This window comes from Camellia sinensis, chromosome 14 (genome assembly GCF_055761805.1).
Source record: "Camellia sinensis isolate YWXY chromosome 14, ASM5576180v1, whole genome shotgun sequence".
NCBI classification, from domain to species: domain Eukaryota; kingdom Viridiplantae; phylum Streptophyta; class Magnoliopsida; order Ericales; family Theaceae; genus Camellia; species Camellia sinensis.
Genome location: NC_138974.1, coordinates 97,549,213 through 97,621,301, shown reverse-complemented (window position 1 = coordinate 97,621,301; position 72,089 = coordinate 97,549,213). Strand labels below are relative to the sequence as shown.

Sequence of the window (72,089 nt, the reverse complement as noted above, 5' to 3'; positions counted from 1 at the left end):
CTAACCTCAATACACAAATCTAACGGCTTGATCTCCAGAAATCAAGCTCGGAATTCTACTCTCTCACTCTAAGACTTCTTCTTTTTCCTAGAGCCTCTCTCTCTACAAGGCAAAGATGTAATACCAAAAATGTATATTTTCTGGGTCTGTCGGCTGACTTAACACTCAGCTAGGACGCGTGGCACTACCGGGTTGGTTCTCCTCAAAAAGGTGGCTGAGTGAAAGGACAAGACTATGACAAAGTGCGTTCTACAAGCAAAATGGCATGGGCACTCTGGCGGGTAATGATCTCGGCTAAGAACAAGACATCGGCAAGTAGGGGAACAATGATCTCGGCTAGGAAAGGCAACACTTGACTAAGTTGTGCCACACCTTGGCCTAGATGTGCCACACCTTGGTCTAGGTCGCACCACTCCAGGACAAGGTCACTTAGGTGCAAAGGTGATAGCTCGGCCCAGATAATACACATCTCGGCCTTGGTGATGAACACCTCGGCCTAGATAATGACATCTCGGCCAATATGTCAGGACGAAGGTGGAGGTCAAACAAAATGGTTCCAAGGAAGTTCTAGACTAAAGATGACCTCGGCTAAACTCACACCAAGCAAGGTACAAAACATGCGAGAAACACTTAAGCAAGACGAATCAAGGTTTGCAAAATGCAACGTATCAAGACAAGATCATGTAATATATGCAAACATGACTAGAGTAGAGTGAGGGTCGTTACATCTTACCCTCCTTAAAGAAGTTTGGTCCCCAAACTTAAATTACCTTGCTCTACAAATAACCCCGGATAACGGATTTCCATTTCTTCTTCCATTTCCCATGTAGCATCCTTGCCGTAATGCTCCTTCCATTCGATTTTCACCATTGGTATAGATTTGTTCCTCAACTGTTTCACTTGTCTGTCAATAATTTTCATCGGCTTCGCCTCAAACCGTCACTAACCGCAATCCCGGTATAATCAATTACATGCAGTGAATTCCGAATATACTTCCTCAACATCGAAATATGGAACACGTTGTGAACTTGACTTAGTTCTGGTGGCAAAGCTAATCTATAGGCAGCTGGGTTAACTTTCTCAAGAACTTCAAAAGGCCCGACGTAACGGGGTGCCAATTTACCCTTCTTCCCAAATCTCGAAACTCCTTTCATCGGCGAGATCTTTAGGAATACATGATCCCCAACTTCAAACTCTAACTCTTTTCTTCTCTGGTCGGCGTAACTCTTTTGTCGACTCTGAACAGTTCTAATTCTCTGTTGGATAAGCTTGATCTTTTCAGTTGTCCTTTGAACTAGATCGGGGCTGATCAAAGCTTTATCTCCTACTTCGGTCCAACATATCGGCAATCTGCACTTTCTTCCATACAAGGCTTCATACGGCGCCATGCCAATGCTAGCTTGATAGCTGTTGTTGTAAGCGAATTCTACTAATGGCAAATGCTCTTCCCAGCTTCCTTGGAAGTCCAATACACATAGTCTAAGCATATCTTCAAGTGTTTGAATCGTTCTCTCTGTTTGGCCATCGGTCTGAGGATGAAAAGCCGTACTAAACCTCAATTCGGTCCCCAAAGCCCTTTGTAAACTCTGCCAAAATCTAGAAACAAACTTTGAATCTCGGCCTGACACAATGGACATTGGCACACCATGAAGTCTAACAATCTCATTCATATACAGCACAACAAGTCGATCAGCATTAAACGAAGTTTTAACAGGCAAGAAGTGTGCTGACTTAGTTAATCTGTCGATTATAACCCAGATCGTATCCATTCCTTTCTGTGTCTTCGGCAATCCAATCACAAAGTCCATGGAGATGTGTTCCCATTTCCACTCAGGAATTGGCAAGGGTTGGAGAAGTCCCGCTGGCCTCTGATGTTCTGCTTTCACTTGTTGACAATACAAATACTGGGATACGAACTCGGCTATCTCTCTTTTCATATTCGGCCACCAAAAAGTCTGTTTTACATCTTGATACATCTTGGTGTTCCCTGGGTGAACTGCAAATCTAGATCCATGAGAGTCTTGCAAAATCTTTCCTTTCAACTCTGGGACGTCGGCCACGCACAACCTTCCTTCAAACTTAAGCACTCCATTCTCAAGGGTGTAACCTGACCTCGGCCTAGTGATGATCTCGTCGGCTACCTTCTTCAGGAATTCATCCTCCATTTGCCTTGCCTTTACTTCCCCAATAGTAGTCGGCTCCACTGAAATCATGGCTAGGCATGCCAAGCTTCCCATTGACTTTCTACTCAATGCATCGGCTACCGAGTTTGCTTTACCTGGGTGATACTGAATTTGCATGTCGTAGTCCTTCAATAATTCAAGCCATCTTCTCTGCCTCAAATTTAGTTCCTTTTGAGTGAACAAGTACTTCAAACTCTTGTGATCTGTAAAAACTTGGCAAGAGGCTCCATACAAGTAGTGACGCCAAATCTTTAAAGCAAACACCACGGCTGCTAGCTCTAGATCATGGGTTGGATAGTTCTTTTCATGAAGTTCCAACTGACAAGATGCATATGCTATGACCCTGCCCCCTTGCATTAATACACAACCCAAACCCTTATGTGAAGCATCACTGAAAATCTGAAATTCCTCATTACCTGATGGGAGCACAAGAACTGGTGCCGTAACTAACCTCGTCTTCAACTCTTGGAAGGCTGATTCTCTATCATCGGTCCATTCATCTGCTGTTCCCTTCTTAGTTAGTTGTGTCAATGGTACTGCAATCCTTGAGAAGTCTTTCACAAACTTTCTGTAATAACCTGCCAAGCCCAGAAAACTACGAACCTCGGACACGTTGGTTGGCGTCGGCCAATTCATGGCGGCTTCAATCTTACTTGGATCAACAGAGATTCCTTCTTCATTAATCACATGGCCCAAAAATGAAATGCTGGAAAGCCAAAATTCACACTTGCTCAACTTGGCGTACAACTTCTTATCTCTTAAGATTTGCAGGGCAAGTCTCAGATGATTCTCGTGTTCAATTGTACTCTTGGAATAGATCAATATGTCGTCAATGAAAACAACTACGAACTCATCTAGATACGGCTTAAAGACTCTGTTCATCAAGTCCATGAATGTTGCGGGAGCATTGGTCACTCCGAAAGGCATTACCAAAAATTCGTAGTGGCCATACCTTGTCCGAAAAGCAGTCTTCTCAATATTCTCAGCTTTAACTTTCAGCTGATGGTAACCCGACCTAAGGTCAATCTTGGAGAAGACTCGTGCTCCTTGTAGTTGATCAAGCAAATCATCAATCCTAGGCAATGGGTACTTGTTCTTAATGGTTACCTTATTAAGTTCCCGGTAATCAATGCAAAGGCGAAGTGTGCCATCCTTTTTCTTAACAAATAGAACGGGTGCTTCCCATGGTGAAGTGCTCGGCCTAATGAATCCCTTATCCAACAATTCTTGTAGTTGCAGTTTTAGTTCCTTAAGTTCAGCTGGTGCCATTCTATAGGGTGTTTTGGAGATAGGTTGCGTTCCCGACATGATGTCCACAGTAAACTCTACTTCTCTATCGATCAAGTGGCCAGGCAACTCCTTTGGAAAGACGTCAGGGAATTCCTTAACAACTGGTATGTCGGCTAACTCGACACTTCCATTCGAATCACTTAGTATACTGCACAAATAGCCCTGACACCCTTTTTGGATCAACTTATAGGCTTTCATGGATGAGATTAAGTAAGGTGGGGTACTACTCCTTTACCTTGAAAAATAACCTCGTCTTGGTTTGGGGGTTTCAATGTGACACTCTTTGAAAGATAGTTAATAGATGCATGATTCGCTGCTAGCCAATCCATTCCCAATATGACATCGAAGTAAGCCATGGTTAACGGCATTAAATCGACTAACAATTATACACCCTCAATCGCAACAACACACGCCCTAAAAATGGATGCAACAATCATAGTTCTCCCAAATGGAGTAGACACATATAACACATAGTCAAGGGGTTCTTGTTCCCTATTTAACTTCTCGGCAAACTAAGTAGATACAAATGAATGCGTAGATCCTGAATCAATTAATATGTATGCATCTTGAGAGCAAATTGGGAGTATACCTGACACTACTGTCTCAGCATTCTGAGTGTCTCCTGGCACCAATGCAAAAACTCTGCCCTGTCTCGTTTGTGCCCTCCCGATGTTATTCCTCTGTGCATAGCCCGAGATACTCCCATTCTTCTTACCATCATCAATCTTTGCCTTCGGGCAGTCTTTCACACGATGACCCATTTCACCACATTCAAAACAAGCTCCCGATGCCCAACGGCAAACTCCGGAATGCGGCTTCCCACAACTTGCACATGTCGGCCTAGTATTACCTTCTTGGTTCGAGTTGCTGGAGCTACCCATATTCACTTTCTTCTTGGCGTTAAACGGAGCTCGGCGATTATTATAGTTCTGCCTCTTCTTCTGATTTTCTCCTAAGTTCTGATATCGGTTCAAGTTATCCTCTGCCAAGATGGCCTTGTCCAACACTCCGGCGTAGGTCGGCATATTGAGCATGTTAACTCGATCCTGAATTGGTCCACGTAATCCACTTTCGAACTTCCTGGCCTTTTCTGTATTCATCATCGACCATGTGAGGCGCGTATCTCGCCAACTCGGTAAAAGCACGGTCATATTCCGCCACTGTCTTGTTGCCTTGTGTCAAAGTCTGAAACTCTGTGGTCTTACGGTCTCGAACACTAAGGGGGAAATGCTTGTTGTAAAACAATTCCAAAAATCTGGCCCAAGTCAGACCTGGGTTGCTTTCTCAGGTCATCATCCACCATCTTCGTGCATCGTCGTCTAGTGTGAATGTTGCCAATGACACCTTCTGGGCGTCGGTGCTGGGAAAGATCTCAAACAGCTTCTCCATTTCCAAGACCCACGCTTCGGCCTTCAGCGGTTCAATACCCCCAGAGAATCTCGGCGGTTTCATCTTTTTGAACTCTCTGATCAAGGCTATGGTGCCATCCCCATATAAAGCTTGCTATGGAGGCACTTGCGGCACTGGAGGAGGCGGAGGTGGAACTACATGTCGGCCGTTTGTCTGCTCGGCCTGGGTAGAAGTGGTACTAGTGTCTTGTGGCCTAGGTTGTCTTAACTCACGGACCAAACCTTCGACCAATCTCTCTAATTTGTCCAATCTGTCTTCGGGATGATCTCGGCCAACTGGTGGTCTACCCCTTCTCATGATGCTAAGAGTATGCAAAACGTGACTTTAAAACAAAACAATCAAATAGACATGTATGCAAGTAACAAACAGTCAAGCCGAGATGATGCACACTTCGTCAAATAGCAAGCAGCATGATGCAACCCTAACATCTTTCTAAGGGAAATCCTATGCTCCTTAGGACTCAAGGTGTGTGAATAACGTACTATAAGAAATTTGTGCTCTGATACCAATCTGTCACGACCCCATTCCGCCCCTAGTAGAATGGTGCCATGATGGCTAGTAATCCGAGATTACCGAAGGCCAACTTTCAAATTTCACAAACAATCAGAGTATTATATATGGGGCTAACATGTGCGGAAGCAATATATACAAATTTAATTAGTCCATAAGAGCTGTGCATAAGTTAAAAGGAATGACATACATCTTTACATAGCTCTAATACAACAATGAAGTACAAAAGTACATCTTGACCAAAAGGCTTCTCAGCCATCAAATACAAAATACAATGAAATATAACTAAGAAGCAAAATCTTCAAGATGCTGCAAAAGTGCAAAATCCAAAACAAGTAGCAAGTACATCTAGGCGTCACCGCCGTCCTGCTCGTCACCTACATATATATAGAGAGGGGTGAGCTTGGATACTCAGTGAATGGTACAAATAATAAAGGGGGTTTACATGAATGATATCCGAAATCTTATCAAATCAAAGCATAACACATCTTGTACAAAATCCAAGGGATGACATTAACAAAGGTTGTGCTACAAATGCTTATAGTTCCCTAGCAGGTACGGACTCTTCAAGATTGTGCTACAAATGCTTATAGTCCCCTAGCACGTACGGACTTTTCAAGATTGCGCTACAAATGCTTATAGTCCCCTAGCACGTACGGACTTTCCAAGATTGTGCTACAAATGCTTATAGTCCCCTAGCACGTACGGACTTTTCAAGATTGTGCTACAAATGCTTATAGTCCCCTAGCACGTACAGACTTTTCAAGATTGCGCTACAAATGCTTATAGTCCCCTAGCACGTACGGACTTTTCAAGATTGTGCTACAAATGCTTATAGTCCCCTAGCACGTACGGACTTTTCAAGATTGTGCTACAAATGCTTATAGTCCCCTAGCACGTACGGACTTTTCAAGATTGTCATTCAAAATGAGGCTAGTACTTGGTATACAAAATAGGGATCATCATTTATGCTTCACAAAATACTTTTCCAAAACAAGCAAGGCAAAACTTTATCAAAACTTAATAACATAACTTTATTAAAAATACCACTCACATAGCTCTTCAGATGTCGGGGTCAAGGCAAGTCCAAGTCCTACAAACACATGGCAAGGTCTGTTGAATGCACTTTCAAACAAATTCACATGCATACAGATGATCTCGGCATCTTTCAAAACCAAGCTAAGTCAAAACAAGACACTGTTTCTCATCTCGGGAAAACATGCTGGGCAACTACCAGGTCTAGGCCGAGGTCCCACACCTCCTTGCCGAGGTGTTGCCTCGATGGCCACATCCAAGGAAATGAAGTCGGGAAAACTGGGTTCCCTTTTCTTGAAGAATATGAACATGAAGAACATGAACATGAGGAAGATGAATGCAAAGATCAAAACTTGTTATTACAAAAGCTGAGATTTCATACTATGAATTCAAAAACATGGACCTGGGTGCCCACACTCAAGGATCTCATCAAAACAAACACAAAAACATGAACCTTAATGCATACTTCCGGATCAAACGAGGCTTTTCTTCAAGAACACATGAAAACCATTTTCTCTTTCTAAAACCAAACTTTAAACCAATGTATAACATGCAGAATAGGTTCAATCGTGCAATGCAGCTGGATGATCAATAAGAACGACAAGAGTGAATCAGGAGTCTAACCTCAATACACGAATCTAACGGCTTGATCTCTAGAAATCAAGCTCGGAAGTCTACTCTCTCACTCTAAGACTTCTTCTTTTTCCTAGAGCCTCTCTCTCTACAAGGCAAAGATGTAATACCAAAAATGTATATTTTCTGGGTCTGTCGGCTGACTTAACACTCAGCTGGGACGCGTGGCACTACCGGGTTGGTTCTCCTCAAAAAGGTGGCTGAGGAAAGGACAAGACTATGACAAAGTGTGTTCTACAAGCAAAATGGCATGGGCACTCTGGCGGGTAATGATCTCGGCTAAGAACAAGACATCGGCAAGTGGGGGAACAATGATCTCGGCTAGGAAGGGCAACACTTGACTAAACTGTGCCACACCTTGGTCTAGGTCACACCACTCCAGGACAAGGTCACTTAGGTGCAAAGGTGACAACTCGGCCCAGATAATACACATCTCGGCCTTGGTGATGAACACCTCGGCCTAGATAATGACATCTCGGCCAATATGTCAGGGCGAAGGTGGAGGTCAAACAAAGTGGTTCCAAGGAAGTTCTAGACTAAAGATGACCTCGGCTAAACTCACACCAAGCAAGGTACAAAACATGCGAGAAACACTTAAGCAAGACGAATCAAGGTTTGCAAAATGCAACGTATCAAGACAAGATCATGTAATATATGCAAGCATGACTAGAGTAGAGTGAGGGTCGTTACAATTAGTCAGGAAATTACTTGGTAAATTCCAAGTAAATTCCCGGTAAATTATCAGTAAATTCTCTATAAATTACTCAGAAAATTAGTCAGTAAATTCCCAGTAAATTTTCAGTAAATTGCTCTATAAATTCTCAGTAAATTCCTAGTAAATTAGTCAATAAATTAGTCAGTAAATTCTCAAAAAATTAATCAGTAAATTCACAGTAAATTATTCATTAAATTCCCAGTAACTTCTCAATAAATTACTTAGCAAATTCTCAATAAATTTCCAATAAATCCTCAGTAAGTTACTCATTAAATTGTCAGTAAATTACTCAGAACATTACTCAGTAAATTAATCAGTAAATTCCTAATAAATTCTCAATAAATTAGTCTTTAAATTCCAAGTAAATTCTTAGTAATTACTCAGTAAATTTCTTATAAATTCTCAGTAAATTGCACAGTAAATTCTCAATAAATACTCAAAAAATTATTTAGAAAATTTCAATAAATTCTTTGTAAATTATTTCGTAAATTCTTAGTGAATTACTCAGTAAATTATACAGTGAATTTCTAGTAAATTCTCAATAAATTCTTAGTAAATTACTCAGTAAATTTTCAATAAATTCTCAGCAAATTGCCAGCAAATTCTTAGTAAATTACTCAGCAAATTTCCAGTAAATTCTTGGCAAATTAATCAGAAAAATACTTAGTAAATTTCTAGTAAATTCGCAATAAATTCAAAGTAAATTACTCATTAAATTGCAAGTAAATTACTCAGTAAATTCTCGGTAAACTACTTCGAAAATTCTCAGTAAATTACTCAATAAATTCTTAGTAAATTTCTTAGTAAATTACACAGTAAATTCTCTATAAATTACTAGGTAAATTCTCAGTAAATTCCCTATAAAATTACTCAAAAAATTACTCTGTAAGTTCTTTGTAAATTACACAGCAAATTCTCAGTAAATTCTCAAAAAATTACTCAGTAAATTACACAGCAAATTACTCACTAAACTGTTAGTAAATTACCCAGCAAATTTTCAGTAAATTACTCAGTAAATTCCACGTAAATTCTCAATAAATATTCAGTAAATTATTTTGTAAATTCCAAGTAAATTCTCAGTAAATTACTGGGTAAATTCTCAACAAATTACGCAGTAAATTTTTAACAAATTCTTAGTAAACTCCTAGTAAATTCTCAATAAATTTTCAGTAAATTAGTTAGTTAATTCCCAGTAAATTACTCTGTAAATTCCCACAAAATTTTCAGTAAATCCTCACACAATTACATAGTAAATTCTCATTAAATTCCCAGTAAATTCACAATAAATTACTCAGTAAATTCTCGATAAATTACTTAGTAAATTGGTAGAAAATTCTCTGCAAATTTCATAGTAAATTCGCAGTAAATTCTCACAAAATTACTAACTAACTTACTCAGTATATTCCTAGTAAATTACTCAGTAAATTCTCTGGAAATTCCCAGTAAATTCTCTCTAAATACTTTGTAGATTATTTAGTAAATTACTCAGTAAATTCCTAGAAAATTCTCAGTAAATTAATTAGTAAATTCTGAGTAAATTCCCAATAATTTTCATTAAATTCTCAGTAAATTACTCAAGAAATTCCCAGTAAATTCTCAATAAATTACTCTGTAAATTCCTATTAAATTCTCAATAGATTACTCAGGAAATTACTTAGGAAATTCTCAATAAAATTCTATAAAATTCTCAGTAATTTTTTAGTAAATTATCTAGTAAATTGCCTGATGGGTCGTTGAACACACCAAAATTAAATACTAAACTATACCAAATTCAATCAGAATAATGGCAAGTCCAGGTATCGATCCACAGGGACTATTGTGAAATTAAACTAATTTAATTGTCAAATTCCTAAATTAATTTTGATAAAAAGATTGGTTGTTTATAACCTAATTTAATAACGAATAAATTAAACTAAGGAATTAAATTATCAATAATAAATGAAATTGGGTTTACCGAATTGGGGAAAAATCCTAAGGTAGAGAATTCACCACTAACCACATAATTAGGGTTTCCAATTGAAATCAATTATGCTATGGTTTGAACGGATTAATGCTTCGCAACTACAAGCTCAAAGCATTTAACAAGAAGATCATCACATTCAATGTACGAGCACGAACCATCTCAAGTAATACGAACCGTTCACTCTAAACTAAGGTAGTGATACGACTCGTTCCTCTTAGTATGGTTCGTCTCATACCTTGAATGTGAAGAAACAGAAAACAATTGTATGGATAACATTTAACAATCACAGAAAGTCAAATATTCGAAAGAATAATGAAAATTATATAAAACAAACTTCTAAATCACCATACAAATGTTCAAACCTTTACATAATTAAAAATCAAAAAGAAAACCACATAATTACATGGCTAGGGTTTCATCAAAACCCTAAAAAAGAAGACTAGCCACTCATGGAGGAGTGGAATGAGGTAGAAGGAGAAAGAACCACCATGGGAGACATCTTGAAGCTTTTGTTTCTCTTCTTTTCCAAACCCTAGCCTCTCCCTTTAGGTCAAAACAACTTCCGAACCCTAATCCAACCTTTTACTTGCCTTTTTATACTTCAAATCTCGTCCAAACAGGTTTAAAACGTCGGTTTGACTTTTCCAGAAAAAGTCAACACACGTGCGGGAAAGTCAACGCACGTACAGAAAAGTCAATGCACGTGCGGGAAAGCCAACTCTGTCCAAATTCTGTCTTTTTGCCCATTTTATGCTCCGACAATGTACAACCTGATTGACACTCAACACACATAAAGTATACAGTTTGACCAACAAGTGAAATTAAGAGATTCTAATTAACGACCTCAATGATGTACATTTCGGCCTTAATCACATCCCCCAGCTTACCACTTGCTAGTCCTCAAGCAAGTAAAATAAAATAAAATTAAACAAAATCTCTCTATTTTCTCTTTCGTAGGAAAACGGTTGCATTTAGCATATGCAACAAGCCTTTAAACCACAAGGTTATCCCAAGTGGACGAGTAAAGTCTCGTGAGGGTTTCCAGAAATGATACCCACAAACATTAATATATTCATATATACTCAATAACAAATGACCACACTACTCCACCTAACAATCAATTTATGTGCCACTACAGTGTGATATTGCGACATCATGAGTCATTAAAGGCACAGTGGACAAGCATGATGGAACCTATTGAGTCAAAACCGCAATTCAGTTAATACAAAAGTAAAGTTCTCTGTACTTGTGCATGCTAGTAGACAAGTCATGAATATCCTCGGTGTAAAGTGCAATCTCCATATTAGTTAACTGCCCACTATAATAGCCCAGTGTAACTCATAATAACACCCAACATATACAGAAAAACTAACCTGTTGCAGCCAAGATTCTCAAAAGTTTTTTTTTTTTTTTGACTGTGCAATGTCCTGATCCATTAAGCTTTCTAATCAACCCATGTAGCAAGTTTTGGGCCAATGACTCCCAAACTAGATGGTTTTAGGGCATTAGGTGTAGAGACACCCCTACGGGCTTAATAACTCGAGTTGAAAAGGCTACGAATGCAAACTAGTCATTCTTCTTATTTTTCCTTAACTGTGCAATGTCCAAGTCCCTTAAGCTTTCTAATTAACCCATGTAGCAAGTTTTGGGCCAATGACTCCCAAACCAGACGGTTTTAGGGCATTAGGTGTAGAGATACCCCCACGGGCTTAATAACTCGAGTTAAAAAGGCTACGAACCCAAACTAGTCAAGTGGATTTTTTTTTTTTTTTAATAAGAATCTTGGCTCCTCATTTATTCTTTTCTGCAAGTCTAGCTATTATCAATGATGTACACCAGGGATTATAATAAAAAGATCACCGCTATGATAGTGTGTTCATGTGAATTAAGGCATACTTATGACAAGTGTACTAAAACCACAAACATAGACAACTCTCCTCGTGCAAACATAGCATGCAAGTATCTATCCAATAAACCCTTTTTATACAAGTCTACTATGCTCTCTAATTAACATATGCAAATATGATCACTCTACTAGCAAGAAGTCACATCAAGTGAAGTAATGCAATCAAGTGAAACATGTATAAGCATGAATCATGAGGCAAATAGAAATGCACAAAAGAAAATATAACCCTCATTCCCCAACTTGAATATGACATTGTCCTCAATGGAAAAGGAAAGAGAAATGAGAGAATATTACCAGAATTGTAGGTGCACATCCAGGTAGGCAGAGAGTAACATATACACACTTCACACTTGGTTGGTGTTTTTTTTTTTTTTGAAAGAAAGAACTAAAAAGAAAAATAAAAATAAAAATAAAAATAAAAATAAAAGAGACAAAGCAATATACAGGCGGGTACTATGGAGAAGCCGATGGTGGTGGTGGCGGGAAATGCTGGGCCAACAAGGCTTGCATCAAAACGTGCGTCTCGAAGGCGTCATCCTGACCCTGTTGCCGGATGGCGAGGTTGTCGGCATGTAGCTGATCGAAGCGCGCCTGAGAATAGTCGGGATGTGCCTAAAAATCCGTGCGCAACTCCATGAGACTCTGGTGGTGATCACGAAGAGTACGGTGGACCTGATCCACAGAGTGCTGAAGCTATAAGTACTCCTTGCGAGTCATGTAGAGTGGGTCCCCTTGGGGAGGCACGGGGGGAACAGGATGAGCTGGGTGGTCAGGTACGGGGTCCTAGGCCTCATCAACAGGGGCACCAATCGGCTGAGGGATGCGAGATATGATGTGCTGCCCTTCCCGCTGGCCGAAAGTCGGATACCCTCTATCAATCTCCTCATCCTCAGCAATGGGGAGGTGGTTCAGCTCAAACACAAGTGTCAACAAATTAGCGAATGGTAGTGGCCAAGTCAGGTTCTGCATAGGAGTAGGCCGAACTGCCTTACGCAGAAATTTCTGCAAATGCATCAAAATGAAATGCTCAAGCGGGACCTGATAGCCAAGCTAATACCCGTGTAAAACCCGCACAAACTCCAAAAAGCGCTCAGCTCGATGCCCAAGTGGAAGGACATTCTTATGGACCACGCACTACAGGAAAAAACACTTTTCGTGACCAACATTTCTGGTCGCAAAAAGGTCAAATCAGGTCGCTAATAGTTTTTAGCGACCAAAAAAAGTTGGTCGCAATTTGATCGCCAAAAGTCCGTCACAGAAGGTTTTTGGAGACCAAAAGTGAAGTTGGTCGCGGAAAATCATCATTTGCGACAACATTCTTTGGTCGCGGAATGCTCTTGAATTTGTCAAAATTGATCCTATTGCGACTAAGAATTTGGTCGCTAAAAGTCTACTTTCTGCGACCATCTATTTTGGTCGCTGAAAGATAACCATTTGCGACGAAAATATTGGTCGCAGAAAGTAGACTTTTAGCTACCAGAATAATTCTAGTCGCGGAAAGTGAGCATTGGCGACGAATTTTTTGGTCGCTGAAAGTGGACTTTTGGCGACCAGAATAATTCTGGTCGCAGAAAGTGATTATTGGCGACGAAATTTTTGGTCGCTAAAAGTGGGATTTTGGCGACCAGAATCTTGTTGGTCACAGAAAGTGAGCATTGGCGACGAAAGTTTTGGTCGCGAAAAGTGGACTTTTGGCGACCAGAATCTTGTTGGTCACAGAAAGGGTGTGTTTAGCAATTCCTAGAGGCTTTTTGCGACTAAAAACATATTGGTCGCAAAAAAACTTTTAATTTCAAAATTGATTCTTTTAAATATAATGCTAAATTTTTTGTAATACCTATAATACATTTGCAATTAATACATAATTCATGCCCATCCAATCAATTTTAATATACCAATCCAATCTAAAAAAAAAAAAAAACCATCAATTATAAAGTCAAAATAATAATTAATATATTTACAACCACCTGTCAATATCAACATATTACATGCCCAAAATAACCATCCATCCTTATAATAAATTCACCACATCAAATATCAAAAAAACCATCAATTATAAAGTCAAAATAGTAATTAATATATTTACAACCACCTGTCAATATCAACACATTACACGTCCAAAATAACCATCCATCCTTACAATAAATTCACCACATCAAAAAATATTTAACAAAACATCAAAGATTTCAAATGCATGTCATATTTGTCCGATGCGAAGTATCTCAAAAACTCCACATATATATATGCACAACTTAGAATTAATGCATCGGCAAACTCAGATCCATAAACATGCATGACTACGCCTCTAGCTAGCTACCTGCAATAAAAATAAAAAAAAAAATTGAAGAAAGCGTTGTTAATAATAATATATTTGTTTACATTTCTAAATAAAAAATAAAAAAAAAAACCACAACACCACCACATTATTACCATCCTTACAGTTCGTGTATTATCTCCTCCATCACTAGTTCAATCCCTAACTATGTAAATAGAATTATTATCCATGTATAGATTGTAAATAGAATATTCTGTTAAGTCAACATTGTGGGGACAACTGTAATGTGAATCAAAATATTATGAAAACATAGTGTAATTTTGCCAAACATTGAGAGTAAATTATAATTTCTCAAATTTTCAGGAGAGATACAATGTATTTATTTATTTGTGTGTGGATATTCAGGATTCTCAGCCATGTCTTTCCCCAACACAAGCTTCAATAGTTAGTGAGAAACCAACAGAGAAAAAAAAAACAAACAACCAGCAATCCAAAGCAACACAAACCAATTAACTAATATTAGAAAAACACACCATCATCTGCAAACACCACCTACTCCTTTATACACATAGTACCTCTTAACTTTACCTTTACATAAAGTAGCCTTTAACAAGATAAAGCCTCTTAAACCAAACAAGCTAACAAGACAGTCATAGAAATGTAACTATGTAACTATGTACCTAAATCCAATAATTTAATACCAAGTCATGTACTGAAAATAAGGCACCTCAACCTATGTCCCTCAACCATCCAACTATGTACCTAAATCCGAATGAAATTAACCTATGAAACCAATCAAATCAATATTAGACCATCATATGAATGGATGCCAACACGACAGTCATAGATCAACTGTCAAAATCAGATCTATGAGCTGATAAATTGAAACAAATCCCAGAAGTATTCACAAACCATCAAAAGCAATAGTACTTACTCATCAAAAGAGTCGTATCCACTACCATTGCCCTGCATTTGTCTCATAAAGTGTTCAAACTGCTCAAAGCGTCCTTCATATGATTGAATTATCCCTTTCAGTGATGCTACCTCTTCTTTAAGGCCCTTAACCTCTTCATCACGTGCTTGTGACCTAGTTATAGACTTGAATGCAGAAGACGGCTTTGGACCAACCCCGAAACCTCTCAAATACCCTGAACGCTTCCCAAGGACTTGAACAGTAATTTCCTCCTGTGTTAGCGGAGTTGCTCCAGGCTGTGAAGATTCCTCACGAAGTTGGTCCATCTTTTCCTGTTTGTGTTAAAAAAAGAAAAGAAAAGAAAAAAAAAAAAAAAAGGATCAACAGTTATCCTATTTTACAAGTACACTAACTAGTTAAGCATTATATAGGACTATGAATAACAAATATAATGAAGGTATACTTACATATAACTCCGCACAAACTGGTTCAATCCAATCTTTTTTTTTCTTACTCCAATGTGAGGTCTTGAAAAAATCTACAATGTGAGGCTCCTTTCCAGTTTCAATTCCCTACATGAAACATATAAAATGCAAGCTTAGTAATATTGTTAATAAAAAAATTGCAGCATTAACTATAAGTTTTAAAACAAAAAATATGTTACCTCAATTGAGATTGCTGTTGAAAATGACCTTGAACCCATGGTGTGATTATAGGGTAACTTTTTCCTGTTGGCTATATTTCTTGTTGACCGTTTCTACAATGCAATAGAAATATTAACTTAAAAATCAATATCCAAGCATGGTTCCTATATCTTTCCCTCCATCTCTGCAATTTCCTTACTCTGTCTCATATATAATTGTATATTATTTGAATTTCAAAGAAACTTGGGACCTTTGAGTTATTCATTGTAGTGCAATTAAAAGAAACATCCATGACTGTTAAGTTAATTACCTTGTGTGTCACCAAGAAACACTTCATCAATCATGTATCTCCAATCTTCTTCGCTCACCCCAACAAATGGTTTACTATAAGGATCTGTACCTTCTTTCACCAACTCTTTGTAATGTTCATGCATATGATATCGCCAGCCTTTAAACAAATGTGTGGCCTTTGTGTCAATGATTTCTTGTGGAAGTGGACTCTCATCATATCCTTCAATCTCAAACTTATCCTGTCCCAATTAAACATAAAATGAAAATTAAACATCTTATATATTAATTACTTCAATCTCAACAACTATAAAAATTAAATTACCTGCAAGGATTGTACAATAGCTGCTCGAATGACTGGTGGAACGTCCTCCCAATTTTTTGTTCCTTGCAATGGGGCTTGCAATCGAATTTGTGCCCCCAATTCGTTAGCGGCCTTGGTGGCATTAAGCCCCACAAATGTCCTCCTCTCAATAGAAACTCCAACAAAAAGCTTCTTCCCACCATGTTGGCTCATGAGTCTACTACTGTTCTTACCCCTAGTTGGACCTCGTACTCGCTTTGCAGATGGACCTATATTATAAACACAAAATGAAACACTATTATAGGCTGCTGCTAAATAAACTTCTGTTGTTGTATATACAGAGCAGATTTTAAGAACTCTCTTTAAATAGCATATGTGAATGAAGATAACTATGTGTCATATAATGTACATAGGTTGCTGCTGCTGCTGCTATATAGGTTGCTGTAGATTTTAAGAACTCTCAAGTTTAAAGCATCATGGAATGTATATGCCTTTATTCAAGCTTGCTATTATGTCATGTTCATGATTATAAGATTACTATGTCTAAGATAAGATGACTGAACATGCCTGTAATCCTGACTATATCAGCCTCGACTGCATAGAATGGTACAATTATTTCAACATTAGGAACATGTAGATGCTCTGTTCTATTGGCTAATTTTTCTGGCCTAACTGCAGCAAGATTTAGCTTCTTAACTTCTTTAACTAACTGCAGCAACCTCCAGGAACTGGACATAGGCCTTAACAGGTTCAAAGGTGAATTACCAACTTTGATTGCTAATTTTTCAACTACTCTTCAACAGCTGATTGCAGGAGCAAACCAGATATCAGGATCCATCCCTGAAGGAATAAAGAATTTAATTGGCCTGACATGGTTGGTAATCTCCATGAACTCAATCACAGGAGAAATTCCAGTGGGTATTGGCAAACTCGAAAGATTGGAGGATCTTTGCCAGTTTGATAATAGAATTTCAGGGGAAATTCCAGCCGATCTTGGAAACACAACACAGTTGGATCAATTGTATTTGCACACAAATAATTGAGGCTGAAACTTACAGAGAAAGGAGCTGAAACTTACAATTGAATCTTAAAAAAAACACTGTAATTGATCGTAATGATATTAGATCGTAACCAATATCGCTTTGAGCATTACCAAAGACCACTTCAATTGTAACCAACAATACCACTTTATAGAGGGCAGAGGGAAGGAGGGAGAGGTTTTGCTCAATGGCAACTGCTCAAATTCTGGTAATATGTTTATTTGTTTGATTGAATCAAATACTTATTTTTCTCTATATATTTCTTCTCTTAAGCTTTACAAGATAAGGGTAGGAAAAACAGTAATTCTAAGAATCCAAAAAAATAAACTAAAAAAAAAATGTCTAGAATTTGTAGAATTTGTAATCAAAGATTAAGATTTATTTATACTGTGCTCCCACAATAATAACTTTAAATATAGACATTTGTTTTACAAGTATAAAATACTATTCTTGCATATGACCGTTTATCTTAAGATTACCCCTAAGAAAAATGTTCTAACTCTCCTATTAATTTGAAAAACTTGTCAAGGATTAATTGCGTGAAAAATACTATTTCCAGATATGACCATTTATACCACCGGAGTGGTGGTGGAGTGGAAGGTGTTGGCCTTTTACACCAGTGAGTAAGACTCGATTTCTAATGGCATAACTAGCGTTTTTCATTTATGGTTGAAACTGATCGTGTTGTGCTCCGTGCGTGACTCTACCTTCTGAGTTGGAGGTTGATGCATTCTCATTTTATTCCTGTTGTGAATCTCTTCATATGAGTTAGGATAAATCTAACCTGCACCCCGAAACTTAAGGGGTGCAACGATGCTACCAAAGAATACCTTTTTTTTCTAATTCAAAAAAATAAAAATAAAAAATATGACCATTTATATTAATATTACCCCTTCAAACAAGAATTCAGACTCTACTATAAATTTGGAAAGCTAACATCGAGAAAGTCACTTCCTTTCCTGCATAAAAAGAAGATGCAAAAGAGCTACTGGCTGAAAATTAAAATCCTGTCAATCAACTTGGTTTCTTCTACACTTTGACCAACTATTAGAAAACATTAATTAGATGGCATAAATATCAACTAGAATAGAGGATATCTAACTATTTGTCATCGGAGTTATTATTGTTATAATTTGACAGTTAAAAATAAAAAAATGAACTTTAATGGTTGATTGTAGTAGCTATTAAATTTGACAAATGTCAAAACTTGTGTCAAATTTGACACAAGTTTTAGCAGTTGCCATTGAGCAAAACCTCTCCCTCCTTCCCTCTGCCCTCTATTTTTGTAGAACCAAATACAGAAACTAGTGTGTTCAAGAACATACCAGAATTTGAGCATTACCAAAGACCACCACAATAACCTTACAATAAATGACTAGGCAAACCTCCAGTGAGCTCCTGAGATAACTAACTCAACCTTAAGTTTTTACTGCTTAAGACTTCGTTAACCTCAGTTGAATTTCATCTCTGAAGCTCATAATGACCACAACTGACAGACCAATCTTGTACTTTTCCAGTGCAGTCTGAGCTCCAGAGAGTTGGTTTAAACACGAATTCCCTTCTGAGACCTCAAATCTCAAATCACACGGATAAAAAAAATGCCTCAAATATCATGGTGAAAGCTCTTTAACCAAAAAGAAGAAGAAAAGGAAAGCCTAACTCCAATGTATCAGAATGCTTCAAATTCTGCTGCAACTGCTTCGAATAATATGATACATATACCTAACAGTGCTTTGAATCCATTGAAGTGCTTGATAAATAACCTAACATAGTTTTGAATCCACTATTAGAAAAATAACTACTAGTCGAAGCCCTTTGCCTGCAGCAAAGGTAAAACCTTAGGGCATATGGAGGAGCAATGTCACTCAAAAAGGAATAGAAAGAGAGGGGAAAAGCTATAGACACAACCAAGTCTGATTGGCTTCTTTCTTAAAACCAGTAGTGAAAAAGTCATTTGACTGACAGCACAAGATAATTATCATATTGAATTTGCAGAATGCTTTGACACTGCCCAAGAGATCAATACAATTCAATCTTAGCAAATGGAGAACATCATTGCAAATGTATTGCCAAAATACAGAGTTGCCTACTTCAGAAAACAGCTGGACATAGGTGGAGGGAATGTCAAAGACAAAATCACAGAGATCGCAGAGATTGTGAACATCACAAGCAACCTAAAGAGGATCAAATTGATACCATGAATTTATTATTTCCCTTTGTAGAGATCAAAGAAAATGACTAGAGGAAATAAGAACAGAAAGAACAGAAAAAATAAATAATTAATTAAAAAAATGTGAGGGTAGGGAACAGATTAGAACTCCTAAGGGTGGAATGGTAAGGTTGCTCCATTGTGATGTGGCACAGAGTATAGTATGGGCAGCCCATATATTTACAGGAAAGAGACCTACTGAATTGTAGTTCATTATATATATATATATATATATATATATATTCTTTAGGTGCCAAGGGAAAAAGTTTAAAAACAACATTCACCACTAGTGGGCTAATATCCATATGTTGCATGCATGGTAGTCCCAATGTGAAATAAAGGTTCCAGATTACAAAGAATGAGGCCAGAACAATATCATTATAAAACTACCCATTATAATTCCTTCATGACATGTCATAGTAGTCCTAGCCATGATATCCAAATGAAATATTGAATGATAAATATAGCTTAATTTACATAACAAACAAACTGATATAGCCAGATCTGTAACAATCACACAGTTGAAATGAGTTTCGTTAATTTACAAAAAGGACAGCACCAGCTGACAACCAGTTGAAGATACACTGTCTGGATTACTAAACAATAAATGCCTTGCACTCTTTATTGACTAATTGTCTCTCACTTTATCTTTTAGGTGCCGTTTGTGACTTCAAAGATCTCTTTTTTCATTGTCTCTCACAGATTGTCTCTCACAGAGTCATACTTCAATACTAACAAATTTTTAATCATAATCACTCAAAAAAGAGTAAGCATGTAGTAACACTTACCAATATCAACTGTTTGCGAAGATGGAGAGGCATCCACAGGAGATAGACTTGCAAATGCATCCACAGGAGATGCAGCTGGGAGCTCAACCAGGTTTGCCTCTGACATTGAGGTCGTCGACCTCCTCTTAGTGGCTTGCCCAGGTGGCATCTGTGTAGTCTTTGTATCTAACAAATGAATTGTAAGCAACCAAAAGTAAAAATTTAAAATGCATGACAATTTATGAAATTATAAGATAACCTAATACTGTAATATTAGAACCACATTACAAGTCAAGAAATTATCAACAAAAAAATTCATTACAATTTGAATCATCACTAAACATGTCTTCAATTTTTTTATCAACAAACAAAATAAGATTATATATAATGAACACAAATACATCAGGAGCATAGCTATTAAAACCAAACAAATTCAGCAAATTCAGATTAATACACAGATTCAGACAGATTCAGCATTAAACCAGATTCAAGCAGCAGATTCAAGCAGCAGCCGCATTTCAGCATTAAACCAGCAGATTCAAAACAGATTCAGCAGATTCAGATTAATACACAGATTCAGACAGATTCAGCAGCATCACCAAACAGAAGAGAAAAAAAAACATAGAGCACTTCAGCAGCAGCACACAGAGGAGACAGTAGAACAAACACAGCTTCAAACAGATTCAGACATATTCCGATGTTTCCAAATGGACCACAATGAAGCAATAGGTACAACATTCCAGACTTGTTGTAACTAAACATGTCTTCATTAACAAGGCCATGCCATTACAATCAAGAGCATTACAATGAAAATGACTTGATAATGCAAAAAATAAAGGATATTACAATCAAGGCTCTATATCATCATCTGTATCCGAGTTACTATGACTATGAAATTCATCTTCATCATCACTAGGATCATTTGAATGTTGATCATTATCATCACAGATAAAATCATCTCTGTTTGGACCCTCTACATGTACACTTGTACTAGATTGCAGAACCACTTGACTTGGAATAATATCAGGTGCAATATCAGTCCTACGTAAAGTGTTGCTAATGGAATCTGCAATGCTGATTTGGACAATTTCAGTGGTCTCGTCCTGCTGGAACACATCATTCGGAATAGGCAATTCATTAGCATCGGGATCTACATCCTCAAGCTCCGGCACATTCCATATTCCTCGACGTTCAAATCGCTCTACGACTTTCCAATGTTCACCTAATTTGGTATCATTGACATAAAAAACTTGTTGCACCTGACTTGGCAAGACAAATGGGTCATTTTGATACCAACGGCTTCTTACATCAATGGTTGTCAAATGTGTTTCAGTGCGAAATGTTCTGTTGCTACCAGTGTTAAACCATTCGCATTGAAACAACACAACTCGATGCCCGAACATGTATGTCATTTCCCAAACTTTATTCAACTGACCATAGAAAGCAATTGACATACCATGATGATCCCCTTGAACAACCAACCCACTATTTTGACTTTTACGACGGTTGTCTCGCTCTTTCGTGTGGAATCGAATGCCATTACAAATACAACCTGAATAAATATTCACTATTGGACTAGGACCATTAGCTAATGACCACAACTCATCAGTTGCTTCCGATGATCCTTCAGCTCGTAATTGATTTATCTACATGAACATGTGACAAGGATGCATGATGTTAATATCAATCTACGAACAGTGAATTATGTTTATGATGAGAGGTTACATATTATCTATGTATCTTGTATATTACCCGCTCTTTGAACCACCTAGGAAATTCTTCTTGTTGTTGTCTTGTAATGTCATGTACATTTGCATTTTGTAACTGATTCTTGTGTTCTCTACTTGAAAAATCAAATGTGAATAATTAGTACTTGAGTGTGATCATAATGAAAAGCATTTTGCATAGACTTAACTAAATGAGAACATACTCTAGATATTCATCAATTTCAGGACTATTATACAAGATAAACCAATGAGCCACTTTTCTTTCATTCTCAGACACGTCAACTGCCCTTTGAGTTAGCCCAAAAGTACGGACTTTTTGTGAAAAAACTGAATGCCCTGAGCCAACATCACCACCATCTTCATTTCTTTCCTCTCTGTTAAATACGGTTTCAATCCCACCAAGATACATAGAGCAAAAAGTTAGGCATTCTTTGACAATGTAAGCTTCTGCAATTGAACCTTCTGGGTGAGCTCGATTTGCTACATACCCTTTCAAAATCCCTAGTAATCTTCAACAAATAATATGAAATTATTATGTAAACCATATATATGGGTATACTATAATATTAAAAAAAATATAATTTCACATAAAAGAGCATAAAAATACCTTTCGATAGGGTACATCCATCGATATTGCACTGGCCCTCCAAGAATGGCTTCGCGAGGCAAGTGAATAGCTAAGTGAACCATCACATCAAAGAATGCAGGTGGAAAAATTTTTTCTAGCTTGCAAAGTATGAGTACTATGCTCTCTTGTAATTTTTCCAAATCATTCACCCTCACTGTTTTTGAACATAACTGTTGAAAGTAATTTCCCAACTCAAACAATGCAATAGAAATGTCCTTGTTAAGATACCCACGCATTCCAATAGGAAGAAGTCGTTGTATAAGGACATGGCAATCATGGCTTTTCAAACCGGATAACTTGCCGCCCTTTGTGCTCACACACATAGAGATGTTTGCTGCATACCCATCAGGATACCTAATCGATTTTAAGAACTCGCAAAAACCTTGTCTTTCCTTTAGGGACAATGTGAACAATGCAACGGGCTTTTCAAAGGACCCATCCGCGCGCCTCTTTAAGTGCAAATCCTTCCTAATTTTCATATCCTCTAAATCCATGCGTGCTTTTTCCGTATCCTTGTTCTTCCCATCAATGCTCAACAAAGTCCCAATTAAATTATCACATATGTTCTTCTCTATGTGCATGACATCGAGGTTATGTCGTAACTTGAGTGTCTTCCAGTAAGGCAATTCGAAAAATATGCTTTTCTTTGTCCAATTCAGGACGGTATTTTCATCCCTTTTTCTTTTTTGGTTGCTTGGATGCTTCCCAAATGGTTTAAATGTTCCTGAATCCAATTGATTTAAAATTTGTTCTCCTGACAACTCCGAAGGTCTTGCTCGATCATCTGCCTTACCATTAAACAGCTTACTTCTTCGCCAAGGATGGTCTTCAGGTAAGTATCGGCGAGCACCAGTGTATCCTATCTTACTTCTTAACCGTTGTGATGATGCATTCTCATTACAATTGGGACAAGCCAAATATCCTTTTGTACTCCACCCTGACAAGTTACCATATGCAGGGAAGTCATTAATAGTCCACATAACAGTTGCATGCATTCGGAAACTTGCCCCAGTTGAGGCATCATAAGTAACTACACCATCTTCCCATAACTCCTTCAACTCGTCAATTAATGGCCTCAAGTAAACATCAATATCTCTCCCGGGTGCTTGCGGTCCAGGAATAAGCAATGACATCATGGAAAATGGTTGCTTCATACACTTCCACGGTGGTAGGTTATAAGGCATAACTACCACAGGCCACATACTATATGAGTTGCTCAAATTTCCAAAAGGGTTGAAACCATCGGTGGCCAACCCTAACCTCACATTACGTGGTTCTTGGGCAAACACAACATGTTGCCTATCAAAATCCTTCCACGCCTCACCATCGGCTGGATGCCTTAAGATGCCATCATCAACACGTTTTTCTTTATGCCATCGCATATCTCCAGCTGTTTTTCTCGACATGTATAATCTTTGCAACCTTGGTGTCAACGGAAAATATCTCAAAATTTTATGAGGTATCTTCTTACCTTTGCCATCATTCATTTTGTATCTAGGCTCCTTACAAATCGAACAATTTTCTAAATTTGCATTTTCCTTCCAAAAAAGAGCACAATCATACTTACATGCATGAATAGGCACATATCCTAAACCCAAATCACGTAAAAATTTCTTCGCTTCATAAAGGGTCCATGGAACCTTTTGATCACTTTCTGGTAAAAGGTCTTTCAATACGCCTAACAACATGTCAAAAGACTTATTGCTCCACTTGTTTAAAACTTTTATATGAAGCATCTTAACGACAAATGATAACAAAGTAAACTTCTGACAGCCAAGGTATAATGGACGACGAGCATCCTCTAACAATTTATCAAAGTTTCGTCCATCTTCTCTTTGCTCATTATCATTCTGCTCACCCTCTTCATCATCATCAAAAATATGCGCCATGTGACAGTCATCTAACATATCATACAATTCATCTTCCACGTGAAGGCATTCATTGGTTGTCCCTTCATCACCAACACCTTCAATGTCATTGTCATTATTCCACACACGAGGTTGATTGACAGAAACAGTTTCCCCATGGTGCACCCAAGTCTTGTATGAAAGTGATATCCCTTTTCGGATCAAATGATATTCCACATCCTTAAAGGTATGATGTTCAAAATTTAGGCAATCCATACACGGACAACGAATTCTATTATCTACGCCAACATTTGTCATTGCAAATTGGAGAAATGACTTAACCCCTTCTCTATACTCCGAACTCAATCTATTCCTAATTGACATCCAACTCTTGTCCATATTTGGTGACCTACAAAGTGAAGATTATGTTAGGTGAATAAAGCAAAAACCAATTAACTAAAAATGAATTTTATTCCTATTTTGGAGGTTAATTTTGTTATAAGGTGAAAAAGTTATTTATACGCTTTACGCAAGCATCAAATCTCACATTCCTTCCTATATTATTCAACTATAATAGTTATTGATTCCATTATGGTTGTTTTAGTATTCAATAAGCATAATATTGAACACTAATGCTGCTGCCAAGAAAAGAAGAAAAAAAATATTAAGAACCAACAGGAAGTTGCTACTGCAGCATGAAGCTGCTGCTACAGCACAAAGAACCAAATTATATTAACTGAAAAGAGAAAAGAGAATAGATATGGATTATTTGAAAAGAAAAAAGAGAATAGAGAAAAGAGAATAGATCACCTAGGACCAACACTATGGATATCCAATAGGGAGAGAGAAAAGAGAATATCCAATATATACATAAGAAAGGAATGGTGGGAATGCTTTTTAATAAAGTGTACAGATATATTCAATGAACCATATCTTCATCTTATAGATTTGTCAAATAAATTATTTGTTGTGTACAATTTATAGGATTATTTGTTTTTTTTTTTTAAAGAAATTATCGAAGTGATAATTTTTTTTACAACATAGGAGGTAAGAATAAGTTAAATAAATTAAAAACATCTAATTATTAAATTGTTAGAAGTCTATGTATGAAAATCAAATGATAGATATTAAAAAAAAATAAATCAGAAAGTATGTATGAAACTCAAATGATAGAGATATAGATATAGACATAGACATAGATATGGATTCTTCACTAGAAATAGAAATGAGGGCAGTGAGTTGACAAATTGCAGAGAGCATTCGATGAAACAAGATTGAGAATGGACTCAGTTAAAACTTCCCTAAAAGGATGGATAAACAACCCATATTTGTCAGTCTCAAGGCTTAATTTATGCAATTTAAAAAAAAAAATCATGCCCATATTAAGTTTAATTTATTCATTTTAGATTATCTATATATACTAAACTATCTAAAACATGCAGCCTGGTCAAGAACTTTGTAATAAGTTAATAACAAACTTTTTAGAAACAATAATTTTAAATAATGATAATGAAGATGTCCATGATTAATGAGAATAAAGCATGACCAATAAATTTCCATGGCATTGCATCTTGCTAAATCTAAAAGTTCAAGTACACTGGACCAATCACTATTCATTGACTCATAGATTAAGATAGGACTGTATTTCATACATTAAGATAGGACAAAATTAAAGACAAAATTAAAGACAAATAAAGGGTCAGTAACATATTACAAAGGTCATTAAAGTATAGTTCATTTCTTTACAGAAGCAATTAAAGTTAAGTTTACTCCCAAAAAATATTAAAAATTCTTAAAAATCAATGCACATTTGAGGTTGACTAGATGCTACATTTTGTCTTAGCTATATGGCCAAATAACATGAACCTACTCTCACACTTTGACCCCTAAAATACTTCTTAGCATAGACCTTGTATTCAATCAAGAGTGATGCTATAATTACATTCTTTTTATTTTATTTTATTTTATATCATATGCAAGTCTTGGTCTAAATTAACATTAGTTATAAACTATTCTAATATTTAATTACAGGTCAATTATGGTAGTGAAACAAATAAATTGTCAAATCAAAATTAATTACAATCCATTGTGATAATTGATTATGTCTTGCAGTGGTGTTACTGCCTCATTGTGATATTTTCAATTACGGCCAAAATGGTTTGGTCTTATGTCCCTATGTGACTATGATTAATAGCTTGAATTCATTATTTGGTATGTATAGTAGATTTTCCTTCAAAATACTTACATGTGCAAGGTCAGTACTTACAATTCTTATAGCAAATAAACCATATACTATTTCTATTTCTAAGAAGAAAAAAGGGCCAAAAGCCAAATTGAAACAATCCAAAAAACAAGGACAGAGACTATGCATTATTATTCATTCAAGCACCATTGATGATATTTGCAGTGCTCCAGTGAGAAATTAAAATCCATGTACAACAAACAGTCCCTTAAATGTTTCTTTCTTTTTTTTAAAGACACTTCACAGAAGCTTGCGATTTGCATTTCGAGCTGCCTCTGGTTCTCCATATCGGGAAATTTCGGGGACCATTTGTGCACTTTCTTTTCACCCTTCAATGGCTTCTTCCAAATAGACATTGCAAGAAAGTGGGTATATGTACTCTATGTTCAATCCTTGCATTATTATGAACATGTGAATTTGAGTCTCTTGCTCTCACTAAAAATGGTCACATGATGGTTCAAGTGTGATGTTGAAGTTTGTCTAACAAAATGAGAAATGTTTTAGACAACTAATTAGCGGTGGCTCTAATGATGTGGCAGTGGGTCTCACCCACTACCACAATGTGTTCGTGAGCAATGCTATAGACCACTAATTTGCTATCACTAATCCCACCACTAGTGAGGTGGCAATTGAAATGAAAAATAAATAAGGCACAATGTTTGTGCCTTGTTTTTTTTTTTTCAATTGTCACCTCATTAGTGGTGGGATTAGTGATGACAAATTAGTGGTCTATAGAATTGCTCTTATTAGTACAACAGCTTTTATTTGAAGGAATTGTCACGTAAAAATGTTTAATACAACAATGTAAAATAAAAAGCATATAATAGGACAGATATTTCATTTTGCTCTGCATTGGGTATTACATAAGAAAGAAGAACCTTTCATGGTTTTATTATTCAAAATTTTGAAATCACACCTTTTACAAATCAACCATCACTTCACCATTTGATCGAGCCACTTATCACATCTTTAAGATTGGAAGTGATTTCCACTATACACTGCCCTATTATAGTGCCATGCTCATACTTTAAAGCCATAGCTCCGTATGGATAGACATTTTATTAAACCTTTCAATTTTCTCTCAGTTTCCAATATAAGATTCATAAGTAAGGCGATATAAATTTTCTTAAAAAATAAGTAAAACTAATTTTGAAAACTCCCAAAACTTAGATATATATAAACTCACAATTTGCCTTACTTGAATTCTTGCAATACCAACTCAACACCACACCCCTTCCAAGGGAGAAAATGGGACTAAGATATGGGCAAATTTATTTATTTATTTTTTATTTCAAATAAGGTTATGGGCAAGTTGGAAATGAAATACAGTCCTATCTTAATCTATGAGTCAATGAATAGTGATTGATAATGAATTTATCATACATTCAAAAGATCTGACTCAAGCCTTAACACTGGACCAAAAAGACTACGGTTGCTTTCTATTAAAAATTTCCATAATATCTTGTCAACTACATAACACTATTAATGTAACAATTGTGTATCAATGCAAAATTTAGCAGAAAATGTGGATAATTCCTTTTGTGTACTCATAGTAGTAATAGAATTCCATTAGAATATTCAACTGGACCAGATTGACCATCAATTACAAGCCTCCTTTAAGGCTGACAAATAAACAGACTAGGTTTAAAACAATACTTAGCAACAAAAGAAAATTTTGCAACTTACAGGCATCCACGGTTCCCATATTTATATGACTAATTAAAGGATGTGTAAAAGCATTAATCTGCTTGTAAACCACATAAAGTAACCAAAAATAATAATATGATAATAAAGAGACTACATATAGACATGGGCGGAGCTACAAGGAGGTGAGTGTGATCAATTGACCCCAAATGAATTTTGAAAATGTTTTTCTTTTACCAATGTATAATTATGCACAATTTTTTGGGATTTTCAGAATTGACCGAAGTGGAATTGTTAAAAAAACCAAAGATGGAGTTGCAACGATGAAAAACAGGAACACAGGGGACCATAAATCGATCGATTATATATATATATATATACATGAACACAGAGAGAGATTGAGAGAGAGAGACACTAACCTGGTAAGTACAAGGCGGAGGCGAAGATGAAGAGCGGCAAACCCAAGGGACGAAGTGAGGAGATGGTGGGTAGGGCTTGATGAACCGATCGGAAGATCAAGGAAATAGGAAACTTTTTTTTATTAAGGAAGAGGGCAACAATGAGGGAAGATCAAGGCTCAGGAAACATTTTTTATTTATTTTTTTTCCAAACGACGTAGTTTATTTCCTTTTCGCGACCAACATCTGCTGGTAGCCAAAAGATTTGATGTCCCGCCTTTTTTTTTCGCGCTCCCGCCATCACGTTTGGCGACCACATTTTCTATTTGGTCACAAATACTTAACTATTAGCCACCAAAAAAATGTTGGTCACTAAAACACCATCATCCGTGACCAAAATAAATTTTGGTGGCAGATTACTATACTTTTTGTGACCAACTAAAAATAAGTGGTCACTAAAGGTGTTTTTTCTTGTAGTGACGGAATCAAGGAAAAGCAAGCGGCTAGGTAGCTTGCTCCGCCGCAAGCATGTGAAACTGTTGTCACCGTGGGCTCTTGGGAAGTATTGTTGGATGAAGCGATGTATGGGTTGTTGATCCTCAACTTCCGGGAAAGGCTGATATTCTGGTTTGGCGAAAAACTCTAACACTGTGGCAATCATGGCTGAGGTGATATGGACAACATGACCATCAATGTTAGAGAGCAGTCCAACCGTGGTGGGTGTCTCATGCAGGTTCTGGTAGAATAATCGTACTAGACGAGGATAAGTGGGCGCTGTCACAACGCAAATGCCCAGCTGTTGCCGGAGTCGGAGCTGCTCAACGGCCCAAGTAGTGTCCTCATCATGCTGGAAAAATTGCAGGTTGAACTGCGTGAGCTTGTGAAGAGGGCGTGAAGCCCACTCCGACCGTGGCAAGTCACCTGGTGGTGGTGGCGAGGATGGTGGTGACGGTGGTGGTGGTGGCGCCGAAGAGGAGGCACCCCTTGCCTTTTTGGAGGCCCGAGCAGAGACACGGCGATTCATATCCTGCACACACCAACAATAAATACAGATACCCGTGAAACCAGCATGAGAATCAAATAAAATATGAAAGCACAAATTTGCCCACTAATGTACCACATGCAATTCCCACTTTTTTTTTTTTTAATATATAAAAACGAAATTAATTAAATAAATGAAGTAAAATGTCATTAAATTAAATTAACTAAGCTATAAACTAAACTAAACTAAACTATAAAATAACTAAACTACAAAATAGACTAAAGTATAGAATAAAACAACCAAAACTAAACATTTTTTTTTTTAGTTATTTATTTATTTATTTTTATATTTTTATATTTTTATATTTTTTTTGTTTTTTCTTGTTAATTGAAGAGAAGAAAATTAAAGAAAATAAAATAAAATAAAATAAAAACTAAACTACTTAGAAAGTATATGAACAATGACATCATAGAATAAGATAAAAATAAAATCACTAACTACACAAGTATAAGAAAAATAAAAATAAAACCAAATTTCACTAACTAATTAAATTAACCAGAATCACTACGAAGCAATTTAAACTAAACAAAAATAACAAATAAAAAAAAAACTAAATTAGGATTACTGTTAGTACCATTATTTATGAGGTTTTTTTTTTTTTTTTTTTTTTTGCCCGCACGTACGGTGCTCATTTTCCTCCTATGCCGAGTTTGGTTCTGGTTCTTTTTTTTTTTTTGAACAAACTAACAAACATGCATTCTACAACTAAAAGAACACAAATAAAATTAAAAAAAATCATAATGACCACTAAAAATACTAAAAAGAAATAAATCAGTCATGGCTAAGCATTTATTTATTTATTTATTTTTAGGATGAACAGTAGATCAAAATAAAAAAAAAAAAAAAACAAAAAACAAAACAAAACAAAATCAAAAACTCCACAAATTGATTCCTACATTCACAAATCTACGCAAAAGAAAAAAAATTACCTTGAAAAAGTAGAGAAAGAGAGAAAAAGAATGGAGGTTCGCCGGAAAAAATGGTGGTCACCGGAGTTTCGTTGGACGGCGAGAGAAGTGGTGTCGGCGGTGAGATGATGGTGGTGAGGAAGAAGGAAGAAGAAGAAAAGGGAAGAAGAAGAAGAAGAAGAAGAAAGTGGGTTTGTGGGGTTAAGAGAGAGAGAGAGAGAGAGAGAGAGATAAAGAGAGAGAGAGAAATCTGAGAGTGAGAGTGATTGGGAGAGAGTGAGTTGTGTTAGATAAGGTTTGTATTTTTTTTTTTTTTTTGGTACGAAAATAGAAAAAAATTAATAAATGAAAATAAAAATAAATAATAACAATAATAATAATAAGAAAACAAAACAAAATTTTTTTTTTGGTACGAAAATAGAAAAAAATTAATAAATGAAAATAAAAATAAATAATAATAATAAGAAAACAAAACAATTTTTTTTTTTTCTGCACCACCCATGCACCTGCTTATTAAGCAGTGTGCAAATTCACAAATTCACAATTTCCCGCACGTGCTCGGCCCAGGCCGCACGTGCGGCGAATCTCTCAACGCAGATTTTTTTTTTTTTTTTTTTAAATTTTTGTCATCCCGCACGTGCGGGAGTCAAGCCGCACATGCGGCTTTTGGTCAACGCACTAGCCCCGCACCTGCTTATTAAGCAGTGTGCTCCATCTTTTTATTTCCACAATTGCCGCACGTGCGTGAACAGTGCCACACGTGCGGGATTTTTATTTTTTATTTTTTAAATTTTTAACTCAGAAAATAAACATGAAAGCATGCTTTTAAACACAGAAAATAAATATTTCTACCTTCAATTGACATCCGGAATAAATATAGCACAAAAGAACATACGGAATGCCCACTAAAGGTATAATCTTCACGCGAAGACCACGGGTACTACTTTTCTCCCTAACTGTGTTTGTAACTTTCCCTATTCTCCAACAGGGTGACAGACTAGGTTGATTCGGTATCCAGAATCGAGGCGCATAAAGCTACCTCAACCTATGGGGCTGCCATACAGAGTTCAAGCTGAGGTAGTTTTGAAGCAATCTCCACACCCCTGGGTATTTAAACCAGACTCTAGTCTCAGAAATCCCCAACCTTTGTGTTCTAGGCTTTGCCATTCGAACTCTAGTTTCCACCGTCTCAGTTGGTCTCCTAGGAACTCACTACAAACACGGTTAGGTGGCTATACCAGACCTTCAGATGCCGTTCGGACACGGCAAACACCAAAGGAATTACACCTTTAGAGGATTTAAAGTCTCGTAGACGCAAGTAAAGCATAACGAGAACAAAGAAAAACATAATAGCATAGAAGGGAAAGAAAAGAGAACAAGAAATCAATCTATCAATCATAGTAAAATGGGTCCATCAAAGCAATGGACTCAATCATATCCCCATTCCCAATCCCCTCTATATATGGTTTCAATCTTTGGCCATTCACTTTGAAAGTGTGGTCAGTTTTTAGATCTCGCACCTCAATGGCACCATGACTAAATGCCTCAACAACCTCAAAGGGGCCATCCCATCTTGATCTTAGCTTACCCAGAAAGAGTCTCAATTTTGAATTAAAAAGCCACACTTTTTGGTTGGGTTCAAAGGATTTTCTATTTATGTGCTTGTCATGGAATTCTTTAGTCCGAGCTTTAAAAATTCTCGTACTCTCATATGCATCATTCTGGATTTCCTCCAACTCATTGAGTTGCAATTTCCGGTTGAACCCAGCTGCAGCCATATCGAAGTTAAACTTCTTTATGGCCCACAATGCTCGGTGCTCAAGTTCAACCGGGAGATGGCAAGCTTTGCTGAACACCGCTCTATATGGTGACATCCCAATGGGTGTCTTATAAGCAGTGCGGTAAGCCCATAATGCATCAATTAACCGTTGTGACCAATCTTTCCTATCCGGTCTCACCGTTTTCTCAATTATGTGCTTTACCTCCCTATTTGAGACTTCCACTTGGCCACTAGTTTGAGGGTGATATGGAATGCCAACTTTATGAGTGATAGAGTATTTCTTAACTACCGACTCAAAGAACCGGTTACAAAAATGTGTACCATGATCACTTATTATGGCTCTAGGAAACCCAAAACAACTAAAGATGTTTTCATGCAAAACTTGATTACCACTCTATGATCGTTTGTTCGGGTAGCTATTGCCTCCACCCACTTAGACACGTAATCTACTGCCAAACGAATGTACTCAAACCCGAATGACGACAGGAAAGGGCCCATAAAATCAATCCCCCACACATCAAATATTTCTACCACAAGAATAGGGGACATTGGCATCTTGTCACGCCGAGACATCGAACCCATTTGCTGACAGCGCAAACAAGTTCTACAAAATTGATGGGCATCTTTGAAAATTGTGGGCCAATAAAACCCGCTTTGTAAAATCTTGGCGGCCGTTTTATGCCCACTAAAATGACCGCCACATGCAGAAGAATGACAAAATATAAGAATGCTATGCACCTCACTCTCCCGCACACATCGTCGGATCACTTGGTCGGAGCAATATTTAAACAACTCCGGATCCTCCCAAAAGTAATACCTGACCTGTGAAAAGAATCGGTCTTTGTCTTGCTTAGACCAATTTTGCGGAATTTGCCCAATGGCCAAGTAATTCACAATATGTGCAAACCACGGGGGGCTCGCTTGTGACAGCTCAAAAAGTTGTTCGTCCAGAAACGAATCATGCAAAATAAGAAGGTCGCTATTATACTCAACGAGGATTCGGGAGAGATGATCCGCCACCACATTCTCAGATCCTTTCTTATCATGGATCTCTAAATCAAATTCCTGAAGCAAATAAAATCCATCTAATCAACCTAGGTTTGGTCTCTTTCTTAGATAGTAAATACCGCAAGGCGGCATGATCAGTGAAGACTATGACCTTGGAACCTAGGAGATAAGACCGGAATTTGTCTAAGGCAAAGACCACAGCTAGCAACTCTTTCTCAGTAGTAGTGTAGTTTAATTGACCATCTGAGAGAGTGCGACTAGCATAATATATAGCAAATGGTGCCTTATTGACCCTTTGGCCCAACACAGCCCCGACAGCATAATCGGAGGCATCACACATGATTTCAAAGGGAATAGACCAATCTGGTGATTTCATGATTGGGGCGGTGGTCAAGGCCATTCTTAGTGTTTCAAATGCCTTTAAGCATGCCTCATCAAAGACAAATGGCGCGTCCTTAACCAGTAAACTACACAAAGGACGTGATATCTTATTAAAGTCTTTGATGAACCTACGGTAAAAACCTGCATGCCCTAAGAAAGACCTAATTTGACGCACGGAATTGGGTGGAGAAAGGCCTGCAATGAGGTCAACCTTAGCCTTGTCAACCTCTATACCTCGAGGGGACACAATGTGTCCCAACACTATACCCTCACGAACCATAAAATGGCTCTTTTCCCAACTCAAGATTAGGTTTGCCTCAGTACATCGTTCTAACACTCTAGTCAAGTTCCTAAGGCATTCCTCAAAAGACGGTCCAAACACCGAAAAGTCATCCATAAAAACCTCTAAGAATTTCTCCACCATGTCGGAGAAAATGGCCATCATACACCGTTGAAAGGTCGCCGGTGCATTACATAGCCTGAAGGGCATGCGCCTGTAAGCAAAAGTGCCAAAAGGGCATGTGAATATGGTCTTGTCCTGGTCAGCGGGGTACACCGGGACTTGATTATACCCCGAATAGCCATCAAGAAAACAATAGAAACCCTGCCCCGCTAACCGCTCTAGGATTTGGTCAATGAAAGGTAAGGGAAAATGGTCCTTCCTAGTCGATGAATTTAGTCTCCTATAATCAATGCACACTCGCCACCCAGTAGTGGTTCGTGTGGGGACTAACTCTCCTTCCTCATTCTCAACAACAGTGATGCCCGATTTCTTGGGCACCACTTGCGTGGGACTCACCCACTTGCTATCCGAGATGGGGTATATAATACCCGCATCCAACAATTTCAAAACCTCCTTCTTCACCACCTCTTTCATAATAGGATTCAGTCTCCGTTGCATTTCGTGAGAAGGTTTGGAGTCCTTCTCTAGGTGTATATAATGCATGCACACGGAGGGATCTATCCCTTTCAAATCAGCCACTGACCACCCTATAGCACTCCGATGTGCCACGAGAACACTCATTAACTGACTCTCCTACGCTGCAGTCAAGTCAGATGCAATGATGACCGGTAAAGTATCTTGGGGCCCTAAAAATACATACTTGAGTGTGGTCGGGAGTAGCTTCAACTCAAGTGTAGGTGGTGTGACCAAAGATGGTATGGCAGGTTCTCTTGACAGAGGAGGAAGTGACTCAAACCGGGCTTTCCATGGAGGAAAATCCGGTGTAGAAGAAGAATTAAGCAAGACATTCACCTCCTCAACTGACCCATCAATATCAAAATTTTCAAACGCAAAATAAGCTAGACAAGCCTCTAAAAGGTCCTCTACAAGAATGGAGGGCAAAGCCTCCTCAACAATCTCATCCACAACATCCACTAATAAGCACTCCTCTCTCTCATGAGGTTGTTGTGATGCTTGGAAAACATTAAGTTTCACTTGCATGTTACCAAATGAAACTTCCATAACCCCAGTCCGACAATTAATGCATGCATTGGCCGTAGCCAAGAAAGGTCGACCCAAGATCACCGGGATTTGTTTCCTCGAACTAGTTACCGATTCCATATCTAAAACCAAAAAGTCAACAGGGAAGTAGAACCTATCAACCTTAACTAACACATCCTCAATCATGCCTCGTGGCACTTTGAGGGACCGGTCAGCCAACTGAAGAGTAACAGTAGTGGGCTTCAACTCGCCAAGCCCAAATTCCTCGTACATAGAGTACGGCAACAAATTAACACTAGCCCCTAAATCCAATAAGGCCCTGTCAATGAAGTGGTCCCCTATAATGCATGCAATGGTTGGGGCACCTGGGTCCTTAAGCTTAGGAGGTGTGTCATTCAACAAGATGGAGCTTACTTGCTCCGTGAGTAGGACCTTTTGGGACACATGTGTCCTAGATTTACGCTTTTGCGTACAAAGGTCCTTCAGAAATTTTGCATATGATGGTACTTACTTAATCGCCTCCAACAGGGGGAGGTTGATTTTTACCTGTTTAAAGACCTCCACCATTGCCTCCATAGATGCCGTCTTCTTATTAAAAGGGGACGGTGTATCAAGGCACTGGGGAAAGGGTGCCTTAGGCACATATGGTGCCTTGGGCTCAAATGAAGTGCTAGGGACTAAGTCATCCCTCTTAAGTGTTTCCCCCTCACCCTTCCTAACTCTAGTTACATCAGATGCAACTGACTGATGCTCTAACTCCCTACCACTTCTCAAAGCAACCACCGCCTGCACTTGCTCATGTTGCTTACCATTCCCACCCGAACTCTCTGCCCCGCATTGTCCCTTAGGGTTGGCCACAGTTTGACTTGGTAATTTTCCCTCCTCTCTCCGATTCATGTTGTTAGCTATTTGACCTAATTGGGTCTCTATCTTGGCAATAGAGTGAGTGTGGGAGTGAACTATCGGTGCTAACCCCTTAAGTTCTGAGAGAACTTCCAACACCTGAGTCTCAAAGGCAGAGTTGCCCTGAGGAACAGGCGGGGGTTGTGGTTGAGGTTGCCGGTATGGTTGTGGGGGTCTATAAGGTTGCGGTGGTCAGTAAGATGATTGGTTGGCAAAATTATTGAAATTCTGCCTTGGTGGTGGAGGATTGTAAGAAGTGCCTTGTGAAGGGGGTCTCCATGAGAAGTTAGGGTGATTCCTCCATCCCGGATTGTATGTGTTGGAGTATGGATCATTACCCGGGTTGGAGAATCCTTGAGCTGCATTTACATGCTCTTGGACTAACTCTGGAAATTGTGATGCCGAAGGGCACTCACTCAAGTCATGAGCAGGCCTCGCACAAATAACACATGCCTCGTGAAATTGAGGTTGATCTTGTTGGGTAGGGGCATGTCCCGTAGCTAATAATTGGTCCATCTTGCGGGACAGTGCCTCTACTTGTTGGGCTAACTCTAGGTTTTGCCCGACCTCATAAATGCCCCCTCTTTTCAGGGCTCCAACTACTGGTTACCGGACTTGCTGGGCTGTGGAGGCATGGTGAAGGGAATTATCACTTAAGTTCTCAAACAATTGCCATGCCTCGACATCATTTTTAGACATAAATGTCCCACCACAGGACGAATCCACCATTTGGCAGTGTGGCTCAGTTAAGCCATAATAAAATGTTTGAACAAGTTGCTAATCAGGCACTTGGTGGTGGGGACACTGTTGGAGAAGGTCTCTAAGTCTTTCCCATGTCTCATGGAATTGCTCGCTATCCATTTGAGCAAAGTTTGTGATGGCTCGCCTAAGTTGGTTGGTTTTACCTATGGGAAAGTACTTCTCCACAAACCGTTGCTGTAATTGGTCCCAAGTTGTGATTGAGTTAGCAGGTAAAGAATTTAGCCAGTGTTTGGCTTTATCCTTTAATGAGAATGGAAACAATCGCAACATTAAGGCTTCATTTGTGAAATTCTGGATCCTTACTGTCGAGCAAATTTCCAGAAATTCATTCAAATTCTTATAAGGGTCATCATGAGTTAGTCCATGGAATGATGGGAGCATTTGTATGGTGCTGGACTTAATCTCATAATGAGCAGCAGTGGTGTTGGGTAATTGGATACATGATGGTGATGTATATGCAGTGGGTGTAAAATAATCCTTAAGTGTCCGGTTGGGCACATTCGGGACATTAGGATCTGCCATCTCTAATGGCTCAATGTATGAATATGAATACTCAAGCCTAGGAACACGGGCAGAAGCCCTAAGTCTCCTAAGAGTCCTTTCTAGTTCAAGGTCCAAACTCCACAATTCAGGGTGACAAGAACGACGCCCGTGCATACACTACCCAAACACACACAACAAGTTCCGACTCTGTGCACTAAGTATGAAAGCAAAATACCAACAGAAGAAATACTCAAAGCAGTTTAACGAAAACCCTTTACAAGTCTTGCGGATGCTTGACGTGTAGACGTTGTCTCCAACCTTTGTTTGAGCTTTGACTTCCGTTTTAGCACTTTGGTGCTTTGCTTGTGAGTGTTTGCTTCTGTTTACTCACTTTAGTGATGCGGTTTGTTTTTTTTAATTTTTGAAGCTCGGCTGCGCTCCGCTTGCACTTCAGTGATAGCTCCAATTTCAAACGCTCTGCACACTTAGCAACACCAAAAGCATAAAATCCTAAACTAAAAATTAAAATAAGAATGTAACTTTAAATTAACTAATTTCGCCAGAAGTCCCCGGCAATGGCGCCAAAATTTGATGGGTCGTTGAACACACCAAAATTAAATACTAAACTATACCAAATTCAATTAGAATAATGGCAAGTCCAGGTATCGATCCACAGAAACTATTGTGAAATTAAACTAATTTAATTGTCAAATTCCTAAATTAATTTTGATAAAAAGATTGGTTGTTTATAACCTAATTTAATAACGAATAAATTAAACTAAGGAATTAAATTATCAATAATAAATGAAATTGGGTTTACTGAATTGGCAAAAAATCCTAGGGTAGAGAATTCACCACTAACCACATAATTAGGGTTTCCAATTGAAATCAATTATGCTATGGTTTGAACAGATTAATGCTTCGCAACTACAAGCTCAAAGCATTTAGCAAGAAGATCATCACATTCAATGTACGAGCACGAACCATCTCAAGTAATACGAACCGTTCACTCTAAACTAAGGTAGTGATACGACTCTTTCCTCGTAGTATGGTTCGTCTCATACCTTGAATGTGAAGGAAAAGAAAACAATTGTATGGACAACATTTAACAATCACAGAAAGTCAAATATTCGAAAGAATAATGAAAATTATATAAAACAAACTTCTAAATCACCATACAAATGTTCAAACTTTTACATAATTAAAAATCAAAAAAAAAAAACTGCATAATTACATGGCTAGGGTTTCATCAAAACCCTAGAAAAGAAGACTAGCCACTCATGGAGGAGTGGAAGGAGGTAGAAGGAGAAGGAACCACTATGGGAGACATCTTGGAGCTTTTGTTTCTCTTCTTTTCCAAACCCTAGCCTCTCCCTTTAGGTCAAAACAACTTCCAAACCCTAATCCAGCCTTTTACTTGCCTTTTTATACTTCAAATCTCGTCCAAACAGGTTTAAAACGTCGGTTTGACTTTTCCAGAAAAAGTCAACGCACGTGCGGAAAAAGTTAACGCACGTGCGGAAAAGTCAACTCTGTCCAAATTCTGTCTTTTTGCCCATTTTATGCTCCGACGACGTACAACCTGATTGACACTCAACACACATAAAGTACACAGTTTGACCAACAAGTAAAAGTAAGAGATTCTAATTAATGGCCTCAATGATGTACATTTCAGCCTTAATCATTGTCTGTAAATTAACCAGTAGATTCCCAATAAATTCTCACTAAATTTTCAATAAATTACTCAGTAAATTCTCTGTAAATTACTCAGTAAATCTTAGTAAATTACATAGTAAATTCCCAGTAAATTTCCTATAAATTATGCTGTAAATTACTCAGGAAATTACTTAGTAAATTCTCAGTAAATTATTAAGTAAATTCTCAGTAAATTAATTAGTAAATTACTTAGTAAATTCTCAGTACATTCTAAGTAAATTGTTAAGTAAATTCCCAGTAAATTCTCAATAAATTACTCAGTAACTTCCGAGTAAATTACTCAATAAATTCTCAGTAGATTCTCAATAAATTCCCAGTAAATTCTCAGTAAATTATCAATAAATTACTAACTAAATTCCCAGTAAATTACTCAGTAAAATCTCACTCAATTCCTAGTAAATTCTCAGTAAATTACTTTGTATATTTTCAGTAATTACTTAGTAAACTCTCAGTAAATTCCTTTTAAATTCACAGAAAAATTCTTAGTAAATTTTCAGTAAATTACTTAGTAAATTCCCAATAAATTATCAGTAAATTCCAAGTAAATTCTCAGCAAATTCCCAGTCAATTACTCAGTATGTTTCTCATTAAATTCTCAGTAAATTTTCAATAAATTCTCAATAAATACTTAGTAACTTACTCCATAAATGCCATGTAATGTCTCAGTAAATTTTCTGTAAATTACTTAGTAAATTCCCTATAAATTCTCGGTAAATTATCAATAAATTATCCGTAAATTACTCAGTAAATTCCTAATAAATTTTCAGTAAATTCTCAGTAAACTCTTTGTAAATTACTCAGCAAATTCTCTGTAAATTCCTAATAAATTCTTAGTAAATTACACTATAAGTTTTCAGTAAATTCTCTATAAATTACTCAGTAAATTACTCAGTAAATTCTCAGTAAATTACTAAGTAAATTCTAAGTAAACTACTTAGTAAATTACTCAATAAATACTCAGTAAATTCCCTATGAATTCTCAGCAAATTCCTTGTAAATTCTTAGTATATTAATCAATAAATTCTCAGTGAATTCCCAGTAAATTCTTAGTAAATTCCTTGTAAATTACTCTGTAAATTTCCAAAAAATTCTCAATAAATTAATCAGTAAATTCCTAATAAATTATTCAGTAAATTACCCAATAAGTTCTTAGTAACTTACTCAGTAAATTTTCTGTAAATTTTCGGTAAATTACTCAGTAAATTTCCCGTAAATTTTCAATAAATTCTCATTAAATTCTCCCTAAATTATCTATAAAGTCCCAGTAAATTACATAGTAAATTCCCAATAAAGTCTCAGTCAATTACTCAATAAATTCTGAGTAATTGCTCAGTAAATTACTCCCTAAATTCTCAGTAAATTATGAATAAATTCTCAATAAACTACTCAATAAATTCTCAGTAAGTCACACAGTAAATTCTCAAAAAATTCCCAGTAACTTCCTAATAAATTACTTAGTAAATTCTCAGTAAATTACCAGTAAATTCCCATTAAATTACTCAGTAAATTATAAGTAATTACTCTTTAAATTCTCAGTAAATTAATCAGCAAATTCTCTGTAACTTACTTAGAAAATTACTAAATAAATTCTTAGTAAATTACTCAGTAAATTACCAGCAAATTCTTAGAAAATTACTCAGTAAATTCCTGGTAAATTCTCTGTGAATTACTCTGTAAGTTCTCAATAAATTACTTAGTAAATTCCCAGTAAATTCACAATAAATTCTCAGTAAATTCCCAGTAAATCACTCTATAAATTCTCAATAAATTAGTTAATAAATTTCAAGTAAATTCTCTATAAATTACAAATATATTTCTTATTAAATTCTCAATAAATTACTCAATTAGTTCCTAGTAAATTCTAAATAAATTACTCAGTAAATTCTCTGTAACTCACCCAGTAAATACCCCTTAAATTCTCAGTAAATTCTCTATAAATTAGTTAGTAAATTCCTAGTAAATTCTCGGCAAATTCTTAGTTTATTACACAGTAAATTCTCATTAAATTACTCAATAAATTCCAGTAAATTCTCAGTAAATTACTTAGTGAATTCTCAACAAATTCTCAATAAATTACTTGGTACATTACTCAGTAAATTTCTAATAAATTCTCAATAAATTACTTAATAAATTCTCAGTAAATTTTAAATAAATTACTCAGTATTTTACACAATAAATTACAGGTAAATTATCAGTAATTACTCAGTAAATTTCGAGTAAATTCTCAATAAATTCCTAGTAAATTATCAATAAATATTCAGTAAATTACTCAATAAATTCCAAGCAAATTCTCAGTAAATTATGCAATAAAATCTGAATAAATTCTCAATAAATTCACAATAAATTCTCAATAAATTACTCCATAAATTCCCAGTAAAGTACTCAGTAAATTCCTAATAAATTCTCAGTAGATTACCAGTAAATTCTCCGTATATTACTCTGTAAATCTAAGTAAATTACTCAGTAATTTCTCATTAAATTTTTAGTAAATTACTCAATAAATTCCCAGAAAATTACTTAGTAAATTCTCAGTAAATTACTCAGAAAATTATTCTGTAAATTCCCAATTAATTACTCAAAAAATTACTCACTAAATTCCCAATAAATTCTCAGTAAATTCTCATTAAATTACATAGTAAATTCCTAATAAATTCTCAGTAATTAGTCAATAAATTCTTATTAAATTCTCAGCAAGTTTTCAGTAAAATACTTGTAAATTCCCAGTAAATTCTCAATAAATTACTTAGAAAACTCTCAATAAATTCCTAATAAATTCTCAGCAAATTACTCTGTAAATTCCTTGTAAATTACTTAGTAAATTATCGGTAAATTCCCATTAAATTATCAGTAAATTCTCAGTATATTATTCAGCAAATTCCCAGTAAATTCTCAGTAAATAACACAGTAAATTCTCAGTAAATTCTTAGCAATTAGTGTGTATATTTCTAATAAATTCTTTGTAAATAACTCAATAAATTTCCAGAAAATTTCGAATATATACTAAGTAAATTACTCAGTAAATTAAACAATAAATTCCCAATTAATTCTCAGGGAATTCTCAATAAATTCTCAATAAATTACTCAGACATTTACTCCGTAAATTCCCAATAAATTAGTTAGTAAATTTCCAGTACATTGTAAATAAATTCTCAGTAAACTCTCACTAAATTCTCAGTAAATTACTCAGTATATTCCCAGTAAATTCTAAGTAAATTAGTTAGCCAATTCCTAGTAAATTCTCAAGAAATTCTCAGTAAATTACTTAGTAAATTCCTAGTAAATTGCCTATAAATTCTCAATAAATTCCCTGTAAATTCCTAGTAAATTACTCAGCAAATTCCTAGTAAATTCTCAGTAAATTAATTAGTAAATTACTCTGTAAATTTCCATTAAATTCCCCGTAAATTCACAATAAATTCTGAGTAAATTACTCATTAAATTCTCAATAAATTACTCTAAAAATTCTCAGTAAATTGCCATTAAATTCTCTGTAAAATACGTAGTAAATTCTAAGTAAATTTCTCAGTAAATTACATAGTAAATTACTCAGTAGATTCACAATAAATTCCATGTAAAATCTTAGTAAATTACTCTGTAAGTTCTCAGTAAATTCTCTGTAAATTACTTAAAGAATTACTTAGAAAATTGCCAATAAATTCTCAGTAAATTCGTCAGTAAATTACTTAGTAAATTCCCTATAAATTCTAAATAAATTCTCAGTAAATTAATCTGTAAGTTCTCAGTAAATTCTTTGTGAATCACTAAGAAAATTACTCTGTAAATTGCTAGTAAATTCTCAGTAAATTACTGGATAAATTCTCAGTAAATTATGTAGTAAATTTAGCATAATTTCTCAATAAATTCTCAGTAAATTACTCAGTAAATTTCAAGAAAATTCTCAATAAATTACACAGTAAACTGGCAGTAAATTGCTCAGTAAATTCCCAATAAATTACTCAGTATGTTCTCAGTAAATTACACAGAATTCTCATTAAATTCCCAGAAAATTCTCAGTAAATTACTCAATAAATTCCCAATAAATTCTTAGTTAATTACTCAGTAAATTCTTAGTAAATTATTGAATAAATTTTCAGTAAATTCTCAGCAAATTCTCTTTAAATTCCCAGTAAATACTCTGTAAATTACTCTTTAAATTTCCACAAAATTCTCAGTAAATTAATTAGTAAATTGTGAGTAAATTCCAAGCAATTTCTCAGTAAATTTCTCAGTAAAGTCGCAGTAAATTAATCAGTAAATTACTCAGTAAATTACTCTGTAAATTCCTATTAAATTCTCAATAAATTACTCATGAAATTCTCAGTAAATTCTCTGTAAATTACCTAATAAATTCTCAGTAAATTATTCAATAGATTCCTAGTAAATTGTTAGTAAATTACTTTGTAAATTCTCTGTAAATTACTCCATAAATTGTTAGTAAATTCTAGGAGTGCAACTCGGGCGGGTTCGGTCGGGTTGGGGGTCTGCCCAAGCCTGACCCGAATTGTATTTGGCAGTGCCCAAGCCCGCCCAAGCCCGACCATGAACCCGAGCATTGCTGCCCAAGCCTGGCCCGAGCTTTGTATTTTGAACTCGGGTTAGCCCGAATTGCCCGAGTTCAGAAACCTGTAGGTAGATCTAAGGGTAGGCATAAAAGATGCTAATCTAATGGTAAAAGACTAACCAAAAAAAAATAAAAAATAAAAATTAAGACTAACTCTTTTACTTAATAGAAGACTAACCAAAAAAAAAATAAAAAATAAAAATTAAGACTAACTCTTTTACTTAATTTATATATATTATATAATTTATTAAATTATATATATATTATATATAATTTATATAATATATTAAATTCAATTCGGGTTCGGGTTGCTCGGGTTGGCCATTGGTTCTGCCCAAGCCCGGCCCGAATTGCAATTCAGGCATCAAAATTTGCCCAAGCCCGTCCAGATTACAAGATATAGTTGCCCAAGCCCTAAAAAAACTCGGGCTGGGCTCGGGTTGCTCGGGTTGAGCCCGCCCGAGTTGCACCCCTAGTAAATTCCCAGTAAATTCTTAGTAAATTCTCAGTAAATTACTCTATAAATTCCGAGTAAATTCTTAGTAAATTACTTAGTGAATTCCTAGTAAATTCCCGGTAAACTCTCAGTAAATTTCTTGTAAATTGTCATTAAATTCCTTGTAAATTCTCAGTAAATTACTTAGTAAATTCCTAGTAAATTCTCAGTAACTTACTCCGTAAACTCCCCGTAAAGTCTCAATAAATTAAACAGTAAATTATTCAGTAAATTCTTAATAAATTCTCAGTAAATTCCCAGTAAATTCTCAGTAAATTACTCAGTAAATTCGCAATAAATTATCTGTAAATTACTCGGTAAATTCCTAGTAAATTCTTAGTAAACTCTTAGTAAATTACTGTCATGACCTGAACCCGCCCCTATGGATTAAGGTCATAGCCGACCAATAATCAAGGGATTATCTACGACCTTAAACCTGATCAAACATATTTTCAATAGAACAAGGGGCAAAACGAAAGCAGACATAAAAATTTTACTCAGTAAATTCAAAGGAAATTACTCAGTAAATTCTCAATAAATTACTTAGTAAATTACATAATAAATTCTCAGTAAATTCTCGGTGAATTCTCAATAAATTCTCAATAAATTACTTAGAAATTTACTTCGTAAATTCTCAGTAAATTAGTCAGTAAATTTTCAGTAAATTCTCAATAAATTCTCAGTAAATTCCTAATAAATTCTTAGTAAATTCTCAGTAAATTAGTCAGTCAATTCCTAGTAAATTCTAAGGAAATTCTCAGTAAATTACTTTGTAAATTCCCAGTAAATTGCCTATAAATTCTCTGTAAATTCTCAATAAATTCCCTATAAATTCCTAGTAAATTACTCAGCAAATTCCCAGTAAATTTGCAGTAAATTCTTAGTAAATTACTTAGTAAATTCCTCGTAAATTCTCAATAAATTACTCAGCAAATTACTTAGTAAATTCTATGTAAATTACTTAGTAAATTGCCATTAAATTTTCAGTAAATTCTAAGGAAATTTCTCAGTAAATTACATAGCAAATTACTCAGTAAATTCTCAATAAATTTCCTATAAAATCTCAGTAAATTACTCTGTAAGTTCTCAGTAAATTCTCTGTAAATTACTCAGAAAATTACCAATAAATTAGTCAGTAAATTCTTAGTGAATTACTCATTAAATTCTCAGTAAATTACTCTGTAAGTTCTTAGTAAATTCTTTGGGAATTACTAAGAAAATTACTCAGTAAATTCTCAGTAAATTGCTAAAAAATTCTAAGTAAATTACTTAGCAAATTACATAGTAAATTCTTAGTAGATTACTCAGTAGATTACTCAGTAAATTCTCAGTAAATTACTCAGTAAATTCCCAGTAAATTCTCAATAAATTATTCAGTAAATTCTCTGTAAATTACTCTGAAGATTCTCAGTAAATTACTCGGTAAATTACTCAATAAATTGCCAATAAATTCTCACTAAATTACTCAGTAAATTTTCAGTAAATTACCAAGCAAATTCACAGTAAATTCTCACTAAATAACTTAGTAAATTCTTAGTGAATTACTGTGTAAATTCTCAGTAAATTACGTAGTAAATTCCACGTAATTTCTCAATAAATTCTTAATAAATTCACAGTAAATTACTTAGTAAATTCCCAAAAATTCTCAATAAATTCTTAGTAAATTACTCAGTAAATTGGCAGTAAATTCTCAATAAATTCTCAGTAAATTACACAGTAAATTCCCAGTAAATTCTTAATAAATTCCTAGAGAATTCTCAATAAATTCTCAGTAAATTACTGAATAAATTTTTAGTAAATTCTCAAAAAATTTCCATTAAATTTCCTGTAAATGCTCTGTGAATTACTCAGTAAATTATTCTTTAAATTCCCACGAAATTCTCAGTAAATTCTGAGTAAATTCCCCATAAATTCTAAGTAAATTTCTCAGTAAATTACTCAAGAAATTCATAGTAAATTCTCAATAAATTACTCAGTAAATTACTTTGTAAATTTCCATTAAATTCTCAATAAATTACTCATGAAATTCTCAGTAAATTAGTCAGTAAATTCTTAGAAAATTCTCAATAAATTCTCTGTAAATTACCTAATAAATTCTCAGTAAATTACTCAGTATATTCCCAGTAAATTCCTAGTAAATTACTTTGTAAATTACTCAGTAAATTCTTAGTAAATTCCTAGTAAATTCTCAGTAAATTCCCTCTAAATTACTCTGTAAATTACTCAGTAAATTCCCAGTAAATTACGTGGTGAATTCCCAGCATAGTTCTAAATATCGGACGGTACGGTATGTATCGGCCGATTCGTACCGGAAAAATGAACTACAGATTCAGATATGGACCAGTATACTGGTGAGAATGAAATTCGCAGCCGTAGCGTCCGATTCTTGGTAACAGACAAATAAAGAGTGTCGCAAAAAAAAAAAGGGAATTTTTTTTGCCTCAGTTAAATAACCGTCGCATACCCATGTATACGCGTGATTTTCAGGACTTTCACCCTAAATACGCAGGCCAATTTATTTGACATAACAATGATCTCTTCTTAGATTCACCCATATTCTCAAAACGATAACATTTCCTATGTATAGATAATACTCAATGCAAATGAATAAGGAAATAAAACTCTATTTTTACACATGCAAACAAAATAATAATATTGGATTACAAGGGTATAAAAATAAATAAAAAATAAAGTTGAGGGTTGAGGCTAGTGGCAAATTGAGAAATTTTGCAAAATTCTATAAATTTTGGAGAGTAAAACTCTATTTTACTTTTATTAATATTGAAAATAGTATGGGACCAATGGAAGTGTCTGTTTGGTTTGATTTTTTAAAAACTATTTTTAGATAAGTTCTCATTTATTGTTATTGATTTTTTGTGATATTTTAATCAATTTTTTTATTTTTACTTTTTAGATGCACCTAATCAAGATGTATCTAAAAAGTAAAAGATAAATTGACTAAAAATATTTTCAAGAAATCACTAAAAAAAATTGAAAATTCGAATAAAAATCTGTGTGCATTTTTGTTTGGATTTTCGTTTGTTTTTAGTGAATTGTTTTCATATTATAATTAATTTTTTTTACTTTTTAGATATATCTAATCTTGATGTGTCTAAAAAGTAAAATATAAAATGACTAAAATATAAAATAAAATAAAAAATTCATTGAAGACAAACAAAAAATCATCTAAATTTTTTTTTTGAAAACTATAACTAAATTAATTTTCTAATGATCAGATAATTTTTGAAAACTGTAACTAAATTAATTTTCTAATGATCACTTTAGGCTTCACTACAACATATAAGACTTTTGGCAACCTATTATTTTGGTCCCTAAAACCATTGTTTTGGCCTCTAAATGGTCTTCGTGACAAAATTAAATTCGTCACTAAAAAAGTCACTAAAAGTGCGTCTAGAAAAGTCTTTAGCGACGAATTTTTGAAAAGGTCGCTGAAAATGACAATTAGCGACCAATTTTATATTGTCACAAAATGTTTGATTTTGCAAAACTAAAATATTTCGTCGCTAATACTTTGTCACAAAATGTTTCCATTTGGTCGCAAAAAGCAAAATAGTGACTTTTTTAACAACAAATATATCTGGTCGCTAAAGGTTTGAAATAACATTTTGAAAACATTCAATTTCATAGCTACAAATTGACATCCACAGCCCAAATCTATCTTCGTATATAGAAAAAAACAAGATCAAAAAAACAAGAATCAATTGGGGAAATATCAGAATTAAGCATTTTAGTGAGCATATAATATGCCTGTAAAACTGCATACAAGCACTTTCTATGTGCACAAAGAAACATACACCAAATCCAAGTACACCTAAAATTCATGTGGTCCATGTCCATTAGTACTACACAACACACTAGTCCAATATGATGGTTTTAGTAAGTGGAACTGCTTCTTTGATGTTTGATATAGAAATTAAATAAATATAAGATAAAATCATTTTCCTTGCATCACACCTTTTCAATTAGTTAAATTAAGTGAGTGCTTCAGGCTAATATGTAACAACAAAAACAAATAGGTACACTATCCTCTGACTGATTTTCCATAAGAAATACATACACATACATACATGCATATACTAGATAAAATTACATAGGAAAAAATAAAAAATAAAAAACCCACTAGCATAACACATTGTTGAAATCAGTCAAGTCCTTATAAAGGAAAACCTCAAATAAAAATGAATATCAGAAAAAATATGCACACTTGTTTGAGAAGAGAAGACTAGCAAAGCTGAAATAATATTTTCAGAAAGAGTATAAATCTCTTTTCTCAATATCAAGAATAAATATGTGATTCATCAAATGGTATAAAAGTAAGCCAAGCATTTCAAAATCATGTGTCCACAAAGAGATTGATGTACCTAGTAGCAACTTCAAGAAGCTTTAGGTGACCTTCATGTAAAGGATTAAATGAACCAGATAAAATTATCCTCCTTTCTGTATCAGAAGTATGTGTCTCTGCAAAACATTTTCTTCATAAAGAAGAATAAACAAAAGATGAAGAGTCACTGGAAGGTAAATCCAACCCAAGGGTTAAACCATACCACTTGAAAAGGGATAAACCTTAAAACATATTTCCCCACTTATAAGCTGCTCTAATTCTTGATCTTCATCAGAGTGCTTTACACATTCATCAGGATCTTCAGATTCAGTCAATTCTGAATCAAATGTTGTTGGAGCTTTGCAAGCATTTGCAATTACCTATAACCAAAAGAGAGTTCAACAAGTTAAGGTATTAGTGGCTTCATAAAAAATCAAAAACACCAGAAAAGGTAAAATAAAAAAATAATTGGAAACATATTTTTAAAATAACATAATAGATATTGACATTCATTGAGCTTATTATTTGGACTGTGTACTGCTCTGTCGAAAGATAGAAGTACAAATAACATGAATAGTCACCAATGTTGACAATTGAGGGGTGGGAGGGGTGGGTTGCTGCAAATGACTATAAAATCAAATAATTGGAAATCATCAATGCTGGATAAGATGGTCCACTTAAGTTATAGCTAGTCCGAGCTGCATATATAATGAAAAAGAATAATTTTAGCCATCAAACAGGTGTGATCTCAAATATGAGTTAATGTCACATGTCAAAATAAAAGGTCAAATACAATTTTCCCCAAACTTACATAATCTAAGCTCACCAATCATGCCCCAACCCAATCTAAGTAAACTCACCACTGCAAATATAACATAGACACTAAAAGACATTCTCTACATGCAATAAAAATAAGATAACAAGGGTGGAAGAAAGATCAAACACATAAAAAATGGATAATAAACACCTTTAGTAAAATATTGAAAATATCAATAGCAGAGAAACATGGTATGGGGAAACAGGGAAGAAAAAGCTGTAGAAGCATGGAAGTTTATTGAATATTGAAAATCCCAATGTACTTAAATTTTCAATAAGATTTCTACCTAGCAAAATATGGATTTTTTTTTTACTTAAAATTAATAGTAAATTAATATCTTGACAAGTTAGCAATATTTTGACAAGTTATCAACAGGTTCTCTCTTTTTTTTCTTTTTTTTTCTTTTTTGGAAAAAAGAAAAAAATTGTCACGCCCCCAAACCGCCCCTAGTAGTTTGGTGCCGTGATGGCCAGTAACCCGAGGTTACCGAAGGCCGTCTTACAAAAATCACACACAATCAGAGTATGAAATATGGGGCTTACAAGAGCGGAAGCAAAATATACATATAAACCGAGTTGTCCATGAGAGCCGTGCATAAGTCCAATGGAATGCCACACATCAAACATCTTTACAAGTCTTACAATTTTAGATACAACAAAATGGAACACAAAATACATCCTGACCAAAAGGCTTCTCAAGCCGACATAAGCCAAAACAAACAAAGAAAACATAAGCCGAGAAGCATAATCTTCAAGACGATGCAAAACGTAAATCCAAAACATGTCGGCAAAGCACCCAAAACACATCGGCAATCACGTCTAGGCCTCAATGCCTTCTTGTTCATCACCTACATATATATAGAGAGGGTGAGCTTGGATACTCAGTGAATGATACTAGAAATAAAGGTTTTGCATGAATAATATCCAAGATTTCTTTCAAAACTATACATAGCATACTTTTCGATCAAGAGGGAAATCAAGTTCATTTGCCGGCTTTCATGTTCCTTGGATGTTAATAACATCTACTTATTTCAAGGGGTGATGACATATCAAGACAAGAGTTTCAAGACAAGCTGTGCTGTGAAAGTTTAGAGTCCTCTAGCACTAAGGACTGTCAAGACAAGCTGTGCTGCAAAAGTTTAGAGTCCTCTAGCACTAAGGACTGTCGAGACAAGCTGTGCTGCGAAAGTTTAGAGTCCTCTAGCACTAAGGACTGTCGAGACAAGCTGTGCTGCGAAAGTTTAGAGTCCTCTAGCACTAAGGACTGTCAAGGCAAGCTGTGCTGCGAAAGTTTAGAGTCCTCTAGCACTAAGGACTGTCAAGACAAGTCATCAAAACAAGATAGCATTTGATATACAAAATAGGGATAGTCATTCATGCTAGATCGAGTACTTTTCAAAACAAGGCAAAACAAGATTTATCAAAACAAGTGTAACATAGCTTTATTAAAAATACCACTCACATCGTTTCTCCACACGTCGGGGTCGAGACAAGCCCAAGTCCTACAACACATGGCAAAGCCTATTGAATGCGCTTTCAAACAAGTCTCTCGTATACACAAATGTTTTCGGAAAACAGGCTGGGCACCAACCAGGTCTAGGCCGAGGTTCCACACCTCCTTGCCGAGGTGTGTTCCCGAGGGCCACATGCAAGGAAAGAGGTCGGGAAACTCTGGGTTTCCCTCTGTTGATGAACATGAAGAACATGGGGGTGAAAACATGAAAAATACGAATGTTTGATCATAATCTGCCATCACAAATCTGGGGTTTTCGTGCTATGAGTTTGAAAACATGGACCTGGGTACCCATACTTGGAAATCATGCAAGAACAAACACAAAACGTGAATCTAGGCATAAAGCTTTCGGATCAAAACAAGACTTTCTTGAAGAACACATGAATGTCATTTTCTCTTTCTAAAATCGAGCTTCAAAACGATGCATGGCTTACAAATCATTTTCAATCATGCAATGCAATAACATAAACATAAAGAACATCACGAGTAGATCAAGAATCTAACCTTAGAACGCGGATCTAACGGTTGGATCTCTAGAAATCAAGCTTGAAGATCTACTTCCTCACTCTAAAACTCTTTCTTCTTCCTAGAGCTTCTCTCTCTACAAGACAAGGTTATGACACCAAATGATAGTTTTCTATACCCGGTTCTGGGGTTAACCCTCTGCTGAGACACGTGGCGGCGACTGGTTGGGTTCATCCTGAAAAGGTGGCTGACAGGCCAGACAAAGCATGGTGGAAAGGGTGTCCAACAAGCAAAGCGGTATGGGCTTTCTGACGAGGCAATGACATCGGCTGACAACAAGGCGTATCTAACACGCTACACAGAATGACACTCCGGCAAGGGGTGACATCGGCTGACCAAGGACTTCGGCAACTAAGGTGACAATGACCTCGGCTAGGAAGGACAACACTTGACTAAGCTGTGCCACATCTTGGCCTAGATGCGCCACACCTCGGCCTAGGTCATACCGCTCCAGGACGAGATCACTGGGGTGCAAGGTGACATCTCGGCTAACATGGTCGAGGCAAGGACTGAGGTTGACAAGGGGTTTCAAGATACTAAGGCCAGACTAAGGAAGACCTCGGCATTGGAACAACGTCGGCTAACATAACTCAGACAAGCACATAACACTTAGACAAATCACAAAGGTACCAAATCAAGACATGGATCACATTAACTCAACGAAACAATCGCAACACACACATGCAAGCTAAACAAGTCACAATCATACAAATGCTCATGAACATGATCAAGATGAAAAATGTGGGTTCTTACAGTCTACCCTCCTTAAGGAAGTTTGGTCCCCAAACTTAAGTTACCTTGACCTACGAATAACTCCGGGTAACAGATTTTCATTTCCTCTTCCTTTTCCCACGTGGCCTCCCTGCCATAATGCTTCTCCCATTCGATCTTTACCATCGATATCGACTTGTTTCTCAACTGTCTCACTTGTCTGTCAATAATCCTCATCGGTTTCTCTTCGTAGCCCAAGTCTTCATTAACTACAACCCCGGAGTGATCTATTACATGCAGTGGGTCTCGGATATATTTTCTCAGCATCGAAACATGGAACACACTGTGGACTCGACTCAAATCTGGTGGCAAAGCAAGCCTGTAAGCAACGGTGTTAATCCTCTCAAGAATTTCAAATGGCCCAACGTATCGGGGTGCAAGCTTGCCCTTCTTCCCAAATCTCGTAACTCCTGTCATCGGCGAGACCTTCAAAAATACATGGTCCCCAATTTCAAATTCTAACTCCCTCCTTCTTTGGTCGGCATAACACTTCTGTCGACTCTGTGCAGTCTTAATCCTTTGCTGAATGAGTTTGATCTTTTCAGTTGTCATTCGAACCAATTCGGGGCCAATTAGAGCTTTGTCACCCACTTCAGTCCAACATATCGGCGATTTACACTCCCTTCCATACAAAGCTTCATACGGCGCCATGCCTATGCTGGCTTGATAACTGTTGTTGTACGCGAACTCCACTAATGGCAAATGCGATTCCCAGCTTCCTTGAAAATCTAGCACGCACAATCTGAGCATGTCTTCGAGTGTCTGAATCATTCTTTCTGTCTGCCCGTCGGTCTGGGGGTGAAAGGCTGTGCTAAATCTCAACTCTGTTCCCAAGGCTCCTTGTAGACTCTGCCAAAATCTAGAAACGAACTTCGGATCTCGGTCTGACACAATGGACATCGGCACACCATGAAGTCTAACGATCTCATTCACGTACAATTCGGCAAGTCGGTCGGCATTGAATGTGGTCTTGACAGGCAAGAAGTGAGCTGACTTAGTAAGCCTGTCGACTATAACCCAAATGGAATCCATACTTCTTTGCGTCCTCGGCAAACCCACTACGAAATCCATGGAGATGTGCTCCCATTTCCACTCAGGAATTGACAAGGGTTGAAGAAGTCCTGCTGGTCTCTGGTGTTCTGCTTTCACTCGCTGACAACTCAGACACTGAGATACAAACTCGGCTATCTCCCTTTTCATGTTTGGCCACCAAAAGGTCCGCTTTACGTCCCGATACATCTTGGTGCTCCCTGGATGAATGGCAAACTTGGAACTATGGGCCTCTTGCAAAATCTTCCTTTTTAACTCTGGTACGTCGGCCACGCACAATCTTCCTTCAAACTTAAGCACTTGATTCTCCATAGTGTATCCCGGCCTCGGCTTGGTGACGAATTCATCAATTACCTTCTCGAGGAATTTATCCTCCCTCTGTCTGGTCTTCGCTTCCTCAATAATGGTTGGTTCCACCGAAACCGTTGTCAGGCACGCCAAACTTCCAACTAACTTCCTGCTCAATGCGTCGGCTACGGAATTTGCCTTACCTGGGTGGTACTGAATCTGCATGTCATAATCTTTCAGTAGCTCGAGCCATCTTCTCTGCCTCATATTTAACTCTTTCTGAGTGAACAAGTACTTCAGACTCTTGTGGTCGGTGAAAACTTGGCAAGATGTTCCGTACAGGTAATGACGCCAGATCTTCAGAGCAAAAACCACGGCAGCTAACTCCAGGTCATGGGTAGGATAATTCTTTTCATTGGGCTTCAATTGACGAGACGCGTACGCTATGACTTTACCCTCTTGCATTAACACGCAACCCAAACCTTTATGTGAAGCATCACTGTAAATCTGAAATTCCTCATTAGCTGATGGTAGTACTAGAACTGGTGCTGTGACTAACCTCGTCTTCAATTCCTGGAAAGCTGATTCCCTTTCATTGGTCCATTCATAAGCTGCTCCCTTCTTGGTTAGTTGTGTCAATGGCACTGCAATCCTCGAGAAGTCCTTCACAAACTTTCTGTAATAACCTGCCAAACCCAGGAAACTACGAATCTCGGACACGTTGGTCGGCGTCGGCCAATTCACAATGGCTTCAATCTTACTGGGGTCAACTGATATACCGTCTTCATTAATCACATGCCCTAGAAACGAAATGCTGGAAAGCCAAAACTCGCATTTACTTAACTTGGCGTACAACTTCTCATCTCTCAAGGTCTGCAGGGCAAGTCTCAGATGATTCTCGTGCTCGCTCGCACTCCCAGAATAGATCAATATGTCGTCGATAAAAATAATAACAAATTCATCTAGGTACGGCTTAAAGACTCTGTTCATCAGGTCCATGAATGCTGCTGGGGCATTGGTTACTCCGAAGGGCATCACCAAAAATTCGTAGTGGCCATATCTTGTCCGAAAAGCAGTCTTCTCGATATCCTCGGCTTTAACCTTCAACTGGTGGTAGCCCGACCTAAGGTCAATCTTGGAAAAGACTCGTGCTCCTCGTAGCTGATCAAGCAAATCATCGATTCTTGGCAATGGGTATTTGTTCTTAATGGTCACCTTATTAAGTTCTCTGTAGTCAATGCAAAGACGAAGGGTGCCGTCCTTTTTCTTAACAAATAAAACGGGTGCTCCCCACGGTGAAGTGCTCGGCCTGACGAATCCCTTATCCAACAATTCTTGTAATTGCGATTTCAGTTCTCTAAGTTCAGCTGGAGCCATTCTGTAGGGTGTTTTGGAGATAGGTTGTGTTCCTGGCAAGACGTCCACAGTAAACTCTATTTCTCTATCGACAAGGTGGCCAGGCAACTCAGTCGGAAAGACGTCGGAGAATTCCTCCACAACGGGCATGTCGGCTAACTCAACATTTCCATTCAGATCGCTTAGTATACTGCATAAGTAACCCTTACATCCTTTTTGGATCAACTTGTAGGCCTTCATGGATGAGATTAAGTAAGGTGGGGGTACAACTCCTTTACCCTGGAAAATGACCTCGGCTTGACTTGGGGTCTTCAATGTGACGTTCTTAGTAACACAATTAATGGATGCATGATTCGCCGCTAACCAGTCCATTCCCAATATAACATCGAAGTGAGTTATGTTTAATGGCATCAAATCAACTAACAATTCTACACTCTCAATCATAGCAATACACGCCCTATAAATGGATGTAACAATCATATTTCTCCCAGATGGGGTGGACACAGATAATACATAATCAAGGGGTTCTAATTCTCTATCCAACTTCTCGGCGAATATAGTGGACACAAATGAATGCGTAGAACCCGAATCAATCAGTACGTATGCATCTTGAGAACAAATTGAGAGGGTACCTGACACCACTGTTTCAGCATTCTGGGCGTCTCCTGGCAACAATGCGAAAACTCTGCCCTGCCTCGCCTGTACTCCCCCGATGTTATTCTTCTGTGCAGAGCCCGAGGTGCTTCCAGTCCTCTTCCCATCATCGGTCCTTGCTTTCGGGCAGTCCTTCACGCGATGGCCTATCTCGCCGCACTCATAACAAGCTCCTGTTGCCCAACGACAAACCCCGAAATGTTGCTTTCCACAACTCGCGCACATCGGCTTGGCGTTACCCTCCTGATTTGAGTTGCTGAAACTGTCTGTGCTCATTCTCTTCTTGGCATTGAACGGAACTCGGCGACTATCATAATTCTGTCTCTTCCTCTGACCCTCACTTGAACTCTGGTATCGGTTTAAATTAGCTTCAGCCAGGATGGCCTTGTCCAGTACTCCGGCGTACGTCGGCATATTGAGCATATTGACCCGATCTTGTATCGGTCCACGCAACCCACTTTCGAACTTCCTCGCCTTTCGATACTCGTCATCAACCATATGAGGCGCATATCTCGCCAGTTCAGTAAAGGCACGATCGTATTCTGCGACCGTCTTGTTCCCTTGGACCAGATTCTGAAACTCCGTGGTCTTTCGGTCTCGGACGCTGAGGGGGAAATGCTTGTTGTAGAACAACTCCAAAAATTTTGCCCAAGTCAAACCCGGATTGCTTTCTCGGACCATCATCCACCACCTACGAGCATCGTCGTCTAACGTGAATGCTGCCAGAGATACCTTCTGAGCGTCTGTACTGGGGAAAACTTCAAACAACTTCTCCATCTCTAAAACCCATGCCTCGGCTTTCATTGGTTCTATGCCTCCCTGAAATCTCGGCGGTTTCATCTTCTTGAACTCTCTGATTAGAGTTATCGTGTCGTTCCCATACAAAGCTTGCTGCGGAGGCACTTGTGGCACCGGAGGGGGTGGAGCTGCATATCGGCCATTCGTCTGTTCGGCATGCATAGAAGTGGTACCAGTATCCTGCGGCCTAGATTGCCTCTGCTCACGAACCAAGCCTTCGACTAACCTTTCCAATCTCTCCATCCTGTCTTCCGATCGATCTCGGCCAACCGGGGGTCTACCTCTCCTCATGATGCTAGGGGGAATGCAAGATGAGACTTTAAAACAACTAAACAAATAACACATACGCAAGTAACGAGCGTCTAGCCGAATTGATGCACACATAGTCAAGTAGCAAGCAATATGATGCAATTCCTAACATCATTCTAGGGGAAATCCTAGGCTCTCTAGGACTCAAGGTGTGTGATTAACGTACTACAAGGATCTTGTGCTCTGATACCAATCTGTCACGCCCCCAAACCGCCCCTAGTAGTTTGGTGCCGTGATGGCCAGTAACCCGAGGTTACCGAAGGCCGTCTTACAAAAATCACACACAATCAGAGTATGAAATATGGGGCTTACAAGAGCGGAAGCAAAATATACATATAAACCGAGTTGTCCATGAGAGCCGTGCATAAGTCCAATGGAATGCCACACATCAAACATCTTTACAAGTCTTACAATTTTAGATACAACAAAATGGAACACAAAATACATCCTGACCAAAAGGCTTCTCAAGCCGACATAAGCCAAAACAAACAAAGAAAACATAAGCCGAGAAGCATAATCTTCAAGACGATGCAAAACGTAAATCCAAAACATGTCGGCAAAGCACCCAAAACACATCGGCAATCACGTCTAGGCCTCAATGCCTTCTTGTTCATCACCTACATATATATAGAGAGGGTGAGCTTGGATACTCAGTGAATGATACTAGAAATAAAGGTTTTGCATGAATAATATCCAAGATTTCTTTCAAAACTATACATAGCATACTTTTCGATCAAGAGGGAAATCAAGTTCATTTGCCGGCTTTCATGTTCCTTGGATGTTAATAACATCTACTTATTTCAAGGGGTGATGACATATCAAGACAAGAGTTTCAAGACAAGCTGTGCTGCGAAAGTTTAGAGTCCTCTAGCACTAAGGACTGTCAAGACAAGCTGTGCTGCAAAAGTTTAGAGTCCTCTAGCACTAAGGACTGTCGAGACAAGCTGTGCTGCGAAAGTTTAGAGTCCTCTAGCACTAAGGACTGTCGAGACAAGCTGTGCTGCGAAAGTTTAGAGTCCTCTAGCACTAAGGACTGTCAAGGCAAGCTGTGCTGCGAAAGTTTAGAGTCCTCTAGCACTAAGGACTGTCAAGACAAGTCATCAAAACAAGATAGCATTTGATATACAAAATAGGGATAGTCATTCATGCTAGATCGAGTACTTTTCAAAACAAGGCAAAACAAGATTTATCAAAACAAGTGTAACATAGCTTTATTAAAAATACCACTCACATCGTTTCTCCACACGTCGGGGTCGAGACAAGCCCAAGTCCTACAACACATGGCAAAGCCTATTGAATGCGCTTTCAAACAAGTCTCTCGTATACACAAATGTTTTCGGAAAACAGGCTGGGCACCAACCAGGTCTAGGCCGAGGTTCCACACCTCCTTGCCGAGGTGTGTTCCCGAGGGCCACATGCAAGGAAAGAGGTCGGGAAACTCTGGGTTTCCCTCTGTTGATGAACATGAAGAACATGGGGGTGAAAACATGAAAAATACGAATGTTTGATCATAATCTGCCATCACAAATCTGGGGTTTTCGTGCTATGAGTTTGAAAACATGGACCTGGGTACCCATACTTGGAAATCATGCAAGAACAAACACAAAACGTGAATCTAGGCATAAAGCTTTCGGATCAAAACAAGACTTTCTTGAAGAACACATGAATGTCATTTTCTCTTTCTAAAATCGAGCTTCAAAACGATGCATGGCTTACAAATCATTTTCAATCATGCAATGCAATAACATAAACATAAAGAACATCACGAGTAGATCAAGAATCTAACCTTAGAACGCGGATCTAACGGTTGGATCTCTAGAAATCAAGCTTGAAGATCTACTTCCTCACTCTAAAACTCTTTCTTCTTCCTAGAGCTTCTCTCTCTACAAGACAAGGTTATGACACCAAATGATAGTTTTCTATACCCGGTTCTGGGGTTAACCCTCTGCTGAGACACGTGGCGGCGACTGGTTGGGTTCATCCTGAAAAGGTGGCTGACAGGCCAGACAAAGCATGGTGGAAAGGGTGTCCAACAAGCAAAGCGGTATGGGCTTTCTGACGAGGCAATGACATCGGCTGACAACAAGGCGTATCTAACACGCTACACAGAATGACACTCCGGCAAGGGGTGACATCGGCTGACCAAGGACTTCGGCAACTAAGGTGACAATGACCTCGGCTAGGAAGGACAACACTTGACTAAGCTGTGCCACATCTTGGCCTAGATGCGCCACACCTCGGCCTAGGTCATACCGCTCCAGGACGAGATCACTGGGGTGCAAGGTGACATCTCGGCTAACATGGTCGAGGCAAGGACTGAGGTTGACAAGGGGTTTCAAGATACTAAGGCCAGACTAAGGAAGACCTCGGCATTGGAACAACGTCGGCTAACATAACTCAGACAAGCACATAACACTTAGACAAATCACAAAGGTACCAAATCAAGACATGGATCACATTAACTCAACGAAACAATCGCAACACACACATGCAAGCTAAACAAGTCACAATCATACAAATGCTCATGAACATGATCAAGATGAAAAATGTGGGTTCTTACAAAAATAGTAAAAATAAAAAATAAAATTGGTTACCCCCATCTTGCCTTCACCATTCCAGATGTCTTCCTCTTCCCCATAGTCATTAAGTCTTGACATTGCCTTTTCATTTCAGTTTGCTATTCATAAAATACGATCACATTTTATATGGTGTCACATGACATATGGTGTCATGTATGAAATATGCTTGACTGAGCAAATACTAAAATAGAATTGGCAGCTGACTCAAATGACTAGGTTTGAGAAGTGCAAAACTTTCCAAAATCCATATATAACACCCATGCATTACAATTCAAGACAGCTTGCCCATCTTATCCATGTGCTGACCCTAAAAATCACCTTCTTCAATTAGAAAGAACAGTAGAACATTTCCATCTCAAGTTTATCAGTAACCAAATATATGAAAGAGACATTACATGTCATATACATTAAAATTTGGATATTACAACTTCATTACATCTTAATCTTTTACAGCATATGCAAATCCATGCACATTAATTGCACATAATAAAATATATATAATGGGATGAATAAATTCAATACATACAAAATCCTAAACAAAATTTGAGTATATATACCTAATATAAAAAAAAAAAAAAAATGCTTAATTACATCATATAATTCAATTAAATTCATCATCAAACGAGCAAAGAATCAACAAAAACGTCATCGATTTTCTCAGCCACTTTCGCTGCGATCTCTTCAAGCCCTTTCTTCAAGATTTCCAAATCTTCAATGCTATCACTCGCATCGAATTGCAGAGCATCCAACCACGAATTCAACCGGTGGTGGTTCGCGGCGGCAGCCTCACAACCCTCTTCTGCCTTCTCTCCGGCTGCGGCGGTGTTGAGGTAACGGTCGACAAGGGCGTCGAAGGAGGGTTCGCCGTGAGTGTAGGGACGGCCAGCGGGGGAGAAGGTGAGGATTGCGATGTCGGCGCCGGTGAGGGATCGGAGTTGTCGGGCTTTGTTGAAGAGACCACGACGTCTCTTAGAGAAGGTAACCATTCTCTGTCCTTCCTTCTCAACTCTTCTAATCTCAATTTTTTTTTTTCCACTTCCCATCTTCTCTTCTGTTTTACGCCGTCTCTAACAAAACTCTCCCTTAAATAAGCCGCCAACCTACCGAGCAAAACCCTAGCTACTACTTCTGGCGGTAAAGTTTGGACAACTGTTTAGTGGGGATGTGTTTGGGCTGGGCTTCCACCTAATTCTTCCTTATTAGGCTCAAGATTGTTTCTCAATTGGGTCGACACTTAAATGAAGGCCCAACCAGCCCAATTAGTTATTCCCACATCTAACTTCATTGGTCTATATTTAGGGCCCAAGTGAACTGAACTGTTTGCCAGTTCAACTCAACTCTGTTCATTAAATAAATAAACGATATCAAATAAGCTTATTGCATTTATTATTTATTTAAATAATAAGATAAATATATTTTATATATATATATATTTAAATAATGTAAATAATAATGAAAAAAAATTATCGAGTTTCAAGCTTTTAACTTGAACTTGGTTAGTATTTAGTATTAATGAGTTGAGCTAAGTTTGAACTGAATTTTCAAGCTCGTTAAACAAATGAGCTGAGTTCAAGCCTACAAAACTCAACTCAACTCAACTCATTTTTTGGCAAAAAAAATTAGGGTAAATTACATTGACACCCACTGAAATTTATGTTTATTACAATTTTTCTCTTACTTTTTGAAAATTTTAAACCTCGGGGGGGTGGGGGATGTATTTCTATTTGGGAGTATTTCTTCTTGTGATTCTTAGGTTTATTCTAATATAAAGTTTCATGATATATTTTTAAGTTTATTGTATTTTTTCATATGTAGTTAATGTAAATTTTATGATATCTCCAATCACATAAATAAATAAATAAAATAGCCATTTACTAATAAATCTTATATCTATGACTTATAGACCATTTAGTCCCATACATATTTTTTATAAACCCAAAAGTCCTATCTCATATTAAAATCTCCCAAATGAAATATACCTCGCATTTAGAACCGTAATAACACAATAGTACACACATTAGAATGATATCTCATTTTCACATTTTGATAATGACACATTTGATAAAAGTTTAATAAGATAATAGTGTATAAATGTCTCATTGTCACATGTTAAGAAGAATGAAATATTTGACAAAAGTTTAATAAGATAATAGTATACAAATTAGAATGATATCCCACTATCACATTTTAAGAATGACACATTTGATAAAAATGTAATAAGTGCACAAATATCCCATTGTTACATTTTAAGAAGAATGACACATTTGACAAAAATTTAATAAGACAATAGTATGTACATTAGAATGATAAGTGTATTTTTTAACTTTTATGAAAGATGTGCAGAAAAGTAGAGAGGTGATGTAATCCAAAAAAGATAAAAAAAAATAAAAAGTGTGTGTACTCCAAACCAAGCAAATTTGACAAAAATTTAATAAAACAATAGTGCATAAATAAAGTATACCCACATTTGGAATATTCAAGAAATATAGTGAAAGAACCTCATAGTATATCTTTTCAAATTCAAAAATTAATGAGACTTTCCGATACATATTTTTTTAAGATAGGACTTATGTGTAAATTTCCCTAAATAGAAAGGACAAACAATTATAAGTTGTTACAAACATGCATGCTGACTACACTGGCCTTGGATTTGATCAGTTGTCAGATGTTATTGATAAGTTGTTGGCCATCCCCACAGATCTACAAGTCCACTTCCAGTTGTTGACACCAAAATAATACTAACAAAATATAACCTTGATGTTAAAATGAACGCACAAGTCTAATGGGCTGCCATATCTGGGGTTTGATTTGCTTTCAAGCCTTGGATATACTTTCCATGCGTACCATAATATCAAATGAAAACCAGCCAACTTTCATCATTAAGACGATTTTCTCATCAAGATAACCCAACTATCGGAAAGTATTCATATAAGCATTTACACCAAAATATTAATTTCAAGACCTCCCAAAACCCAAGTATTGTTGTCTCACTTTGTTAATCTCTTACAAGTAGTAGATATATATATGATTATCTACTTCAATAAGTGGGCAAGGTCAGGATCATCCAGGTCCAAATCCAACCATCCATTTAAGCGCATGTACTCGATGTAATGATCTGGTGGCTTCACAGCACGTGGATTTCTTGGAGTAAAGCGATGAATCCTCTCAAGATCTCGAGCAAGCCACCGCACATATGCACGGTCCAAAGGAGGTACAATCTTTAGGAATATCTCTTCCTTCTCTTCCTTGGCAGGCTTGTTTCCCATGTTTAATCAAACCTAGCCAACATATAAAAAAAAAAAAAAAAAAAAAAAGGAAAAAAGTAGCATTCAGAAAGAAAACTCACCTCCTATCAATCATTGAATAATAGAAAATCTTTAAAGGCATGTAAGATGATACTAAAAACTTGCTAAAGAAGGCCAAACTCCATTTACTTCAATAAGCATCCCATAACATTTTTATTGTGCAACCTATCATATATTTCTTTCTTCCTTCATTTTTCTGATTCTACAGCGCTTAAAATAATACCACTTTGAAAATTTATAACACACTGAAATTGTATTGCTGTTTGTCCCCTTTGTAGACCTCAGAGAGATCGTGTCTAACCATGACCGTCTTATCCCATAGAAAGTTTCATCCCAGCTCCCAATTCTGTGGTCTCAATTAATAATCAAGGCTTTGGAGCAGCACTTATCTCAACTGCTAAAGAACAAGAATTAACTCAACTAGGTCTTGCAAATTTAGAACTGTTAGAATAAGCTATGCAACTTAAATTTATACATTGTTCTAGGTGATAAATTTAACCTCCTATCAATAATCTATACTATTATATTAAGTGAAGGTTGGACTTGGTGTCCAAGCCTTTGCTTGCTTCTCCTTATGTCATGTGTCTCTCATTTTTCTACTTACAAAGAAAAAAAAATAATAAAAATATTAGATAGATGACAAGAATGGAACTCGAACCTTGGACCTTGGGTCTACTAAAGAAGACTCTTACTACTTGAGTGACACACAATATATAGAAAATATTTTGTTTTATTTTTGCTTATTTGAATTGCACATGCATAGCCAACTGCTAGTTGTAGATTAAGTACAAGTCTCATCAGAGTGTATGTCTCCAAGTTGTTTTGCTCATCCCATAATTGGAGGACATAGTGGCATGGGTGAAACATTCAAAGTGTATACAGTTAATCCTCCTTTTGTACATGATGAAAACTGCCATATATACGTAGTACAGCATATTTGATGATGGTATACTGGTACAAATTGTCCACACAACCAAATAATAAATTATTGAGAAGTATTTACGGAAGTGAATAAAAAACATTGAACTCCTTTTGGGTATTTAATGCTAAATGGCATCAAACATAAACTACAGCATACCCATATCATATCTAGTCAAACAGGTATTTCATTCATGTTGGAGCAAAAATGTGATAAATGTACTAAGACTAATGTGGGCAGTTCTTGAAATGTAAAAAAAAAAAATGGAGAGACAAGGTTAAGGTCATAATTGGATAGACTGGAGAAGGCCTGAACCCCTTGATTTATCCATTATGTCACAAATATATAAAAAATAAAAAGTTTTAATGAAAAAAAAAAAAAAAGAAGGTGAGTCAAGCTTAGGAATTCAACCATGAAGGATATTTATTTTCGCTTATTTAGGAATTCAACACCCATTAACATCCCAATTTCAATTAGGATCCTATGTTGTTCCATTCATACTACCCCATTACGTACTACTAATTCCATAAGCTATAAATTCTAAATCTCCAAGTGAACAGTCTGTTGCAACTGATAAGTTTTCTATGATGCAGCCCACTCTACAAAGGAAAGCTTGTCACCATGATAATGTAGGATCAAAATCAATAACTATTCCTTTAACACATGGTACAGGAATCATGCTGAAAATACAGGAATGTCACAACCATACGGCAATGCAGTGCATGATGGGAGCTCCCCCTAATGTAACTAATTACAACTAACCTCCTAGAAGTATCAGGTTTTGAGAGATGTAATTGAGTTACATTGAATTTTCTCTTTACTCAAATTAGAGCCTACTGTAATTGATTGGTTTATTTTCATGTTGTTGAGCTTCATTTGGTCTTTCTGAGTTACTAATTGGACTCAAAGAACATAATTTCACTACTTTATTTGTGGGATGTGCATGATTTTAAATACATTATAAACATTACCAAATATTTATAAATAGATATAGACACACATAAACGTGCAAAACTATAGATATAGAGGGAGAAGTGGTAGAGAATTGTTGTGATCAATACAAATCACTGTTATTCTTCAATACCTTGTAGACACTTGAATCTTGATAACATTTGAGAAACTTAATCCTAGAACTCTACCTTGATTTATAATTTGGTCAGGAGAAGCAACCTTAGAGCATTTCCAATCTTTCATCTTTTTTCCTTTCTTTTTTTTTTTTCCCATCAAATTTGGGTAAAAAAAATGGTTAAAAGCTTGATTTGATATGGGATGCTCCAATTGATTTTTGTCAAATTTAACTAAAAACTAGATTTGGTGAAAAATTGAATGCTTCAATCCTCACTAACTTCAAAATTTTCATCAAATATTTTTGAAAATTTCAAATTTACCCCCCGAAAGCTTCTTTCATCAAATTTGGTTTAAAAAAAAAAAACTTGTTTTGCCATGATTTGATGTAAATTTTGGTGAAAACTTGATTTGATACAAGTTTGATGAAATGATTGGAGGTCATTTTCAATACAAAATGTTTATGGTTTTCCTTATGTATATCCTAATCAATCTCAAATTTTGAGCCCCTTTTTTTCTTTCTTTATTTATTTTTTCTGTCCACCCTTGAATAACTTTGCAGACCTGAGAGTTCTACAAAGTCCATAGAGCACAAGACTATGAAAAGATCAAATCAATCGGAGCTCTACAACATGACCATGGAATTTTCTTCTGGAATTGAGTAATTCATGTGAAATCACTCAATCGGATTCAAGAGTACCAACATCTACTCTAAATAGTGAATTCAATGAGTCAATTCATAGGTTCGCCCACATGTAATGATAAGGGGGATCGAGAGCAAAACCAAAAAGGACAAGTAATTTACAACAGACGTGTGTTCAGAGTTGAATGCACAATTCATAGAGAAATGAAGAGTGATAAATCATGACTTACCAGGGTTTGCTTGTTGGCCTCTCAATCTCACACACAGTCAAGGCAAGGCAACAGACAAGGCAACAGACAGAGAGAAAGCTTAGCCAGAAGAACAGTGCAAATGTTTATAAACAACTGAAACTGGTGCCAAAATACCCGACCCAATGGGACCCGGCCCTCTCCGACTCTTTAAAGTAAAATGAGTTTGGGGATTTTTGATAATTAAGGCCACGTTTGGAACCAATCTTTAGGTTATATCATCTTTTTATTTTTTACACGTTTTTTTAAAAACAAATTAAAAGAATTTAAAGGATTAGTTTTTAACCTACATTCCAAAACAATCCTAAGCCAGGGTAGGGTAGGTAGGGTTGGGTTGGATTGGGTTTGTTGGAGAAATTTTACTTACACCGTAATTTTGGAGTGTTTTGAAAAGTTGGTTAAAAGTTGACTTTTTAATTTTTTTTGACTTTTAAAAAAAAAACATGTAAAAAAGTAAAAAGTTATGTGACCAAAAAAAATTAAAAAAACTAAAAAACTAACTTTTAACCAGCTTGCCAAAATGGCACTTTATCTCTTTATATATATTTTCTCATTACACTATTGAAAAATAGTTAAAATTCTCATTACACCCTTTATAATACCAAAACTAACCTTAAATTAAACCATTTTTAAAATCCATATAGATTTTTTTCATTGCACATATTTCTTTTGAATTACTCCGGTGTAATCTTACTAAAAAAATTATATTTATCTAGCCATCTTTTGTCACACATTTATAGATTCACTTGTCTTAAAATATCATTTTTTTCCCTAAATTTATGATGGGCCAGTTCGGTTATACGTTACCAAACAATTTAGATTATTTCAGTGTCATGTTGCTGAATAAATTAATTTTGTTCAGCCATTTGTTACCGCATGTTTACAGATTCACTGTCTTTAAAATTTCAAGTATCTATAAAAACATGAAGTGTATAAACATATATGAAAACATTCATAAAAATAGTCTATACAAATATCTTTAAATTTGTCAATACAAACATATATAAAAACACACTGAGACTGTTATCACAATCCATCTATGTTGATAATTTTGGTAGTTACTACATTAGGGCTGACAAGTGTACGAAATTGATCAATACAGATAATATATGCTTTTTGCATCCACTAGCACACGGGTGATGAAAACTAATCCAATTACTTACTTTTAGAGGTATTAGATGGCCAGGAAGCAGATAAATCTAATAAACCATTAACAATGTATTACTAGCCTTACTGCAATGAATAGAAATATAATCTTTCAAAACAAAAACAAAAAAAATAAAAATGAAAGAGGAAATGTTTAGTAGTGAGTTACTGGAAATGTACTTTTTGTTCAGTAGTAGGTCATTGGATATGTATTTTTTGTTCAACAGTGTGATTTCAGGCATTTGATTTTATTCGGTTCTGGTACACCGAACAAAAGTCAAACAATCATCTTGAAAAACGAAATGAAAACATAAAAAGTAAAGAAAAAAAACTTACCATTTCACTTTTTTTCAGGTCCTTCATCACAAGTTCTTCGTCTATTGATTTTTTTATGATCAAAACACTATGATTTTCACTTTTTAAAAAATATATAGTATAAAAGAAGAAATGAGAAAGCAATAAAAAAAAAATAGGGATTGAAGTGTAATGAGTGTAAAGAAATAATCAAATCTATTTAATTTTTATCTTTTGTCCTTAAAAATAATTTCACACACAAATAAAATTAGAGAAAAAAAATATTTCTCAAATGAAGAGTGTAAAGAAATAAATATATTGTGTAAGTAGAATTTTTTGTTGAATGGAGTTGGGTTGGTGAGTGAATTTTTTTTAAAAACATATTTTTCATTATTGTTTATTGATATATAACGATTTTTAAGTTTTTCTTTTTTTTTTTTTTTTGGTCCTTTTCTAGATATCATAATTCCCTCTCCCTATATTATGTAATTTTATTAACATTGCCTTCGTCTGGCATGAGGCTAAAATGAAGTTGGGAGCTAAAATAGTCACAAAAGACAAAACAGGCTAAAAAATTAATAAGACAAAATGTCACATCCAAATCATAATTATTTCACTTTTTCTCTTACAAAAGTCAAAAAAATTCAACCCAAACAAAGTTTTTAGCCCTAGACTAAAATATCTAAAAAGTCAAAAAGTCAACTCACTTCCCAAATGAAGCCATTGATATTAAACAATATCAATTGCTACAAGTCATTTATCTCACATTATTAAAATTCAATATTAAAGATATAAATAATAAAGGCAAAATGGACAAGTAGGGTCGGAGATAGAATTACATTAAGCGGGGCGGGACAAGGGTGAGGTAAATGTCTAAATTGGGGTGGAGTGGAGGTCATCAACATAACATGGTCTGTTACAATTCTTGCTTATATGGTTGTTTAATAGGGTAAATTACAGATAAATAAATAAATAAATTCATGAGATTTGCTTAAAATATAGATTATTGTGGTGATGGGGTTTGGAAATACCCTTTGGCCCAAGCAGACTTTCTTAATCCTCAGATTGGTACCTGAAATGGGGATGTATACTCTGGTTGGAGGTGCCGATACTAACACTTCGACGGACAAGTTAATATTCTCTTGGGTCTTTCTTCTATCACAAGTTATCACTCTTTTTTCACATGCTCGTTCTTTGGTTGATGGCCCTCCTTTTTATATTACTCTTCAAGGGCCCACTTTCTATTATGGACACCTTGCCCTCACAGCTGGACCCCCAGTCGTTTCTACAAGATCTGTGGCCTATTCGGCCCTATGGATAGGTTCTAGTCGGCCACGGCCCTATTCATCACTGTGTATTCGACAATCTTGAGGATAAGGCCCAATCTGGGCCGACTTAAATTCGGCTCCCACAATTGCCCCCCAAACATCCAAGTAAGTTCATTCCGGTCAGCATGTTTGGTTAATACATTCCTCTCAGATACTATGTCAGAAACTCTTGAAAGTCAGAAATACGACGGTTGCACCCTTTTTGGAACTGACTTGTCAGAACAGGCATGATATTTTAATCATTACAGCTTCCCGCCCCTTCGTATTTGACAATTATTTAATGTTCGATTTGAAAACCAGCCCTTCGTATATTCTTGAATCAAAAGGCTCTCAATTTCCTTTGGCATCCTTCATACCAACCTCCTTCAAGACTTCTGCAATTCCGCTTTCCACTGTTCATCTTCTTCTTTGACCTGCGAGTTCCACTCTTTCTTCTCGTTCTGCTCTCATTCCAGTCCCCTATGTGTTTTGTTTTTTGGTATACATTTTGTTTGTATTCCGTTTTAAATGGCGAGACACTTGAAAGCCCTCCTCTCAGAGGAGCGAACCACAACCTTCCGTCGTCATTTTTCTATCCCAGACGACGTCCACCTATCCCTTGTTGCAGACAGTGTGGTGGACATGGAGAGGGCTGACACAAACACCATTAACTTCCCTCTTTTAGCAATTGCTGAGGGTGGAGTTTGATTCCCCCTCTATCATCTTCTTAGGACAGTCCTGCGTTATTGGGGATTAATTCCTTCCCAGCCTAACGTGAACTTCCACTGAATAATCATGTGTATAGTAGAGTTGAATCACCAACTAGGTTTTAACCTAGGAATCCCAACTATTCAGCACTGCTATGTTATGGCGAAATCAACCGGTCGGCAAGGCCATTACTTTCTGAGAGCCAAAGATGGTGACCATCACTTGGTAACCATGCTCGCCAGCTTTGGAAAAAGGGTTGACGATGTCATGGTCACCGTCCGAGACAATTGAGAATTCGGCGTGGGACAAGATCACCAAGACCCAGTGCTGAGGCAAAAAGGAGAACCAAATGGCCGACTAGAATTGTTAACGTGTCCAAAAATGAACAGTTTATTCGACTCAAATACTGGGTGCTAATCATTTGTTTTTTTGCAGGCAACGACTTGAAAAGGGCATTGACATCGGCGGACGATGCCGTTCTGAAGCAAGTCAAGAAGGATCTTAATTACAAAGGTTGTTCAAACCTTCAAGGACAAGGGCGTGCAACCCATGTTTTGCTGAGATACGAACCAACCTACTCTACTTTCTCGGCGGTAGATAATATCCTTGTGCCGACACATGAACGGCAGCTTACTGCACTTATATTCCCTAGCTACAAAAGTCTAAGGGATATTGGTGCTGAGGGTTCCGACGCCATCGAAGAGGTCGACGAAGACACTCAATCTGAGGGTCGTGTAGAGGGCCAGGAACTTAACAGAGAAATTGAATTGGCATTTGAGCATATCACCCTGACCATTGCACCAATCACCCATCCATCTTTGGCTTAGTAGACTTATTTGCTTCAGAGGACGACCTTTTCACCAGATTAGAAAATCTTCATGGGGCCGAATGTGAAGCAGAAGGGATGAACGGTGAATCACTTGCCCAATTTGCCAGACGACAAAATGCAGAGAAGATGGCGGCCAAGAGGCAAGTCGGCGGGACTTGGGGGAGCCAAGTAACACCAACACGCGAGGTTCCTGTAGAAGAAATAGCCTGCGAAATAATTGTGGCCAAGTTTATTCCTGAAGATAGCCAGACAGAAGTCTTGGGAGCCAATCTTATAGAGCAGAAGAGACGTGCCGAGATCACGACCGAATTGTTGGAGGAGCCAATTGATTAACGGCCAAGGGTGGAGATGTCACCCATCGCAGATGATTTATCTAAGGCATTCGTCATCCAACCACGGATGAAGAGTGCGCCGATGCCAAACAGTGGGTCAGCCATCAAAGATCCCGCCGTGGCCCTAAGCGTTGCTTCGGCACTCTCTTTGTTAGCAGACAGAGCAATTTCCATGCCGAACTAGATGTTATCTCGATTGCTTTGGCGGCACAATCGGCCATATTGGTAAGTTGTAAAAACACCTAAAATTTCCAATAACTAAAATTTCCATTCTTACTCAGACTAACATGTCTTGGCTTCATTGCTTTGCCAGGAGGCAGGAAGGATTGCCGAGATCAGCCGTCGTCATTATGACGTCATAGAGCGATTTAGTATCCTTGAAAGCCAGTTAAAAGAAGAAAAGCAAGGCCATTGCTGCAATTGCAGATTTTTCTGCGATGACGGCGAAAGCCGAAAAAAAGCAAGCAAAGGCAATTGCTGCTCAGGAAAAAGCTCAGCACGCCGATCTGCTCCGAAAGGCCACCGAAGAGAGAGCAAACTTGATAGATGGCTCTCTAAAGTCGGTTAAAAAAGAAATCTCAAGACTAAAGGTCGATCTCGAAGCGGACAAGAAGGCGAGGGAGCTTGCTGAGGTAGACGCGGCCAAAGCCTTTAATGCCGACGAGCTGACCGCTAAGGAGTTCTACGCTGAAGAAGCCTTGAAGTTTGAGAATCGAGGCTTCAAGCACGGATGGCTCAAAGCTTTGGCGGCCACCAAGGTGACTCTCGATTAACTGATTCCCTATGAGCAATTAGAAGTTGAACCGTTGGAATCGAATCCAGAAGATTTAGACTTTTGATCGGCCGTTTTTTGTAATAGGTATTTTCCTCTTCTTTTGTTTATTTTGTTAGCTTTTGGCCATTTTTTGTAATAGATATTTTCCTCTACTTTTGTTTGTTTTGTTAGCACTTTATTTTCGACTTAGGCCATTTTCATGTATAAAGTGAATGTACTCATGCAGTTTATTAATGAAAATGTCCGTTTTGCTAATGAATGTGAATGATTAAGCATTGAGAAACTGAAGCGTGCCATATAGATTAAAAACATGAAAAGAAATGGTTGCAAAGCCAAATAGATTAACAAATCTGCCCTTTGCCCTAGTTGACCACTGAGCATAACCGCCAAATACCTGGACGAAGCATGTTCGTGGGATCAGGTGGGACATTGTCCTAATTTGGAAAAATGTTTTCAGATAAGCTGAATAGATTAATAAATCTGCCCTTGCCCAGTTGATCACTAAGCAGAACCGCCGAATACATGAGAAGACAGCAGCGACCGCGAGCGCTTCGTAATTGTTGCAACTGCAATTAAAAAGTGGGGTGGCCAAGCGTGTGTGGGGCTTGTGGCCTCTTTAAATGGAAGCTACTCAGACCTAACTGAATGTAAAAAGGAAAAAAGCACTGCGTTGACTTGAGTAAAATTCGTATATCCAGGAGAGTATTCTTCAACAATAGAGGGGAATGAAAGACGTTAGCTGAACAGGATGCAGAAATAAACCGCAGAATTGGTGGTGAATCCTCCCAAACGGGTAAGATGGTGTCGAAGGAGCAAGAGAGGCATCGATCTCCCCGTTCTCGAAGTCAGTCCCCAAGAGGGGGCGAGGTAGAAAATCCACCAAGAAGGGGGTGCAGCAACGAGAGAACTCAAGAACTGGGAGTGCACCTACTTTGACGCGGAACGAACCGAGCAGGCCACCGCACCCGTTAAGGTTTTCGGTGTTTATTGAGAACAAACCAATGACTGAAACGGACTCAATTATTCGTGATCCGAACGTGGCAGTCGAGTCTACTCAGCAAATGTTTCCACCCGAAGTGCAACAATCAATGATCGGACGGGGTGACTATGAAATTTTCAGATGGTGTGTTCATGGAGCGGTTAGGGGGCTCTATAGCTTATATGAGATTGGCATGCACCTTCGAACCGCGAAAAGAGAAATTGAACAGAAAGATGGGAGTATTCGGGACTTAGAGCGCCATGCGGAAAAGGCTGAGAGTAAACTGAGAAAAGCCAAAGCCGCCAAGACTTAATCAGCAGACACAACGAACTCGGTTGTAATAGAAAGAGTAAATCAGCGCCTGCTTGATCATGCCATAGCCGATCAGGATACGGCGAGCATGTTCACAAAAGAAGCGATAAGAACACGGGCTTATGAATAAGGCTTTTTAGACGGTCAGAAAATCGGCATTAAGAAGACTGA

At 36.9% G+C, this 72,089-nt stretch overlaps 1 long non-coding RNA gene across 2 annotated transcripts; it reads right to left on the bottom strand.

The window, feature by feature from the left end:
• Positions 1–48,210: 48,210 nt before the first annotated feature.
• On the bottom strand, positions 48,211–65,360 carry LOC114302143 (uncharacterized). Of its 2 annotated transcripts, none has more exons than XR_014351151.1 (2): positions 65,219–65,331; positions 48,211–48,777 (listed from the first exon to the last, which is right to left on the bottom strand). It is a non-coding gene; the product is annotated as an uncharacterized LOC114302143 (long non-coding RNA). The 2 variants fall into 2 exon arrangements; XR_014351150.1 differs by lacking the exon at positions 48,211–48,777 and adding an exon at positions 61,908–62,334 and having other exon boundaries at positions 65,219–65,360.
• Between the last annotated feature and the right edge of the window lie 6,729 nt (positions 65,361–72,089).